This window comes from Ochotona curzoniae, unplaced genomic scaffold, assembly GCF_017591425.1.
Source record: "Ochotona curzoniae isolate NIBS_2020 unplaced genomic scaffold, NIBS_Ocur_1.0 contig_1071, whole genome shotgun sequence".
Classification (NCBI taxonomy): domain Eukaryota; kingdom Metazoa; phylum Chordata; class Mammalia; order Lagomorpha; family Ochotonidae; genus Ochotona; species Ochotona curzoniae.
Genome location: NW_024464939.1, coordinates 10,259,469 through 10,320,416, shown reverse-complemented (window position 1 = coordinate 10,320,416; position 60,948 = coordinate 10,259,469). Strand labels below are relative to the sequence as shown.

Sequence of the window (60,948 nt, the reverse complement as noted above, 5' to 3'; positions counted from 1 at the left end):
TTTCCTCTCCAGCATACTTTTTTTGGTTTGTTCACTGATGGGAATAGAGCTTGGACCTTCAAATACCCGCACAGAAAAATAACATTTGTGGACAAATCTGGATTTGGTTTCAGGAACTCCTGGGTTCCTCTTGCTATTTAATACGCACAGTATTTAGTCCAAGTTGTTTCATTTCTTTCTTTCTCTGGCCATGTGCTAACTCCAGATTACTATGTGAAACCTAACTTAGATCCCCAAAAAGATTTGTCTTGATAAATTTGATATTATCGTGTGGCTATTCTGTCCCCAGTGTTTCTACTGTTATGCTGACTTATTCTCTTATATTAGATCTGATGTCATTTCGTTAATTTTGTTTGTTGAAAGACTGGATGAACTGGAAAAATCGAATTGAGTTGATCAGGTGCAGTGTAATTTTGGAGATGAGACAAAGAATATAGACAGGTGGTGGAGCACCTGAGGCAGAATGGTGTACAGGCTCATATATAGGAATGTCATAGCCACAAGAATAGTGTAAAGGCTCATATGTAGGAATGCCATAGCTAAGCAAATGTTTTTTTTAATGGGAATAAAGGCTTGCAGAATGAAATTTGAAACTGTATATCATCATGGTTGTGTCAAATTACCTCAGCTCTGTAAGGAGCCACATTTCAATACTAATTTGCCAAATATTTGTTTTGTGCCTACCAGGTGCCAGTCATTGTTCTAAACCTACAGGAATTTAGCAGCAACAAGGTATGCAAGGTCACTCTTTTTATGGAGTTCATATTCTGTGAATGTTTATGGAGGGACAGTCAATAAAGGTAGGAAATAAGTTTTGACAATTTAGCTGGCTTTATATTCCGTGAATGATAAAATAGAGTAATATGGGAAGAGCGGCTGGGGCGGAGGAAGTGAAGCAATTATAGACTGGATCATTAAATCAGGTGCCTCTGAGAATGTGTCTAGAATTGCTGAGATTTTTATGTTTAGAGAAAAACAACCTTGCAAAAATATGGTGCCTGAGTGTTCCAGGAGAGCTGCCTCACATGTTCCATAGGAGAACAAAAAGGAAATTAGTCAGCAAAAGTACTCGCCTTTCCTTCCCCGAAGTGTTCCAATTCCAGAAAATAAGGGGCCAGATGTTTTCCTAATCACACTTATGATCCATGTAACACTGAGACACTGGATTTTTAAACACTCGTATTGAATTCCTGCTTACTTTAAACCCTGACCTTCTTGTTAAGAAGTTCTTGTTTATGATCATTTTTCTCTTTTCTAAAAATTTGTGGTGTGCTCGGTAGATGTCTTCAGTGATCCAGTGAAACTGCTGGGAATTGTTCATCTCTGTTGCTGCAGGATCTGCTGTCACTGCCTTGATGGCTGGCTGAGTCACCTCTTGCCTTGACAGCTCTGCTAACCTCTGTTCTAGTAGAGATTAGGCATGCAGTGTCTGTTGAGGTAAACTTCGACACTGTGGCTGCAAGCTGGAGATCTTTCAGTAGTGCCCCTGCCTCAGCTGAGCTGGAGACCCGCTAGGCAATGGTCCTTTGCCAACTGCAATGGAGAATCTGCTTGCCCTTCTGCTTGGATCTTGAAGCATTCTGGAGTGTAAAGTGCCAGCTCTTTCAGTTTTGCTTGCCATCTTCTTTTCTGCAGAACGTACCATACTGTGTGGGTGGCTGTGTTGGCAGAAATTCCTTTAACAACTCTGGGGTGCACATGTTGGTTGCCAACTTTCTGAATCTCTTTCTGCAACTGGAAAATTCCTGCCCTGTGAACCTTGGTAAGAGGTCAGGGTCCACTTCCCACTATAAAATTTTAAATTGCTGTGCACTTATATTTTAGCTTCTTTCATGACTCATGTATACATATGTATCCTAGGAACTGCATTCAGGATCACAGGTACATTTCTCATTTCTGTGAGTTGTCAGAATGTTGGCATGGAGTCCTGCCTCTGCTTCTGACTGCTGCTTCCTCCTAATGAGCACCCTAAGAGGCAGCAGGTGATGGTTGAAGTCTTTGGGTCCCTACCAGCCATGTAGGAGGCCTAGACAGAGTTCCAGGTCACTGGCTTTAGCTTGGCCCATCTCGGACTGTTGTGTACCTTTGGCAAGTAAAGCAGCTAATGAGAATTCTCTTTTGCTTTCAAACAAATTGAAAAAATACCTTTTAAAAAATTCAATAGAACCATTTTTGACTGTTTGACACATAGATAGATGAAGAACAAGGCCAAAGGGATGGAGAAATTATTTTCTTGTGTTTGTGAGAAAATATTTTCTTCACTTTAATTGCACGTGAACAGGAAAGCAGAAACTCTTGATGGCCTTTAGGAGTCATCTTGCAACTGCAAAGGGTTCATGTCGGAATAACTGGTCCAGTGAAGAGTGTGAAACATTTGAACGATACCACTTATCTATTCATTGAATTGCGTCTAGAGTCCACTGTTCTTTTGGGCTTGAGATTCCTGAGATAATAAATATTTTATTGAAAAGGAAGTTTAAACTTACATTTTTGGTGATCAATTCTTTTCCTATAATAAATATAAATAGTGCTATCTTTATTGAGAACCTGAAAGGCTAAAGAAGCGTTATTGGGCAAAAATATTTACTGAGCATTTATATTTATCAATTCATTTCAATAACTCTAATGTTATTATATTATAGTGTGTGTATTCAACTAGATTTATGCAAATACATATATGTGTTTTCTATATAACTGTCCACTTGTGTTGTCACAGGTATAGGTATGGCAATTGTTATGAGTTGTAGACAGATGTGTAAACAAAGACTTGATGTTGGGTGTTTAGCATAGTGATTAAGATGCCGCGTCGAGCTTTCACATTGCGTATCAGAATGTCTGCATTTAATTCCTTGATTCCAGCTTCCTGTGAATGAGCATCCTTGGAGACAGCAGGTGTGAAGGTTCACATTCTTGGGTCTTTATCACCTATGTGGGATGGCTCCATTGAGTTGAAGGCTCTTGGTTTCAGCCTGGAAGAGTTTTGGCTGTTGTGTGGACATAGGGGGACTGAAACAGTAGAAGTTCTCTGTCTTTCAAATAAGTAAAACGAAATTTAAAAATTGAAAGAAAATTGTGGCCATTGCCATGGTACAGTAAGCTAAGCCTCTGCCTATAGAGCCAGCATCCGTTATGGGCTCCTGTTAATGTCCTGACCGCTCCACTTCCAATCCTGCTCCCTATTAATGGTCTGGAGACTCAAAAGAAGCTCTTGTCTCCTGGGTTTTGATTGATTCAGCCATTAAGACTATTTGGGGAGTGAATCAGCAGGTGGAAGATCTCCCAGCCGTCCATCCTTCTCTCACTACAAATCTGCCTTTCAAATAAAAAAAAGAGAGAGAAAAGAAAAGAAAATCTTAAAACAAAAAAATAGAGTATGTAACAAAGTAGCAAATGTCCTAAAATGACATCTAAATGGCAAAGATGAGGATGGGCTACAAATTGCCAAGGACATCACATTGTAAAGATACACTGCAAAAGCAGCTGGAACCAGTCACACGCTCTAAAATTCTTCTTGAGGGGTGTCTGCTTTGATGAGTGACTCAAACACTAATGTTGCCCAGGTGCTGTTAAAGGAGGTTCAAAAAGGGTGGTGCCCGTTTGAAAAATGGAATGTTTGTGAGGAGAGGCAATTTCTTCCCATTTACAAACGTTAGCAGCTCAGCCAACATGCTTCTAATGTCAGTGCTGATGACCAATCATTTACCCTGGGATGTTACCTTACAATATACTCTTCTTACTAACCCTGTCTTGTATTTTAATACCAGAATCTGAATTAGATACTATGCTTTAGGCATGTAAGCAGTAGAACCAAATTACTGCTAAAGCTTGTTACAACACTAATAAAAACATTATCATCTCAATTACTTGAAAATCCAGTAGGACAGATTTCAAGTTTGGGTGATTATAACACTTAAGGGTTCTGTTTGCTGTGGTTTTAGCCTAATTAGTCCCGTGGGTCTAGGATGACTTTTAGTAGTAATTATGTGGGAGGGCACTTCAAAATGTTCATGAAAAGCAGAATTCAGACATGTTTATTTTGGTACAAAATCTTTTGAAATCCTCACATAATATGCCTTTTCCGTTAATTTTTTGAAGGCTCCTCTTTTATGCCTAGGTTTCCATTTTTTTTACATCAAAATAAACTTCTCTTTCAATTCCGTATTCTGTAAACTTTAAGCAGTAGCTTCACATAAGATTTATCTTTTTGTTTTAATGAGAGAGAAGATCTCTGGGTTCATAGTGCTACAATTCTTTGTCATATGCTCAACAGGCCACCATGACTGAGGTCAGGGAAATAGAATGTATTAGATATCTTAAATCAATCAACATCTACCCTGAGAATGGGAACTTTGAATCCGCTTCCCTCAAAGTGCACAGGCTGTGTGGGTCATGGATATTGGTATTTCAATTAAAATATGGAAACCATTAGGAAGGGAGCATGGAATGTAGATACTGAAAAACAAATAATGTTCTCCTCAAGAAAAGTTCGAGATTTCATGAGCAGTGATCAACAATGGAGCTATTGGGCCCGACGCCATGGCGCAGTGGTTAAGGTCCTCGCCTTGCACGCCCAGGATCCCATATGGGCGCCGGTTCTATCCTGGCAGCCCTGCTTCCCTTCCAGCTCCCTGCCTGTGGCCTGGGAAGGCAGTCGAGGACGGCCCAAAGCTTTGGGACCCTGCACCCATGTGGGAGACCTGAAAGAGGCTCCTGGCTTTGGATCGGCATAGCATCGGGCCGTTCACTGGCTGTTGCGCTCACTTGGGGAGTGAATCATCGGACGGAAGATCTTCCTCTCTGTCTCTCCTCTCTGTATATCCGCCTTTCCAATAAAAAAATAATAAAAATAAATCTTAAAAAACAATGGAGCTATCTTATGAAGCCTAGTTAAAAACCCAAATGCTAGAATGTCCCCAAAGCTGGGTAAGTGTGCAACTTTTAGAGAAAGGTTAAAAGGTAGTGTTGAAGGATTATTTTACGATGCTCCATTCTTTTATAGATGAAACTTCCACATACTGAATATAAGTTTTCCAGGCTTTTACATGTAGTCCTTCACTGCATATTTTAGTGAATAACTTAGATGCCTTCCCACGGAAAAAGCAGTGGATGCCTTCAGTTGACAGGTTGCCTGTTTAACTACAAAGCTATGATGGCAGCATATTTCTAAGCTGATCATCTCAGTGAAATGCATTTGTATATTATATAAGTGAAATGACAAATGATTTGTATCATCTTGCCAAGATCTCAGTTTTTACCTAATCAGTAAGAAATAGATTGGAAATAATTCCTCAACACTGTTTTTTCTTGAATTTTCCCTGAAAGAAATCTTAGTGGTTTTTCTCATTTAATACAACTTGTTATCCTGAATATTGCTATGTCTCAGTTATCTAAACTTTTTGCTCTGGTTCAGGCATGCTGTGTGTGAGTACATTAATCTAAGTAGAAAGAATCTATTTCTCTCTTTAGTGAAATGCACAAATAACAAAATAAAAGAGAGGACTTTGAAGAACTTAACTTCGAAGACTTTTAAAAAAGATTTATTTGTCTTTATTTGAAAGGCAGAGTTACAAACAGGAGAGACAGAGAGAGATACCTTCCAACCAGTGGTTAACTCCCCAAATGGCTACCTAGGCCGGAGCTGAGCCAATCCAAAACCAGGAGTCAGGAACCAGGAACCAGGAACCAGGAACCAGGAGCCGGGAGCTGGGAGCCAGGATCCTCCTCTGGATCTCCCACATGGATGCAGGAGCCCAAGGCCTTTGACCATCCTCTATTTTCCCGTGCCATAAGCAGGGTAAAATTCAGTAGTGGGGCAGTCAGGACAGAATCCAGTATCCACTCAGAATGGCTGCACTGAAGGTTGAAGCTTATCCTACTATATTATGGTGCTGCCACCTTGAAGACTTCTATGAAGGCAAGAAATATACCTTATATCACTTAATATGAAGTTATGCATATTGTATTTTAATTCTGTAGTACCCTATTACTTAAAGCAAACACCTTTTGCTTTATTTTATCATATCTGTTATACACAAGTCTACTTTTTTATAAAAAACAAAATCTATAATTAATGAAGAAATAGCTTTGTTCATAACTGATATGATGCTTTAAAATATACCTAACACTCTCAGAAACATAAAAAGAGTTCTCTTACAACAAAGATTTCTTTACACTTACATTTTAAATCTTCCATGCAGTTTTTCCTAACTTTCCCAAACTTGGTTGACATTCCTTTCTTTATGCCCCTGTTTGTTCTTTGTATAGATTTTGGCTTTTATCCCACTGTATTGTAATTGTTTCCATGCTTCTTTTTCCCATTCAGTCAGTCCAGTTTTCCTAAGCACGTTGCAAGTGTGAAGAGTAATTTCAAGTGCTAACCATAGAAAAATAAATACTTTATATTTATTGACTTCTGTTAGCAGTTAAGAAGGACATGCATTTGAATCAATAAATGTGCAAGTGTTCTAGATGCCAGGATAGCTTTCTCAACAGGATACTTTATCAGCAAAAACAGAAGTGGGGCAATTTATTACTTGATGTTGAGAATTATGGTCAGGTGCAATTTTACGTGGTTTATGTATGGCTGGAAGATGGTTCGCTCCTATAAAAGCTTATGTTGAATTTTTTATTTCTCATGAGTCTGTCGTTGTGGTATAGCATATTAAAAATTCAGCCTGTGATACCTGGATCCCAGATGAACACAGGTATGTGCCCCCACTTCTCCACTTCAAATCCAGCTCACTGTTAGTGGCCTGGAATAAGCAGTGGATGATAGCCCAAGAGTTTGGGCCCCTGCCACCTGTGTGGGAGACCTGGATGGAGCCCCTGGTTTTGGCTTGACTCACTGCTGGCTGTTGTAGCCATTTGGGAATGAACTAGTGGTTAAAGACATCTTTCTCTCTCTCTCTTTGGTAACTCTTTGAGAAAAATAAAAAGAATCTTAAAAAAGAGTCCAGTTACACAATGTGGCAGTGTCAGGACCTGGAACCTAGTAGAGGTCTTCATGTCACAGGATTGGACCTCTCATTCATGATTCTGCTTTTTAAAAATATTTTATTTATTTGCTTATTTCAAAGGTAGTTATAGAGAGAAGAAGAGACAGAGGGGGAGCTCTTCTGTCTGCTGGTTTACTCCCCAAATGGCTTCAATGGTTGGAGATGAGTTGATCCAAAGCCAGGAGCCAGGAGCTTCTTCCAAGTCTCCCATGTGGCTCAAGTCCAAGGACCTGAGCCATCCTTAGCTGCTTTCTCAGGGAATTAGACTGGAGCTGGATCATAAGTAGAGCAGCCGGGACATGAACTGGTGCACATTTGGGATACCAGCACTAAGCATGGCATGAGAACTGATTCTCACAGGAATATTAGTTATTCAGTCCCATTTTCTCTCTTCCTTACATATTTGCCTTCCCTCCTGCTTTTCACCATGAATTGAAGGCACAGGAAGCCCTTATCTGAAGCCAAGCAGATGACAATGCCATAGTTATATACTTTTTGACATTCTTAACCTAAGTCAAAATAAACTGCATTTGCATGGTCCACGCCCTCAATGAAGGAATCATGACTGCACTACTGTAACAATATGGAGGAATTCAATTGGGGGGGAGGGTTTTTTGGAGGGGTTGGAGGAATCCCAGCGCCAATGAAACTGTGTCATAAAATGAAATTAAAAACAAAATTAAAAAAACCCAGCTTTTCTGTATAAATGTTTTTATTTTAGGTGGTGTGTTGCAGCAACAGCAAACTGCTCTGTCATAAATTCTTTAGCTAACAATACATTTTTTTTTAAAGATCTATTTTTATTATTTTTTTCATTGGAAAGGCAGATATACAGAGAGGAGAGACAGAGAGGAAGATCTTCCATCCGATGATTCACTCCCCAAGTGAGCGCAACGGGCAGATACTATGCCGATCCGAAGCCAGGAGCCTCTTCCGGGTCTCCCACGCGGGTGCAGGTTCCCAAAGCTTTGGGCCGTCCTCTGCTGCTTTCCCAGGCCACAGGCAGGGAGCTGGAAGGGAAGCGGGGCTGCTGGGATTAGAACCGGCGCCCATATGGGATCCTGGGCGTGCAAGGTGAGGACCTTTAACCACTTGCACTACCGCGCCGGGCCCGAGCTAACAATACATTTTAATTAACAGTTATGTTTGCCACACTCTGAACTAATAGGCATCATGGTAACCCAATCAGAATTAATTGTTTCTCTCAAGGCATTTACGGTTTTATGGGCAGGAGACAGATCTAGTAGGCACTCCCAGTACAGGGCAGTAAGCACCATCATTGGGAAAAGTAGAGGGTGTTCACACAGAGTTGTGCCAATCCAGGTGGTGGATAGTAAAAGACACCTAAAGAAAACTCTCTAAGTTCAAATTAGGAGGATTAGAACAGAGGCAGGTGAAAGAGACACAAGGAGGTGGTGGGCATAGATTGTTTCTGGCAGTCCCCAAGGTCTGGAAGTGAAAACCAGCAGAGTAGAATGTTAGTAGCATATTAGTGGGGTTATGCATATATGACTACTTGCAATTTTCTACACACCCTTGACTTTAAAAACAAGTTTATTTGTTTACTCAATTGGAAGGCATAATAACATATACATGTATGATATTTATATCTATCTACCTGTCCATGAAGATCTTCTATCTGCAGGTTTACTACTAAATGCTGGCAACAGCTGGGGATAGGCCAGGCTGAAGCCAGGAGTCAGAAACTCCATCTGAATCTTCCACTTACATTGCAAGGATCCAACTTCTTGAGCCACCACCTGCTGCATCCCTGGGTGTGCATTAGCAAAGTGCTAGATTGAAAGTAGAGGAAGAACTCAACCCTAGGGACTAAAATAAGAGACAGATATGGGATGTAACAATTCAGGAAGGTCGTGGCTTAGCTCCCTGAACCACAACACTTGTCCTCACACTTGACTTTTAAGGTGGAGGAATTAATCTTGCTCATTAGAAAGTAATATTTTTTTTTGGTTTGTTTTGCCATGGAAAGTAATGGAGAGGTAGCAAAGTATCCCTCACAGGAAACTCCACAGGTGCTTTGGGAAGCCTGAAGAATCTGCTTAGTTTGCTGGCTGTCACTGTAGTTGATGAATTTTGCTGTTGGGTTTGAGGATCAGGGTTAGTTAGGGAAAGGCACAAGGTAGAATAGCATGGAGAGAGGAGTTGCATCAAGACAGAGAAACAAGAATATCTTTTTATCAAGTGATCAGAATGGGAACTTTTAGGGCAAGAATGTTAGGTAACAAGGATGTTTAGTGGAATTCTGCATAGAACTCCTTGCTGCTGCTTTTAGATAAGATTTGTGTAGTTAGAATTCACCCCATGCTTCAAACATTCAATGGCAAGGTGTGTGAATTTGTGGTGGGGATACCAATTAGAGGGTGGGCTCGAAGTGACACAGGGAATTATTTAGATTTTTTAAGGAAATGTAAGAGAGAGAGAGAAGGTGTTAACAGAGCCCACACCAATGGGTAGTGCCAAAGAGGTTCTTAGTAAAGCAGAGGTAAATGAGAACCCAGTCATCAAGACTCCCGAACACACGCATGAGGAGTTTAGGCTTTCGGTGTTGGCCACGAGCCACTGTTGGAAGACAGCAAAGGAATCCAAGAGCAGACTGGCATTGCAGACAAGGGAGGCAAGACTGAGGGAAGGGCAGAACTTTTGAGGGTACATAGAAATCCTTAGAGAACAAGGATTAGTACTTGGAATCTCCAGGTTTACAAGCAAAGCCTCAGAAAGGTATTTGCCAATAAACATAGTATATGGATGTCCCGTCCAGCAGGACAGTCAACGGGGGTCGCAACCAACCTAGGAGAGAATGGGGGACAAGAGACACGAAGAATGGACAGCAAGACAGGATGTCTGATCAAGCTGTCAGTTTATTGATTTTAATTGAGGGTTTTTATATTCTTCAGTAACTAAGGCTCAGGGAGGAAAGGAGAAACTGGGACACAAGCCATGGTCTCAAGACCGATTATTCTTGAGCAGCCACCGTATCAACAGCAGTAACCAACATATCAATAATAATGTAGGTAACCAGTTACAGGATGTTGACAGGTACAGCATAAATCACATTCTGGAACAGTTGCTAAAAACAACTGAAGCTAAGCGTGTGATTAGTTTCATAACTTCTTTCCCAAGCATCTAGCCAACCGGGGGTTTTCCACTGGCCCATAGTTCTATATTCAAAATGGCTTCAGTGTGGCTACAGAACACGGTTCCTGAAGTATAGAGACATTGGACTGTCTGGATCCAAAGTCCACCTTTTTTCCTAGTAGTAGTACTTGCCTTTGTTCTACACTGTTCTACTTCCTTAAGAACTATTAGTGCTATCCTTTGATGTGTGCCTAATCATGACAAGTTAGTGACTTGGAGCAATAAAATTTATTTTACCCCTGTATCTGCAGCACGGGCAGGGCTGGGCAGATGCATTTACACCTGCTGTCCTTATCAACATGTAGCACGGCCTTGGGTCCAGAGCTGGGGGTCACCCATCAATTCATTCACACACATCTGTTAGGTCATGTTCACATTGCCTGGAACTTTAGCTTAAATTTCTGGCCAGAATGCCTCGTATGCCTCTTCCCCTTGTTTCCTTATGACATGATGTCTGTTTTTTTAAGGGTGAGTGTCCCAAGAAAGAGGCAAAACCTTATTAAAGCTATATCATTTTTTCTAATGAAGCTTGGAAGTCACTGCATTTTATTCATTAGGAGTGTGTGACTAAAGCCATTCCATATGTCAAGAAAAGGGAATAACTCTTTGGATAGTAGGAGTGTTAAACAAATTACCAGGTCATTTAAATCCACTTAACTGCCTAATGAGTGTTATCCTAACAGTTACAAAGTGCAAAAATATAGCAAGTGTTCTTCCATAACCTTTGTTTTTACAGTTTATTAATCTTTCACTATACTAGTTTCAGATATGAGAACATCTATATACAGTAAGTTAAATACATCACCAAATATTATAAACATAATAAGTGAAACCCAGTCTGGCTTCAGGGTCTACGATTTTAATTACTCTGCCACATGTACCAATATATATATAGGCTAGATAAATGAAAGTTTTGTATTTTGGCCTTCCCTCAAATGCTAGTGAGGCCATCCTGTTTGTGATTTTATATGCCACCCTGAATTTGACATTAGGAGATAGGCTCTTGTACATGTGAAGAAGTAATAAACGATGAGTAAATGATAAAAGAACCTACTCACAAGTCCTCTCATTTAGGAGCTAGCTGCCTTAGGTACCAGGTTCTAATATGGTTACGCATCAGCATGGGTATTACATAGGTACATTATGGTAAGTTCTCTCTCTCCCTCGTACACACAAACAACGGGAACAGTAGATATTTGTATTTTCATATATTCCTGTGCTAATATGTATAGTGTTGATTTTAACAATAGCACACACACACACACATATATATGTATACATATGTATGACTTTGATTTTTTTCTCATCTCCCAAAACATGCACTATTTCAGTAACATTCAGTTTAAAACAACACTTAACAATTAGTACATACCCCATGGTAATTGGTTTCTGTAGAGCTACTTAGTTGATTGAAATTTAGGACTCTGATGTGTCACCATCATGTATATATATTTTTCAGATTTAAAAAACTGACTTAAAGTATGGAATTAGAGAAATCTCTCTCTCTCTCTCTCACACACACACACACAAGCACACACACACCCCTTCCATCTCCTGATTCACCACCTAGTGGCCCAAACTTGTACAGCTGGACCAAGCTAAAGCTGGGAACCTGAAACTCCATGCAGGTTTTCCATGTGGGGGACAGGGTCCCAAGTACTCTAACCATCCTTTAATGCTTTGCTCAGGCACACTGAGCCAGGTCAAAACTGGAGTCACCAGGAGCTGGTGCTCATAAGGGATGTCTGCATTGCAGATGGCTGCTTAACCCATGTAGTACAGTGCCAACTCTGCTGTGTATTTTTAAGAGAAAACATAAGTAGATATAAAAGAAATCCACTGGGCAGCAAAACAGAAGATACTGATGTTGCATACTAGGTAGATTTTATGGTTTCTGAGATATTTAATGTTGATTAAATAATACCAAATATTATCCGGAGATTGAATTAAAAAAAAATCTTGAGTAGAACAAACAATCTCAAATGAGTTTTTGTCCAAATCCCTCGTTTCAAAACTTCCATAATATCCCAATAGCTTCAGTGTAAGCGCTTGTTTTGGCCTTAGGAACAACTTAAAAATGTATATTCAATTTTATTTTTTCTTTATATTTAACTTTAATGATGCTGAAGTTGTATATTTCCCTGTATTCACATACTCTTGTTACAAAGTATCAGTAATCTCTGTAGTTTTTTATGTTTATTATACTTATGTGGTTTTTTTCTAATTTCCATTCTTATACCTTGGCAAGTCACTAATTTCTCTCTCTTTTTTTTCAGTTAATTCCAAATTTTCAAGTCTTTCATTGAACATTCCCATACAATTGATGTGGACAGTAAATCCACAGTTTTCAATGAGGACACATTCAAATGTGAATGGCAGTGCCATATACAGCTCTTCTCTCTTCCCCTTCCTCATTGGCACTCAGAAAGCTATGGTGCTCAGAGATTAATTCAGCATTTTGGTCTGACTAGCCCTTTCTCTTTCTGACTTTTCTCATTTCTTTCATTCCTCACCTGAAAAGTTTTGTCTGCTGTCAGCACCTGTCTGGTGGTAGTGGGTTCAGGAAAGGTGATGATGGTTTACGTTTTGGCATGAAACTATAGTGAAGAGAACTGAGGAATCTAAACCTCACAGTCAGAATCTGAGCTGGAATTCAAAGGAGAAAAAGTGACAACACTGGGCCATCGCCTCACTCTATCCTCACTGATAAAACCCGGGCTTGTTGGCTCCTGCTTTCCTTCCCATTTCACAGCAGATGTCTTCTCAACAAATCTCCAGTCCTGATTAATTTGCCTTCATCAACTTCCATTTTAATCCTTGAAACAGACTTAGATATCTCTGAAGACATCTTTTGCTCTTTAAAATTATTGAAAGGGCTCTAAAACACTTGTTTACACGACTAAAATAGTCATGTGTTGGAGTTAACTTGTTCTGCTCACATTACTGCTTGTTAAAGTTTCACCAACTTTGTTAGGTCTTTCCTTAACAGTAAAAAAGATAAATTCTGTAACAATATAATTAAATAAATTCTATTTAATAAAAATTTAAGAAATACTCCAAACTCATTATTTTCTGATTATTTTACTATTGCTTATGCTGTTGTTTCCATTTGCATTAGTTATATGATGGAAATACAATAGAATAGTGTGTTATGCTTAGAACATATGGTAGCTTAAATTGAGCCATGATTCTGCTATTTACCCTAGGTAAACATAACAAATCAATGCTCAATTGATTGTTTTTCTGAAAGGCTAGACTTAATTAAATGTTAGGAAAATGCAGATAAAGCAGATTAAACTCAGAGGTATTTTGTGTCTAGTAATAAAGCTGAAATTTTGACTTAATAAACACAATTTGTACAAAACTAAGAAATAGTCAAGCAGTAGATCACATATCAGATTTAATGATGATCAAGGGGGTAAGAAAATAATTAGGATGAAATGGTATGTCATTTATTAAATCATGAAAGAAGACTAGAAAATAGGTTAGCTACAGGTAAAAGATTTAGGCAAAACTTAATGAAATAACCCTGTGAAAACCAATTAGCCACATGGGATATATAGTTTTTATTATCCTTTATCAATTTGGGTGTATATGCCATTTATATAGGATTTATAATCTAAATTAATAAGCTGCTTTTTGTCCCTGAGAGGTGACTGTAATACACTTATCAGATTTTTATTTTTAGATTTTTTGATAAATATTTAATCCTTACACATTTGTGAGGGCTACAATGCAATATTCCAATTCATGGATGTAGCTTATACCAATCATTGAAGGCAACCAGGCTGTTGTTTCCTTATATTTTTCTTGGTGGTTGGAGTCTACCAGCTGTTTTCATAGAATACACTGCATTAGCAGCAGCCGCGGTCACAGCCCCACCACGTTCACTCTACTGCGGTCAGCTCAACATTATCCAGCTTCCCTCTTCCCTTTCTTCTTCCCTCCTAGCGTCTAGCAATCACTATTTTGAATTCAGGTGGAATCTGTCATTGTCTACCTCTATGTCTGTGCATCTTTCTGTTACTGTAACTCACGCATGAGAGAGAACATGTGGTATTTGCTTTTGTGTCTGACTTATTTTGCTTAATGTAATGATCTTCAGTTTTATCCATCTAGCCAGAAATGTCAGGATTTCCAGCTTTTTCTATTTGTTGCTATTTACCATATGAAAAAGTAAAACCTAGTATATGGCACTACTGGCCTTTTTTTTTTCTAAAAAATTTTTGAAGTACCCTGTGTATGTGTTTATGTTATTTTGATTGAAATACATGAAGCAAATTCAGCATAATAGAGTTGTCATTAAAAATAGCAGGGGTATTTTCATAACTTTTAAGAGACTTTGGGCATTTGTCTTTGATATCACTGCAAAGCTCAAGTGATGGTTTCTTTTTTTTTTTTGTTAAAGATGTATTTATTTTTATTGGAAAGTTAGATATACAGATAGAAAGAGACAGAGAGAAAGGATCTTCCATCCAAGCAACTGCAATGGCCAGAGCTGAGCTGATCTGATGCCAGGAGCCAGGAGCTTCTTCCAGGTCTCCCCTGCAGGTGCAGGGTCCCAAGGTTTTGGGTCGTCCTTGACTGTTCTCCCAGCCCTCAAGCAGGGAGCTGGATGGGAAGTGTGGTTGCTAGGATTCAAACTGGCACCCATTTGGGATCCCGACGTGTTCAAGGCGAGGACTTTACTAGCTGCTAGGCCATTGCACTTGGCCCAATTTAGTTCTTTATGGTAGCAGCTTGCTCTTTGCTACCAATTTCATATCTTTTCATATAACATTTTGAGAGTGACTTTTTCCTTTTTAAGATTATTGATTTATTTTAAAGATATTTACAATGAATGAAAAAAACAGAGAAAGACTGAGAGGGCTTCCATCCTGTTGTTCATTACCCAGGTGGCTGCAGTGGTCAGTGCTGAGCCAGGACAAGGCCAGGAGCCGGGAAGTCCACTCAGGTCCCCTGCAGCGTTGCAGGAGCCCAGGCGTTTGGGCATCTGCTGCCTATTCCAGGAAATTATGAACATCTGGGACATGACGCAGTGTCTTCATGGGATGCTGGTATTGCAGACAGCAGTTTACCCACAACGGCAAAATGCTGCTCCTCTATGTTAAATTTCTTAAAAGTCCATTCATTTTTCTTTTGTTTATTATTTGGTAATTAAATCATTTGAAAATCAAGTTAAGCTTATTTAAATGTATTTTGTCTTCTTGGCTATTTTCATTTTATATATAAAAATGGTATTATGATTATTGTTTTAGTTGTTAATATAGGCATATTTGATAGTTTAAAAAAAATCAGTTGCTAGGTGAAATCTGTGTTTGAAAATCAGAGTTGGAGAGAGAGAGAGAGAGAGAGACAGGGACAAAAAGACAGCTTCCAGCTGCAGGTTCACTCTCCAGTTGGCCCCAGGGCCAGTGCTTGACCATGCTGAAGCCAGGAGCTGGGGCTTCACCCGGTCTTCCACAGATGTGGAATGGGCCAATCACTTGAGCCATGTTCCACTGCTTTTCTCTGTTTGCAGGGAGCTAATTGAAAGTGGAGCATCTGAGACATGAACCATTGTCCACCTAGGACACCTCTGTTCCAGGTGGTGACTTTACTCATTATGAAACAATGCCAGTCTCATTAATAAACTTTTTTATTTCTTTTTATATTTATGTTAATTCATCTACGTTAAACTTTGTTATCCTGATTTGATGTGAGTTATGTCAAAATTTTTATGGTTAAATTTGACTTATATACAGTTATATACATACTCCTTGACTTATGATGGGGTAGCACTTTGATAAACCCAGTAATGTAAGTTAAAAATATATGTAAAAAATGAATTTGATACATCCAGGCTATGACACACCATAACAGCCACACAGTTTACTGTTGAGTGTAGATGTTTATTCCCATGACCCTGTGATTGAGTGAGAACTGGCACTCTCTGCCCTTTACCTAACATTGAAATAAAATATCCTACCACATCCTGCTGTCCCAGGAAAAAAATAAAAAAATAAAAATCCAGAATATCATTTTTATGAATTTGTATAGAATCAAAGAAGTTATAGATTGACTTATCAAAATCAAGGGCCATTTGTGTTGTGTTCTTGATTCACCTTTAAAAAAAATCAAGTTTTTTATATTTTTATTTTTTAAGAAAGAGTTACATAGAAAGAAGTGACAGGGAGAGGAGTCTTCATCCACTGGTTCACTGCCCTATTAACTACAATGGCTACAGCTGAACCCAGCCCAAAGCCAGGAATCAGGAACCTCCTCCAAGTCTCTTGTGTGAGCTCGCGGGCCCAAAGACTTGAGCTGTCTTCTGCTGCTTTCCCAGGCCATAAGCAGAAAGTTGCATTGGAAGCAGAGCGTCTGGTACTTGAACTTGTGCTTAGCCTTTTTGCCATGGCTAATCTCTGAAGACCAAAGGCCAGGCACTCAGTCTGGATTTCCAAAGGAGTGGCAGGCACCCAGTCCCTTGCTATCTCACCAAGTCAATGTTATGAGGACGCTGAAGTCAGGATCTGCCAAAGGGGATGAAACCAGGCACTCTGGGGTCATGGGAATCTTAAATAGCACCTTAAGTACTAGGCTAATGCTTGCTTCCCAAATTTACTACTTTTTAAAAATAACTTTTGCTGCTATGAGAAGAACAGGATCAGAAAAAAATATATGTATTGAAACAGGGGAAGTTGGAAGATAAGTCAAAAAGTTGTTTCAAGTAATTAAAAGATAATATTGATCTCTGTAAAAGTTGTGGCAGTAGTCATGGGTATCTGCTGTAATGACAAATTTGTATTTTTTTTTTTTTTGCACTAGGAAGAAATCTTGGCTTTTAAATCCAGTTCATCAAGATCATATGCAGGACAGTGATCATAATTAATTGATAAATTATTGTTGGTTAGATATTCACATATATAGGAAAATTTTTCTCTTCCAACAAAAATTAATGGAACACTTATCATGCTTTCCCCTAACTCCAAATTGCAAATTCCCAGGGATGGAGATCATGTAGTCTCTATTCAATATTATTGATTAACTAACCCTTACACAGTATCTGTCCAATGAATGCATGAATTGGCAGAATGATGAAATGTTTTAGTTAATGCTCTAAATATCTAGCACTATAATTTATGATCATTCAAGTGCTTGTTTCAAATGGTAAATATGTGTGTGTATAATTACAAATATCTTCACTGGCCTAAGTGACAACAGAAAACACTTAGCAGGTAAGTCACAAGGGGATTTATGCAGACTTTTCCCCTCCGGACTATTGCAAGCATTCCCTTTATTGCATTATTTTCTAGCTCCAGAGTTACATTAGGAAAGCATTAAGAATATATCAACTCCTAAGAGTTGCCTGCCTTCTAAGAAAATGAAGGTTAAGTTAGGCTCTGGAATATGCTGAGTTTTAGATTGGGGTTTGCCTTTTCTTACAGGAATATGAGAAGATAAGGCAAAATAATGTGTGGAGAGAGAGAGAGAGAGCTAGTTTTTGGGATTAGTCCTGAGCATTGTTCTCTTGGACATCATTCTTTGAATTACTATGGAATGGCCAGTTTCAAGTGGGAGGAAACTTGTTGTAGGGGTGGTGCTGGTGGTAAGGCACATCTAGCAGCAGCTTCCAGAGGTTTGAAAATAAATCTTGGGGGTACAGCCTGCCTGACATTATGATGCTGTTGATGTGAGTATTATATCCCATGGCAGGGTTGGTTAAACATTCTCCAAAGAGTGTCCTGGTTATATGCTATGGTGGTTTGGTGGTTGACAGTCTCAGCCCATATTGAAATAATGTCCTCCTGAAAGCAGACAGAGACCACAGTCCCACAGAACTGTTCCCCATGCATGGCCAAGGAGAGACTTATGTGCTTGAATAATCCACTTGCCACCACTTTTATTTGCATCTTTCTCACAGGTATTTGGTTCATTCTTTGAAGAGGCTGAAACCACTGTGGCCCGTCAGGTTCCTGGGCTACACTTTGTGGTTAGAAAGCTTCCAGAACAGCTCTACAGAGGCCAAGGGGCCAGTCTGTTTGATACTTTATTGTTAGCTCTGTGAGCCTGTGGGGCACTCAAGGGCCGGCTTTGAGTACTAAAAGGTGTAGTTATCCTGCAGAAAATGCTCTGCCAGGGACAGCAGCCTTTTTCCTGCTGCTACTCTGATTTTTGTTTTATTCAGTTTCTTCCTTTGCACCATCTTTGTGTTACTTGAAATCCTGTTCTCAGCCGTCATCATCTTCCAGCTTGGATGGCCCTTTCTGTTGTCCTGGTAAGGTTACTTCACCTCATTTTATAAGCTGTTGCTACTATGGCACTACTTTCGAAATTATTTATATATATGTATATAATGCACACACATAAATGAAGATATGTTTGGGAAACTGCATTATGATTTTGCTGACTTGAAAATTGTACACACCTGGCACTGTAATGATTTTTAATAATTTCCTGTGACTTGCTGTCTTTGGCTATAGAGCAGTAATCATTACATTTCTGGACACATTTGGATCCTACAAAATCTATTTCTGTAGCACCATATAAAGCTAAATCATGGAGAAAAGCTATAGTTTTCCCATATTTTATTTTCATAGTAGATGTGCCTTCAGAAAATAATATAAAAATACTTTGAAAATGAATTTCTACTTGTTAATATACAGTTTTCTCACAAAAAAAGAAAAAAAGAAAAACATTAAAACTTCATAACTTTACTGTAACCCTTTCCAGAAATTGCTTGGGGGGAATGTTATTTAGTTTATAATGAGTTTTAAAATAAATAGAGAGAATAGAGGTATTGGAAATTAAAATGTATCTTTTAATTGGGATGAGACTCTGTTTCTTTGCAATCTAAATTAAATTATTATGATGCTTGTTTCAGGCAATAAAAAATAATTATTCTTTGGGAAAAAATGACCTCATTATATAACCTGGGAGTTAATACATTCAAACCCTTTAGTTTGCTTTTTGTTGAAATAAATAATTAAAAACATAATTTTTTTGTTCATATGAACATTGTTTTTCTCAAAACACCATATAAGCATTAAAAGAAAATTGTATTTTTTATTAGAAGTTTCTTTGGGCTACTATGAAATATAAAACATTTAGGCAAAGGAGGTAAAACTATTTTTATATTTGTGGTAAATATACCCACGGTTTAATTTATATTCATGTGCAATTAAAATGCACTTATTTTTATTTATTAAAAGACTATAGAGGTAGAGAGAGAGAGGGAGAAATAGAAATCTTCTGTCTACTGGTTCACTCCTGAAATGCCTGCCACAGTTAGAGGCAGGGCAGGTTGATCAAAGTCTCGGTTGGGTGTCTTGTGTGGGTGGCAGGGACACGAGCTCTAGAGCCATCCCCTGCGACCCTTTCTGGGATTGCATTAGCAAGAAGCTGAACTGGGGAACAGAGCCAGAACTCCGCTGCAGGCACTCCACTCTGTAACATTGGTATCTCAAATGTTCCTGTAATTGTTGTGCCAAATGCCTATCCAGATGGAAATTTTATGGAATTAATCCTAAAGCTTAGAATTTGAGATGAGAACAATCTAATTTTTAAGAATATAATCTGCATTTTTAAATTGCACAAGCTAGCATTAATATAATCCAAGTACATGAAAGGTACTACATTGGTTATAAAATGTTCTGAATGCTAATGCTTGTGAAAGAAACACATACCCTCGTTTACCATTTGGTAGAGGCAATACTTTCAAGTACTTTTCTACTTTTAGGCAACATGATCTCCCCGGACTTCAGTACTCACTTGAGTTTTCAATAGTGCGGATAAGTACCCAATTTTAACTTCATGAACAAATGTTAATTGTCCAAATCCAGATGCTAGAAATAATTACTAAAACCTTCAGGCACTTTTCTTTTCCCATTTATTGCTATGTGGACCATGCAAATCATTATTCAAGTATAACTTTTCACTTCTTGCAGTCTTGTTTGGTTGACATGTACATTTTCGAATCCAAGAAATTTGGTAAAACAGTGCTATAGTACTTTCCTATCTATCTATCTATCTATCTATCTATCTATCTATCTATCTATTATCTAGTTAAAGTGCAGGGTGAAGGATCTGTCCATCCACCCCTACATCTGTCACCAGTCTACCTACAGTGCATACACCGGGTATGCATGCTGTGTTCCTTCTACTGCATACTTTGTGATTTTCCTCTGCATAAATATGGTGTCAGTAATACTTCTTTCCTATTTTTGTGTAACATTGAATTCATTAAACTTGCAGAAGGGAAGCATTTGACATTAATTGCCCATACGATCACAAAAAATGTCATTTAATTCTTGGATAGTTGTAAATACTTGAAAATTATTTCTTGATTTGAAACAAAACTTCAGAGGCCAGTGTTGTGACAGTGAATTCAACTTCAGCTAATGACGACTCTGGCATACTATATATGTGACTGCAGTTCAAGTCCCAGCTGCTGCACTTCTATTACAGCTCACTGTAGAATGCTCACTGTAGAATGCTACAGGAGAGACACAGATGGAGTACCCAGCCGTTGGCTTTGATATGGTCCACTTCTAGCCACTGTGGCCACATAAGGAGCAAAGGAAGATGTCAAAGATAACTCTCCTTCTCTGTCCCTCCACTTTTCAAGCAAATAAATCCTAAAAGCCACCAAAACATCAAATTTCACCCATTTTGGATCTGATATCAAAAACAAGCAGCAGATCTAATCTTTTCTAGAGTACTCATCTCAACATCCCATGGTTTTCTGTTTCACATGTAAAATTTTACTTTATCTTTAATCCATTCTATGCTTACAAATGTTTAGTTTTGGACCCTGTTTTAAATTTATGTCTAAACAGAAAATATTTGAATATTCAAGTATACACATGCATCTCCTCTCCCAGCCTATTTTATTTTTACATATTCGGATTGTTAATCTTACTCTCAGCAAGTCTTCCTGATGCTGTCTCATGTATGTCGGCGACAGTGTGTGCAGTAACAGTAACAGAATAAATTTCAGAGGATGCAATTAAAACAACCTGTTTGATCTAATTATAATTCCGTCTATTACTCTCGAAGATAAATCCTCTCAAAATAAGCCTTGCTCAGATCAATTTCTCAAAACCTTTCACTAGTACCACACTACAAAAAGAATAAAATTTAAGCACTGTAGTAAGGCATAATGGGTGCATTAATTCATGTTGTCTACTTTATCTCTCAACATTTTCTCATTAATAATTTCAATAAAATGCTCCTAATTCCATGATAGTAGGATATTGTACAGGAATGAGTTTACCTGTATTTAACCTCTGCTTTGTGAATTATCGGTATATACCTTGAAAGTAAGTTAGTTAAACATACTCAATTAATTACAAAATTTTTGTCTTCTTAAGACTAGTAAAAATATACGCTTCCTTAGGTTATTGACTGGAGTTGCAAATGTGTTAATATATGTAGCAACAGGGCCTGGTGTGATAGATTAGTGGCTAAATCCTCACCTTGCATGCACTGGGATCTCATATGGGTGTTAGTTCATGTCCTGGTTTCTCCACTTCCCATCCAGCTCTCTGTTTGTGACCTGGGAATGCAATAAAAAAATGGCCCCAAAGCCTTGGGACCCTGCACCCACATGGGAGACCCACAAGAAGCTCCTGGCTTCGGATTGGCTCAGCACTGGCCATTGTGGCCACTTGGGGAATGAACCAATGGATGGAAGATCTTTCTCTCTGTCTCATCCAAAAGTGGCAGAAATGCCCTGTTGGAAGTTTATCATGTACCATTCCTTTTCTCTATAAAGTCATTACTTTTTTTCCTCTTTGCACAAGCCCTCCTTTTCTTGAAGACATATTTCATATCTAATTTTCTTTATCATTCAATGATATTGCCTCTTCTGTACTTGCGTGTTTCTTTCCTTTGTCAAAAGTACTGTGGTCAGGCAGGAAGAACCTGTTGTCAGCATTCATGTTGGAACTCTAAATAGTGAAAGTGATTACTATTGACAGCAAGCTACCTTAGACTAATTTTGGTGAAAGGACAGATCTTATCCTATGTGTGGCAACATCTTAAAATATCATCAAAGCAAAGTGAAAGTTATCTTCACAGGTAAGTTGAGTATTTTCCTTGGGAACAGATACTTCCTTTACCTGGCTTGCCGCATGACAGACAAGGTTCAATAAATGTCTTCTGTGCTTGATGAATGTGAGGTCATAATGCCAGACACACTTGACTAATGAAATGCTCATTCTTTTCTCAAGTGTCGTTTTTCTGATTTTTAGACAGCAGTTCAGATGTGGAACACCTTACCATGAACTCATTGCTTTCCTTGGAACAACCATTTAGCTTATTGATATACTTAATATATTCATTTTCTGGTCCATTCTTTTTTCCCACAGTAACCACAGCTTCCCTCCTATAATGAATTAGTCTTATGTTTTCAATCTCAGGAACAGGCCAGAACAAACTTTGGTGAAAGAAGGATTTGTGAGAAGTTCTCAAGAGCCATGTCACAAAAACACCTGGACTGCCACTGGTCTCAACACGGGGATTTGTGTTGGGAAGGTTATGCCTTTCCCTGCCCCTGCACGCCCATTTCCTTTCTCTGAACATATCCATCAGCACACCATCAATGGATAGTGTAGCAACTCCTCAACTGATTAATAGAAAAATATTTCAAGTGTAAGTTTTCCTTTTTCAACTCTAATAACTTTTACATAATAGTGTATCTTTGTCAATAATTATTTTCTATGTAAGCCCCTTTGGATATCAAACATGACACGGAATAGAAAGATCCTGCTCTTTTATGAGTGCACTGTTTGTTTCTGTCATTGATGCTGACCCCAGTGTCAGCAGCAATTTTATCAGTCACCACCAGCAGCACTTACAATTAAACACAGAGAGGTGTTCTCAGATTTTGAACTTCACCTGTATTATGCACTGAGGATGAAGAGGAAGAAGCAGAACATAATGGAAAAGTCAGGTAAGAGAGGCTTACATGAACAATTCTATCAATCATCATAATGTAATTGTTTTAAAACAGGAAATATGAATTTTTGCTAAATCTATTAAAATTTCCCACAATAATATCTATAATTGTTAGTATTTCAATTGTTCCTATATAATTTTAATGTCTGGCATTTTTGTTAGGCATTATATTTTCTTCTTGGTTACTGACAAAAATAACTAACTCTAATTTTCAGTGAGATGTGGCTATTGTTTGTACATTATTGAGCATATCATATAGAAAAATATGGCATTTCACTTGAATGACTTTCAAAATTAGTTTTTGTCAGGAATGATGCAGGGAAAAGTAAATATTATGTCTTTCCCTAAAAAGCAAGACAATAGACATCCAAATACTATCTATGTCAGAATATGGTCTTTTTTTTTGCAGAGAAAGACATGTTTTAGCAGTGAATTCTGAAATTGGGCAAATTTTCTCTCCAAGTTGGAACATCCTAAAATGAGGTAACCCTTCACGTACCATAAGCCCAAGGGCAGAAATCTGGGACTGGCATTGAGCTGAGCGCCCTATTGCTGTAGACTTCCTAAGAGAGTGAACAGAAAGACAGGGCTTTGCATAGCTTTTTCTCCTTCAAGGCTCCCTTGTTATGTACATCATTTGGCAAATCAGTGAAAGAGGAAGTAGAGAGAAGTCTAGAATCTTTTTATAATGTAGATCCCTCTACACCAGGAGCAGGTAATAAGTACCTGTTGCCACTGTAATTTTCTAGATTTTACTTTCTCAACTTATTGGAATTTGGTGTAAAGCCTTGGTCAATTAGTTATGGCTGTAACATCAGTCTCTTAGGAGGACTCTTCCTCCACTTTTTTGAGGATGTTCTGGAAGTAGTAGAAAGCACTTTTGTGATTACCTTCTTGGACCAGTAGTCTGTATATATTTTACATCAAGAAGATTTACATATATATCCATCCAGAAGGCTTTCAAATAGCTCTTAAGTGAACTCCTAGAAGGCTAGTCTCTTTCTAAGGCCAATATGCGGGCCATATTTTCTTGAAGGCTTATGAAGGAAGCAAGAACCAAAGTTTGCACATTATGCCCTTTGGATAATAAATAGGGAACTTCTCACCAGAGATGCTTACTCTGCATTCCAAAAAGACCAGTCTGACCTGCCCTCCCCGCAGTCTCTGCATTTCCTTGCCCCCAGCGAACAGGCCCACGGTAGTTGAAATGCCATGAGCAGCTGGTCCTGGCTCCAACCACTCCTCCATCATTTTGGAATTCCTGCACCCTTGTGAACACCCCAAGAACCTAAACCGTAAAAAGCCATCCTGCTTTACTGGGCCCTTCTAAGTGGTCTCTCTACACATGCCCCAACAGATGGCTACCCTCTCAGAAGTTATTGCTGATATATTCAGTTTGGCTGTGAATTCACTCCCCATACCATGCTCTGTGTGTGTGTGTGTGTGTGTGTGTGTGTGTGTATGTGTGTGTATGTGTGTGTTTTAACTTGCATTCCAACATTTGGTGCCACATATTCTGTGTGACTTTCAGAAGATCTTCAAAGAGGAGAAATGACAAATCATAAAATACCACCCCTTTCTTATTCCTAAGGAGAAATTAGAGTTATGAACTTAATTCTCATTTCAAGTTGTATCTAGCATGTCTCAGCAGGAAACAAGTGGGACACTCAGGCTGGGAAGTCTAGAAAAGTGTAATAAAGGGTCTCTTTTCACTGGTGTGAACATGGAATAGGGAATTCAATAAGGATGGAAAAGACACAGTGGTTCTTATTGCATCTATTATTACCATAGGCATGAAGAAGCCAGGAGAATAGAGATCCCCAGAATAGTGTTATCAGATGGAGAGGGACTCTGATGTAGAGGCATTCCACCAGCTCGTGGTAACCCAACAGAGAGTTAATGGAAAAGCACCTTGAAACCACTTTTCCTCCTCTTCTGCTGGTGCTTTCTATTGGCTAATACCAGCAAGCCATCAGGGGAATGGAGACCGTGCAATCTCTGAGGCAGAAGCAGGTTTGCCGGTGGATATGGAGAAGCAAGCAGAGAAGAATTGGCCTATGATTTCAAGTTCAAAGAGAAGCCTGAAGGGAACAAAGTCCAAAATCAAATTCTCTTGTTCTGAAGTTGTGAAATGCTAAATAACTGCATTCTTTTAAACTTAGCATTCTGCTCAGTCTCAGCTAGGGGGATTCTAAGTGCTTGCTAGAGTTAAATTTCTTTTAAAAGTTGCAGTATGAGCTGTCTCTTACTGGAAGGATTGTGTTCCTTCAAGGCTCAGAAATTGTAGTAGCTTAATGCCAAATGATTTGTGAGCTTTGCTTTTAAAGAGTCCAAATGATAAACGGCACACATTAGATGATGTAGCTCTAGGCTCACACAGCAAGTTTTAAAATGAGCCAATCTCTACTCTTCATTTTATATCATGCAAAATAATGTTCCCAGAATCCAGAACCTTATGAAATACTAATGCCAAAGAGCACACGAGGAACTCCATAACATCTGAGTAGAGGAGCTGAGACTGAGAAAATAGTCTTGATTTAGCCTTACTTAGTGCTAATCAGTTCATGCTAGGTGTCCAGAAGTCAGAAACTCAATTGGAAGAAATCAGCAAGAGGTTAATTTTGGCATTATATAAATGGAGAAAAATTCACATCTGTGAACTATCCCTGCTTCCAGATGGCAATGTTTAAGAAACTGCTGCTATTTTAAAAGTTCAGAACTTAACTGTGGAAACTCCAGACATTTCTTATTTGAGGAGACTGTCTCTCATCCATACTCCAAACCTCTTATCTTTGCATTTCTGCTTAGTGATGTTCATCTATATTTGACAAGGATAAAGTAAAATCAGAACCTTTTAAGTACAATGCAGCACATAGGAAACTCAGGGCCACATAATAACAATGCATATTGTTCTATTTCATAATGTTTATAAGTCTATGTTACACAAATATTTCATGCATCTGGATCTTTGCTTAGGAGATTGCACCTGTGTGGTCCCAGGCCAAGCAGCGTCTTGTGTCACGAGATTGTCAAAGTCTGCTACAGATGAATCATTTAGTGAAGCTTACAGCCTGAAATTCTTTATATTTCTTCTTTATCCCAATTTTAACATATGTGGTATTACAAAGAATGAGCCATCATATTTTGTGGTCACCATCAAGTGCAAAAATAACATGAGTACAGAATAGATACTTCATAAAATCCAACACTGCTTAATGCTAAAAACAAACAGCTTTGAAGGAAGGAAGTACAGAAAAAACAGGCCTGAACTTGGTAAATGTCTCGTAAAACGACGAAAAAGCTGGTAACATGGAATGGTGACAAACTGAAGGCTTTCTTCTAAAGTTATGGACAGGAAAAACATACCCATTTTCATTACTTTTATTCAATATAGTGCTGGAAGTCATAGCCAGAGAAGTAAATAAAGAGACAGCGACAATGGCATACACATTGTTTTATATATCGACAATTCTGAAGACTCCATCAAAAAACTCAGAACTGACACAATTAGCAAAGGTATGGGATACTATGTTAATATTAAACAATTAGTAGTATTGCTATAAGTCAGCAAAAGTTATCTGAAGAGAAAACAAGTAAGCAATCCCATTTCCAATATCTGCAAAAATAGAAAATATTTAGGAATGAATTTATCCAAAGATGGAAAAAAATTCTCTAATTAAAAAAAATAAAAGAGTTGAAAGAATTTGAAGAAGGTATACATAGAGTGAATGACATCATGTTTATGGATTGGAGGAATTAATATTGCTAAAATGTCCATACTACCTCTAAGTGATTTAGGGAGCAATGGAGCCCTATAAAAATATCAATGACAGTTTTCACAAATGAGAAAAAATTGCCAATGAACACTTGATGAAACTGCAGAAAAGCTTAACTAGCCTGAACAATCTTAAACAGAAAAATTAAGAAGTCGCATGTATTATACTCTCTGAATGAAATGTGTCACAAAGCTATGGTAATTAAGACAGCATGGTATAGGAAGATGTACAGGCCCAGGCAACAGGAGAGCTTGGAAGTGAAACTATGTAACTGCTGCCAGTTGATCTCTAACAAAGGTGCTAATAGCAACTCCAGGGAAAGGGAAAATTTTCACTAGTTGGTTCTGAAAAAATTGGATATCCACATGAAGAAGACAGAAAGTAGACTGGTTGGGCCCGGCACGGTGGCACAGTGGTTAAAGTCCTCGCCTTGCATGCCCGGGATCCCATATGGGTGCCGGTTCTAATCCCGGCAGCCCCGCTTCCCTTCCAGCTCCCTGCCTGTGGCCCGGGAAAGCAGTCGAGGACGGCCCAAAGCCTTGGGACCCAGCACCCGTGTGGGAGACCCGGAAGAGGCTCCTGGCTTTGGATCGGCATAGCACTGGCCGTTGCGCTCACTTGGGGAGTGAATCATCGGACGGAAGATCTTCCTCTCTGTCTCTCCTCTCTGTATATCTGCCTTTCCAATAAAAAAAAAATAATAAAAATAAATCTTTAAGAAAGTAGGCTGGTAACTCTCAACATGTACAAAAATCAACTCACAATGGCTTAAATACATGTGTATGTAGCTGTGTGTGTGTGTATGCACTGAAGCATCACATAGTATTCCAAGCATCTCCATACTTTCTTTAGTTAAAATTTTTTTAAAAGATTTATTCATTTTTATTGCAAAGTCAGATATACAGAGAGGAGGAGAGACAGAGCGGAAAATCTTCCATTCTATAATTCACTCCCCAAGTGACCACAATGGCTGGAGCTATGCCGATCCAAATCAGGAGCCAGGAACTTCTTCCAGGTCTCCCACGTGGGTGCAGGTTGTCAAGGCTTTGGGCCATCCTCAACTGCTTTCCCAGGCCACAAGCAGGGAGCTAGATGGAAAGCGGGGCCACCGGGATTAGAACCCATGTCCATATGGGATCCTGGCACGTTCAAGGCAAGGACTTTAGCCTCTAGGCCACTGCGCCGGGCCCAATTAAATGATTTTAAAGGTTTATTTGTTTGTTTATTTATAATGGAAAGTCAGATTTACACAGAGAAGTAGAGACAGAGGGAAAAATCGTCTACTTGCTGGTTCACTCCTGGAGCTGAGCTGATCCAAAGTCAGGAGCCAGGAGCCTCTTCTGGGTCTCCCATGCAGGTGCAGGTCCCAAGGCTTTGGGCCAACATCAAGTGCTTTCACAGGCTACAAGCAGGGAGCTGGATGGGAAGCAGAGCAGCTGGGATATGAACTGATGCAAATATGAGATCCCAGCACATGCAAGGAGATGACTTGAACCACTAGGCTACCGCTCTGTGCCCCAACTTTTTTTTTTAATTGTTTATTTGAAAGAGTTACAGGGAGAAGGAGAGAGATCTTCTATCCACTAGTTCACCCTCCAGATGGCTGCAACTGCCAGGCTGGGACAGGGTGAAGCTAAGAGCTTCATGTGTCTCCATATGATTGGCAGGATCCCAAACACTTGGCCCGTCTTCTGTTTCTTCTCTTAGACCATTAACAGGGGGCTGGATAGGACATGGAGCAGCCAGCACACACACTGGTGCCCCTAAGGATAATAAAAGCTATTCTTTTGAGAGGACATTAGCTCTCAAAACAAAGGAGGAAAGAGATATTTAGCATGCCCTATTTCTCCCTCTGGCAGGCATGAAAATGGATTGATAACATTGACTTCTGTAGCTGGGAGCACAGTCGTCTGCCTCAATTTCTGCCTCTGTGGTTTACAGTTGCTCTGAAGTCTTGCCACCTGGGGGCTACTCCCAGTCAGTGACTGGGCACTGGCTGGCATTGGGGCCAGCCCATTCTTCCCTGCAGACCATTATAATGGCCTTGGCTTGAGTTCCACACTGGCCTTGCCAAACCTGTTTCAGCTGATGCCTTTCCTGGAGGACGCCTGAAACCGGGACAACTCCATCTCCACGATTCCACTTGGGCCTCACCACGTAGTCTTTGTTTGAGGGCATTGGGACCCGCGCTAGCACAGAACCCAGGATCTCCAGCTCTGAGAGCCTTCTCTTCTCCTGTTAGCGCCTTTTCCAGACCTCTGCGAGGCGTCTGACCACAGTGCTGTTCATTCTTTGTCGCATCTGTTCTAGATCCCTCTGCTCTCTTTCTTCTCTTGTCATTCATCTGTAGTTTGAGGTAAGGCCAAAATTAGGTCGAGACCACTGATTGATTAATTTCCCTGCCGTGTCCTCGTTGGACTTCGACTCCTTGGGATATTTATAGAGATACATCACTGCTCCTCCAATCCCACTATGCTTCAGGGGCTCCTGGCTCACACCAGGCAGCCTTTGGAGAATCTCCAACAGCTCTTCCTGAATCTTCAGTGCCCGAAACTCCTGTCTGGGAGAGGGGAGAGCCATTCTTTGATGACCGACATCACACCATTGTCAATAAAGGTTTCCTTCAGGTCCTGCTTCTAGAGTTACAAAACCACTGTAGGTAATAAAGTTAATCTTTTCAGTGCTTTTTTTTTGATTGTTCAACTGTCTTCCTCAGCAGCCTTGTGCATCTTTGCCATCATGGCATTCAACGTCGTCTGCGTCACTAATAAAGGTGCCACCGTCACAGTTACGCCTGCACTTGCCACTCATGCTCTTTTCCCTCGCAGCATCATTTCCAAATCTGACAGGAAGTCCATGTGCTTTCCTCTCTTGATGTTGTCATCAGAATCTGACTCTTCTGCCTCTTTTGCCTGAGTTTCACCCCTTTCTTCTTCCAAATCGTCTTGGTTAAAACCTGTGAATTCTTCTTCCTCTTCATCACCTGATTCTCCAAATACATCTGCAATGAGATTCTCTTCTTCATTGCCTGACTCGCTGTCACTTCCGAATAAATCCTCTCTTTAGCCTTCTTATCAGACAGCTCTTTCCCCGCTTCCTCTTCTCCGTCAGGGGCGACGGCCTTCTTGCGCCTGCAGGAAGGAAGGTCACTGTCAGAGTCCTCTGCATCAGAAACCACGCGACTCTTCTTCGTGTGCTTTCTCTTCATCTTCACCATCGGGAAGCACTGCTTTTCGCTTGGTGATTTTCTCCTCCTCTTCATCGCTGTCTGCTTTCGGCCTTTTGGGTTCTTCCTCCTGGCTGTCAGCTGTGAAATCTTTTCCTGTCCCTGTGGCTTTCTGCGTGCAAGGGGTTGCCCTACACCTCTGTAGTAATGGACCAAACTCCATAGTCTTTAAAGCCTGACTCAGAATCACCACCTCTAAAGGAGCTTGTAAGATTCTCCAACCTGGAATGAATCATTTCTGATATCTGCTTTTAAAGATGTATATAACCCACCATAGCATTTTAAATTAATTTTTCTCCTTGTATCCTTTTTCCTTTGTGTTGTGAAGTCTGATGAGGGTAGGCATCTGTGATAGACTTTCAACAGATTTTATGGATAACCAATCTAGCAGTACTAACCTGAATATATTTCATCTTCAACATATATATTTGTATTTAATATGTGGTGAAAAAATTGTACATTGCGTATAATAAATAATATGAGTTAAAGTTACACTTTTGCCATGACTTTCTTTTTGAAAATAGTATTTGAGAGCAGAAGGATGGGAAAGAGTCTCACACCTTCCAGCATAATTAAGAGACTTACATGATCATGTCTTTTAATACTTAATTTCCTAGTCATGCAACAAACAGAGTGAGAAGCCCAAATCAGGACCGGAGTCTGGATTTGCAGATTTCCCGTCTGACACGGCACACAGACCTCCTCACTGCCAGCTCAGAAGCCTGCCATCCTAATTTTCAGTATTGAAAAATGCTTAGCTTTTACCCTGATCCAATGACTGTAATAGGAATAATTACTTAAGCAAATGAACACAACAAATTATAGCTTCTATAATAAACCCTAAAACAAAGGTTTTAGGCTGGAATATAGTGAAACCATAGTCCAACACTGAGCATGAACAGTATATGTAGATTGTATCTTCTTGGTCTTTGTTTTTGGTTTTATAATTTTGCTCTTAATCAAGCAAAAATAACAAATATAAGCAAAAACAGCCTGAGTGTAGTTCAGTTTACTTATTAATTTTGAACTAAATAACTAGGGCAAGTACTACAATAAGTATGTGGCTGATAAACCATAAACATATAGTCACAGCATAAACGGAACATTAATTTTGAGTACAGATTTATTTGAGCAACCTTTTAGTTATTCTTACTGGGAAAGAGGAGAAAATATACAACCTGTCCAGGTCTCAGTTTCATCAGCCGTGAAATAAAAGAGTTGGAATGAATTTATTCATTAATTCAAGAACTGCTTATATACCAGATGCTATGCTGAAAATGTAAAGATGATCAAGAGATATACAGTCCCTGTCTTCCCTTGTCTTAAAAGATATAAGTGTATTTTAAATTATTTTTGCCTCTAGAATCTCGTAAACCTGATGTGACAGTATAAATTCAAAAAAATGCCTAGTGAAATCCTATTCATATTTGCTTTTGATTATTCAGAAGCACATTTTATGAAGTATATATGACTCAGGTTTGTCACTGGGAGACAAGTTTCAATCGCTGAATTATGATGAACATCCTGCTAGTATTTTGTGCAAGAATTAGCTCTTAGTTTTAAACAGAAAATGTGTCATTCTGTAGACAACACACAGAACAACATTTGATTTAACATGTACTTTAATTCTCAAATAGAATCCCTTATAGAGATTTTACTTCATACATAGATTCTTATTCAGGCTTTGATTGGTATTATTGTCAGCGAACTTGCATATGACATGGTAGTAGAAACAGGAAATTTTTCTATTGTCTTAAATGCTGTAGAGAGGGAGCAGCTTGTAATAGGAACCATCTTGCACATTTTAAAATTATTAGATGATAAGCAAGGAGGAAAAAGAAATAAGTAAATGATGACTGCCTTAGTGAATTCTCCTTAGGAGGTTTTGGGGATTAAAAAGAATAACAGAAATATACCCAAGGAAAGACAGTTTTGAGTCCGTGTCATAAATTATTTCACTGTTAGTCACTAGATATGTATGTTTTAGTATCACGAGACATTTTTCCTCTATCAGTCTGTGACAATATCTAAAAAAACCAGCATCTAGAATACAAGTACCTGCCAATGTTCTCTTTTTAATGTATTTCAATAGGTCATGTACACATTCCATTGTTAAAAAGAGAAATATAACGTAAAAAGAGGAAATATAAAATTTAAAATAAAGAAAATCAGTGATAAAATGGATAGTTTTGGGGTCATAGTTTTCACTTGAGAGTGGAAAACTGTGACACTTCCTTGATACATTGGGAAAATATTTTTAATGTATTAACCCAATGTGTTCCTTTTCTAGTAAACGGTAGTAGCTATTGTATATGTAGCTAAGATTATCCTACTTATTCTTCAGTAGAGGCGGAATATCTCTGCTCTAATGAGGCTGAACTGTGACGTTTCATGGAGGAGCCTTTGCAGATGGCAATCAAGGGTGAGATACCCTCATTTTCTGACCCGGATTTTGAAAAGGAGAAGAGGGAAACAGAGTTAGCTGGGAGGTCAGATAGCTTCATACAGAAACGTTGACACCTTGTTGGTAGTTGGCAGATCAGACAGTAAAGGAGAAATGGAATGGAAAATATTGTTCTAGCCATCTTTTGAAAAGTACAGGGAGACTCCATAGAGCATCTTTCCTCCAAAGGGACTATTGCATGCCCAATGACACTAGTTAAAGCAAACATGACTCAGTTTTGTTTATGGATTATATCTGTCCAGCCAATTCCCTATCAACGTGCTTGGGAAAGCAGCAGAGGGTAGTCTAAGTACTTGGGCCCCTGCACCCTTGTGGGAGATCTGGATGAACCTCCTGGGTGCTGGCTTTGGAGCAGTCCAGCTTTGGCCACTGCGGCCATTTGAGGAATGAAACAGCAGATGGAAGAGCTCTGTCACTCTATCTCTCTGTAACTCTGCCTTTCGAATAAATAAACAAATTTTTAAAAAGGTTACATTTGTTTTGCTTCTCTTTGATTGGTGGCAGTATATGTTTTGTTATTTGCTTATGTTCAGTGATTGGGTATATTTGACACAGGGTTCTTTGGAATTGACAGTTGAGTATGTCCCTGTATCTCTGGTGCATCATCTTAATTTCTTTCTTTCTTTTTTTTTTTTTTAAGATTTATCTATTTTATTGGAAAGGCAGATGTACAGAAAGGAGGAGACAGAGAGGAAGATCTTTCGTCCAATGGTTCACTCCCCAAGTGACCACAACGGCTGGAGCTGAGCCAATTCGAAGCCAGGAGCTCTTGTGCTTCTCCTATGCGGGTGCAGGGTTCCAAGGTTTGGGGCCGAACTCGACTGCTTTCCCAGGCCACAAGCAGGGAGCTGGATGGAAAGCAGGGCTGCCGGGATTAGACCTTAACCATTACGCTATCACACCGGGCCTGCACCATCTTAATTTCAACCACCCATAAACAGAATCTTTCTTGATCTGTGGTCAGATATAGGTTTTTGATTACCTCCAAGTTATGATGAACTGTTTCTTGAGGCTTTTGAAAAATTAAATGCCAGTGTCAGATGTCTTAATTTACTTCTAATCATGCAATTTTAAATGGCATGAGGTAAATTTACTTTCTGTATGCCATCTATACATTTAACATATGTTATTTTAAAATGAATTGTTAATAAAGATTTATTCCTAAAATCTTATAATAAATGTACTTAAATATATGTGCATTTAAGTTACATGTATTATTCAGATTAAACTTTACTTTTCTTTGCCTTCAAAAAGATGTCTTTCTGGGCCTGGTGGTGTGGCCTAGTGGCTAAAGTTCTCGCCTTGAACGCTCTGGGATCCCATATGGACGCCGGTTCTAATCCTGGCAGCTTCACTTTCCATCCAGCTTCCTACTTGTGGCCTGGGAAAACAAACAAGGACAGCCCAAAGCCTTGGGACCCTGCACCCTCATGGGAGAAGTTCCTGGATCCTGGCTTCAGATCGGCATAGCATCGGCCATTGCGGCTGCTTGGGGAGTGAATCATCAGAGGGAAGATCTTCCTCTCTGTCTCTCCTCCTCTCTGTATATCTGTCTTTCCAATAAAAATGAAATAAACCTTTAAAAAAAGATGTCTTTCCTTTGGTTTTCATATGATGATATCTCATGTCCCAGGTGGATTTTGTGTGTGTTATTTATTTGTTAAATTATACTTTCTAATTGTTCTTCATTTGTTGAAAAAGAATCTGTTAAAAACAAAATATAGAAGGATAAGCATATCTATTTAAGCTGGGAAAAATAGAGTCTCTCAAACCAGTCTGGGCAACTTTCAAAGACATTTTGCCTCATTGAGTTTGGGAATGGAGTGGAGAGGTCAAGAACTGAAATGAGAGGGCACTGGCAATGAAATGCGCACACTCTGAAAGTTAGCAGTGACTTCTTCAAGGAGAAAGTTGATAAAACATCAAGTGTCTCCAGGACAGAGTTGTTGCCAGAGTCAGCCAGTGAGGGAGGAGAGGCAGGAAGTTGTCAGCCCCTGTTTTATTTTTAATTTTGCTTCAATTGAAGAAGTCAAAAGATGGGCAATTTTGCTTTATTTTCTAAAAGGATTTATTTATTTGAAAGTCAGAGAGACCTAAGATGAGAGAGGGAGAGAGGGAAGAAGATGGAGAAAATGAGATTTTCAATCTTGCGGTTCACTTGCAAAAACCTGAAGTAGTCAACCAGGAGCCAGAAACTGAAGCCAGGTCTTACATGTGGATGCTGGGGATCTAGTTGCTTGAAATGTCATGTACTCTTCCCACGGTGTGTATTAGTAGGCAGCTGGAACCCAAAGGGCGCCTGGACTTGATCTTAGCACTCAGACGTAGGATGTGGATGACCTGAGCAGAATCTTGATTTCCAGCCTAAATATGAAGATGAGCAATTTTAAATGGCGTGAGGTAAACTTACTTTCTGTATGCCATCTATACATTTAACGTATGCTACTTTAAAATGAATTGTTAATGAAGATTTATTCCTAAAATCTTACAATAAATGTATTTAGATATGCATGTATTTTAGTTACAGTTACTTTCTACCTGAAGTAGCAATGAAAGAATGGCTATTTTCATTTTTCAAAATTTTAATGATTTATTTCACTTATTTAAAAGGCAGAACTGAAAGAGCAAGAGAGAGAAAGAGAGAGGGAGAGCCTCCAGAGAAAACCCCAAATCACTAATGGCTGGGGCTGGGCCAGGTCCAAGCCAGGAGCAGCATCCAGGTCTCCCACATGGGTGCAGGAGCCCAAGCACTTGAGATGTGCTCTGCTGCCTTCCCAGGCTCCTTAATATGGAGCTGGATAGTAAATGGAATATCCTGGGCATGCATCAATGCCCATATTCTGGGATGCCATTACTTTAGTTGATTACTCAACTATGCTTCCTTTTTAAAACATTTAAATTTTTTTCCATTAATATAAAGAGAATAATATGCATTCCGTATGTACAGTTCAAGAAAACAATCATACTTCTCTCGCTCCGTTCCTTTCCTCTCTTCAATAGTTCCTACAGAGTTGTAATTTTAATGCACTCTCTATTCACAGGCTTAATTTACCTCTAACCATAATATCCAACAAGTGAAAAGTAAAAATACCACGAGACCACATATTTACTGGAATAAAAACACAGGCTAAAAACCACATTTCTGTCCCAGAGGGACTGAATCATTCTTTCAATTTTGTGTGTTCTACATTAGTTGCCTCATGTCAGAACATATAGAATAGTTGTCTTTTTGGAGACTGGGTTATGCCTCTAAGCATAATGATTCCCAGTTGTATCCTTTTTGGTGCAAAATCCAGGACTTCATTCTTTTTTATGGTTGAGTAGTATTCCATAGTGTGTCAATATATACACCATATTTTCTTTATTTAGTCATCTGTTGATGGGTCATGCATTGATTACATATTTTAGCTATTGTGAATTGAGCTGCAAGAAACATGGGTGTACAGATAACTCTATCATATGCTGATTTTATTTCATTTAGGTAAGTTTCCAGGTGGAAACTGGATGGCTGGGTCATATACATATATTTTCAAATCTCTGAGGAATCTCTGAACTGTCCTGCATAATGGTTGTACTGGTCCCCTCTAACAATGGTGAGTTTACCCTCTCCCCATATCCTCTCCAACATTTATTGTCTTTTGATGTTTGGCTGCTAGCCATTCAATTTGGGGTGAGCTGAAACGTGTTTGGTTTTCATTTGCATTTAGCTGATGGCTAGTGAACCTGAGCATTTAGTCTTGTGTCTGTTGATAACTTGTTTCATTCTTTGAAAACTGGTTGTATGCGTCCTTTTCCCAGTTCTTAACTGGACTGTTTCTTTTGTTGTTGTTGAGTTTCTGGAGCTCTGTATAGATCCTGGGTATTAATCCTTTATCGGTTACATTATTTACAAATATTTTCTCCCATTCTGTTGGTTGTTTCCTCATTTTAGCCTCCTTTACAGTGCAGAATCCTTTTAGCTTCATGTTATCCCATTTACTTATTTTTACTTTAATTTCCCATGCTTCTGGGGGCATTTCTAAGCCTGAGTCTTACAGGGGGTGCCAGATATTTTCCTTTAGTAATTTGATGGTATTGAGCATAGATTTAAATCCTTGATATGATTCATTTTCAATTGATTTTTTCCATTAAATTCTTAATATTCATTACAGAAGTGATGGGATGGGGATTGTACACTCATGTGGGGCTCTGGAAGGGATGAAGAGGTTTGGGGGGCGAGGCGGGAGAGAGATGTATCCAAGGTGGGTTTTGGTGGGGAAAGAGGATGTGCCACTCCTTGTTGTCAGACTGCAATAGTGGCAAGGAATGCAGATGGTCTCTTAATCTCGCCCCAAGGGTCTTGGTTGGGGGGCGGACATGTCCTGGGAGTGTTGCTTGGGTGGCCATTGTATAAAAGGTGACATAATCCATCTGTCTTCTCAGGTGTTCTTCCTTTTTTTCTGTAGAAGTTCTGAGGCCTATTGTTCATGGCTACTCAGAGCATCCATGGTGCTGTCTAGAGAAATTGCTCTGAAGTGTTGTGCCACTTGCTTTTCTTTCTGTTCCGTTAAGAGGTCCTTGAAATCTTCAATTGGATTAAAGCATCTTGCATTGTCTTTCCTATGCATCTGGGTGTGTTCTTTCTCCTTTCTTTGGAGTCAGCTACTGGGTGGCAAGGTCCTGCAAATATGTGCTCTGGCATGAGACGACACCCTCATGGAATATCCTCTGTGACTGGGGATCTTGTCAGACGAAGGTATTAATGATTGTCAAGGGTTCCCCTCCTGACAAGATCACCTTATCAGTCCTCCCCCTGACTCCAGGGTTTGCATTCCTTGGCAGGTGCCAAGGACTGGTCCAGATGGCCACCTGCCCTGTTTCCTGTCTGTGGGTGTGTTGGCATGGTTGGGGGTCCCTAGCAGAACTTTTATTGGGGTAGCCCCAAGCCCTAGTTCCCACGAGCACTGACCGACAGGTGCAGTGGTCTGATCTGGATCACCCCCTGTCCCAGTTTTCATGTGCACTGACATGTATAGTGGCACTTGGTCCTCCTAGGCCATTCCCCAGTCCCAGCTTTCATGTACACGAGCAGATGGGACAGTCCAATTCAACTGTGCCCACTGTAGGTGTCTGCCTGGTTCAGGCTAACTTCCAGAATCTCTTACCAGGTTGGCTCCCAGTTCTGATTATGATGCATGTGGACAGGTGCTGCAGCCTGACCTGACCTGCCGCCGGACCTGGCAATCATGCATGTCAGCAGTACAATGCCCTGGCTGGACTCACCCTCCAGATTCAGTTCTTGTGAGTGTCAGGGATTCAGTCAGTGAATAGCATTAAGATCCTACTAGGTTATACCCCAAACCTGCTTCCTGCATACTCAGTTGGGTGCTGGAACCTGGCTCGGCCTACTCCCAGGCCTGCTTCTTGCTGCCAGATCCTCTCTCCCCCAGATCTACTCTTGTGCCAGGTGGCAGGTATAGCTGCTTTGTCAGGTGAACCCCTATAAACCACTACCATCCCATTCCTCAGCCCTGGCTCTCATAGGCAGCGGCAGTTGTAGAGTGCGTCAGCAAGTGCTGCAGCCAAGGCCTGGGGGAACCTTCAGGCCTGCCTCTGTTCTGTCACCTGCCCCTGCTCTTGCTGACATACATGTGCAGTTGCTTCTTCTGTGGCACTCCGTATCAACCGTATTATACACCTGGAGCGGCCTCCAGTGGTCTCCCTGCAGCCTGTCCTCATTTCGGTGTTCCGCTGACTGTAGTGGCAGAGCTGGTGGCTCACCAACTCCAGGTGACACTTGCTCGATCCTGTGTGCAGCCATGGCGGATACTCCCCTCTGCTGTCTGTCGATCTTTGGTCTAAGGTGTAAGATGGACATCTTGCTTCATATTTCTGCACACGTAGATATAATATTCACAACACAATGTGCTGAAAAGATTTTCTTTTCTTTTTGGATTGAATTCAGTTCACTTGTCAAATATTAGTTGGCTGAAGACGTGTGGGTTCATTTCTTTTCTTTTTAAGATTAATTGTTTTTATTGGAAAGGCAGATATACAGAGAGGGGGAGAGACAGAGAACTGGATGGGAAGTGGGGCAGCCGGGGTTAGAACTGGTCCCCATCTGGACCCCAGTGTGTTCAAGGCAAGGACTTTAACCACCAGGCAATCACATCGGGCCCCACTTCTTTTAAAAAATATTTTTTTATTATTTATATTTTCATTGGAAAGTCAGATAATCAGATAGAAGGAGAGAGAGAGAGAGGGAGATCTTTCTTCTGCTGATTCACTCCACAAGTGGCTGCAATGACTAGAGCTATGTCAGTCCGAAGCCAAGAGCCAGGAGCCTCTTCTGGGTCTCTCATGTGGGTGCAGGGTCCCAAGGCTTTGGGCTGTCCTCAACTGCTTTCTTGGGCCACAAACATGGAGCTGGATGGGAAGCAGGGCTGCTGGGATTAGAACTGGTGCCTATATGGGATCCTGGTGAGTTCAAGTTGAGGATTTTAACCACTAGGCCACCACACTGGGCCCTCTGTTTACTTCTTAGAACATTTTAGCTGTTCACTGACAGATTTGTTCCATCTGACTATGGTCATGATTAGGTAAGAAAAATGTTGGGCAGAGAAACCTAAGAGAAAGTAAAACTACCTAGAACTAAAAGAAAATAAGTATGAGTGCAGAGTCCCAAGGCTTTGGGCCATCCTTGGGCCATCCTCAACTGCTTTTCCAGGCCACAAACAGGGAGCTCGATGGGAAGCGGGGTGGCTGTGACATGAATCGGCACCCACAGGGGATCCTGGTTTGTGCAAGATGAGGACTTTAGCCACTAGGCTATCATGCAGAGCCCTGTGTGGTTCATTTTTGAGATTTCTCTTCTGTTCCATTGATGTGTCTGTTTTTGTGCTGGTAGCAGGTTTTTTTTTATTACAGTTATGATATATTGACTTGAAGCTGAAATCTATTACTATATATAATTATGCACAAATATATATTATAAATATATATATATTTCATGTATATATACAGTCTCATGTAGCTCATGTTTATTGTGCCTTTGTTAAGCGACTGACCTGTACCATCTAGGGTTTTAAGGATTCTTTGTGTTGTTTGCGTAACATAATTGGCTAATGACGCAGTTCTCCTAATTCATCCCTATTATTAGGCAATATATATCCATATTATCACATGTCACATTGTGCTCCAGGACGATGTAGTTGAAAGAAATTTAGACAGAATGCTTCATTTGGGTCACAGTTCAGCTCTCTAGATTTAAGTATAGCGTCGTTGGTTACTCTGACCTGGCTAAGACCCGGATGTTGCAGCTGTTTGAGGAGCTCCTAGAAGTTGGGAGCTTGCTCTCAATCTCTTAAGCACTCTGTATTTCAAACAAACAAACAAACAAATATTTGAAAGCGGCCAAAGTAAAAGGAAATTATTTCTGTTTTCTAGCTCTTTAGATTTTTAATGCTCAATCATAAAAGATGTGCTACTTAACTTTAGTGCTTCCATCCAGTGGTATGAATTTATTAGTTTATTTCAATTTAAGAAAATGATGAAGAATAATAAGGAATCCATAAGTTAATACAGTTACAATGTACAATTACAATGAAATGTTCGCATGTATCACTTTTACTTTGTCACACACTGGCGTTTGTTATGAGTTCTATTTCTTATCCTTATGTATTTCAATAGATTTTTGAGTGCACTGATGAAATTATTGAAGTGGATTTCATTATAAAGGTGGAGAAACTTTCTGTAGAACTGATAATAGTACTTCAAATGAATTCAGAAGTACTACAAATGAGTAAAAGTGAAATTAAATTATCCTTGAACTTCAAGCATGTGGAAATTTAATTTTGTTGTGATAGCAAACACTTCATTTCTATCTGTATGGAAGAATAAAAAAATAAACTAATGGTTATAGTAGAATACTTGGGTAAGAAAATAGTCAATTTCTGTGCAAATAACCAAGAATTATCGCTGGCAGGAAAAAAAGAAAAAGGCTTTCCCATTTTGATAATTATTGTGAAAGCTTACATATCTGTTTTTAAAAGGCATCTAAATATATAGCTTTAATTAGCATATTGAGCACAGCACGGTGGCCTAGAGGCTAAAGTCCTCACCTTGAATGCACCAGGATCCCACCTGGGTACTGGTTCTAATCCCGGCAGCTCTGCTAACCATCCAGCTCCATGTTTGTGGCCTGGGAAAGCAGTCAAGGATGGCCCAAAGCCTTGGGACCCTGCACCCGTGTGGGAGACCTGGAGGAGGCTCCTGGCTCCTGCTTTGGATCGGCACAGCTCTGGCCCTTGCGGTCACTTGGGGAGTGAACCATCGGATAGAGGATCTTCCTTTCTGTTTCTCCTCCTCTCTCTATATATCTGGCTTTACAGTAAAAATAAATAAATCTTTAAAAAAATAAACAGCACATTATTTTAGATTATAACTCAAATATTCTATGATATTGGTTTTTCATTTAGGCTACTTATCATCAGACTTCAGACCACAGCTGAGGAGAGTTGAAGTGCATTACCACTAAACAATTATAGCTTCCAGTATTTTTGTAACAGCAGAATTTCATTAGTAGTGGTTTACATATCTGTAACCAGATATTTTTTTAATCCAAAGACATTTATTGTATGTAAAATTTTAATTGATAAATATAAATAGTGCCATAGGACCCCAGCCTGGAATCCCTTGGCTATCTATCTTCTTTCTTTATTTACCCAACAAGATTCCTTGTACAGTCTAGAACCCTAAGAATTGGAAAAGCAGTTTGAAAGTCAGTAACTGGGCCCAGTATGATGGCTCAGTAGCTAAATCCTCACCTTGAATACACGCTGGGACCCTTATGGGCACCAGTTAGTATCCTGGCTGCTCCACTTCCCATCCTACTCCCTATTTGTGGCCTGGAAAAGCAGTAGAGGATGGCCCAAAGCCTTGGGACCCTGCACTCACATGGGAGACAAAGTTCTGGTTCCTGGCTGCAGCTTGGCTCAGCTCCAGCCATTACAGCCACCTGGGGAATGAACCAGTCGATGGAAGATTTTTCTCTCCATATCATCTTCTCTCTGTATATCTGGCTTTCTAATAAAAATTATTTTTTAAAAAAGAGAATAATAACTGATTATATAACTTATGACAGTTTTCATTTCCATATAGTAAAGATAACTCATTACAATGAGGGTAATTTTGCAAATTGTATTATTTATTAAAACATCTTATATATATTTAGTTAATCATATATTACTTATTTACTTAATCATATATGTTAATAAATTCTTATGCCTCAAGGGTAGTGGCATATGAAGGATATTTGGTTTCCAATGCCACTTCAGACCACTTAGAAATAATTAAATTAATAAGGTAACTTACATGTAGGAAATATATGGGGATCTTCAAATAAATGAAATCAGGTATTGTCCTAAGTGTGCTCAAATCAAAGTACTGGTTAGAATCAGATGTTTGTGAAAAACACTACTCTGCTATTGTCCAGGTGATAATAAACGTATTTTATTTGGGGTTAGTTTTATTGAATGTCTCACATTTGAAAGATTTAAAATGGCTGCAACTTCAGATCTGGATGTTTCTCTGGGTGCTAATGAATCGTTCAAATTTACTCGGACAAGGTTAGCAGTAGCTGGAAATCTCTCCAACATGTTTGATGGCGCTTATAGAATGTGTTTGTCTTCAGAGAATGTTTGCCACTCAGCATCTTTCGAGGGGCAGCCAATAAATAGATGACTGAGAGGACACGGAGCTCGAATGCTAACAGACATCTCCGTTGACAGTCCCAGGATAGCCAGAGCAGAGTCGCTCATCAGTGTTTACAAGTGTCCTGTCTCTCTCAGTCATAAACAGTGTGCCAGCTCCTCTGAGTATGCAGTCTTAGAGTCACCTACCTTTTTCTCATTTCATAGTCTAGTAGTCAGCAAATCAAGAAAAGGCATCACTTCTCTAACTTCACAAAGCCATAACTCTATTTTTATTCCACACTTGCCTGAGTCAGAGATGAATTATCCCTGTGGGAAATTGTGCAAAGGGTTGCTGCTGGTACTCAAATTTGCGTGTGTGTGTGTGTGTGTGTGTGTGTGTGTGTGTTCTGGAAAGAGAGAAGCAACATTACCTGCTAACTCTCAACAATTGATAGTGAAATGACACTGAATAGCATCAATCCGTACCAACCTTCAGAACAGTTCAGTGTTACAGGAATTAATAACCATACTTCTGCTTGTGAACTACTGGTATAGCCACATTGGACTAGATTGTATTGTGATTAAGAAGAGATTCTACAGCCAGATTCTCTGGTTCCAATTCTTGCACTAGTGGGGAGGTGTGCAACTCAGGAACATTACTTTTCTATCACTCAATTTCTGAACATTTTAGATGTGAATTATGAACATCATAGTCTCAGGTAGTTCTGAGAACAAAACGAATTAATACAGGTAAAGTACTGTCAGTATGGCTGTGAAGAGCCCAGCACATAATAAGCTCTGCTTGCCTTTACAGTTATAATCGGCGGCATATGCCTTCCTCTGTTTTCAGTTCTCATTGTTCCTTGCTATGTAAGTTTTGTTTTAGGCTGCCCAAGCTGAAGTCCAAAACTGATAACTCAGAAAATGCCTTTCCCAGGAGTACTTATTTGTAGCAATTGTCATGCTTTTGTGTGTAGGTGTGTGTTGCTTTTGAAAAGAGCAGGAGGCCAGTGTGAAGGTGACAGTTTGGTATATGTAATCAAGCTTTTGGCCCAGGTTTGAATAGCCACGTTTAAAGAGGGACAAACATAGTGCTGGAAGAGGAATCTGAGAAGATGCCAAGCAAGGGGTCTTGGCCAGACCGGGGAAAACTCTGCGGTGAGATTCCGTGAACAGCAGTTATTTTGTAGCATCACAGAGTAGCTGCTGAAGATTGATTTTGTTCATTAACCATGCCTTACTCCATTGCTCTGTAGTAGAACAGTTGCCTAGTTCAAGTAAATCAGTACACATTTAATAATGGGCACTTAAACAAACAAAAAAGGGACTACTTAGTGGCACATGTCCAAACAGGAAATCTTAAGAGTAATTTTCTAGGACCCATTTTCCCACTACGGGCTCCTGAGGAAGAATCCTTCTGTGACAGTGTTTTGTCTGGTGGCAGGTCGGTTAGAGCAGCGTCAGGGCAGATAGCCATAGCCAAGGGACCTGAATCTCCATATTTCTTGGAGAGTTGGAAAAAGACCCATTGTGTTGGGTGGGTAAAAACGTGTAACAGCTCAGTTGGTGAATGGAACTCATTTCCCCCTGTTGTGTTGCCAACCACTTCTTGCTATCAGGGCAGGAGCAAAATCATACTGGTTCCTGTGTCCCAAGGCTGTCACAACATGTTTATGTCTCACCGACTTTTCTCCCTGTGAATCACATAGTGAATAGAGGCCCAAAGTATTTAACAAATCAGGAAATATTAGATTCACATTGTTGGTGGTAGTTGTCTTTATTGTTTGCTTTTGATCAGCTCAAAACGTATACATAACTAAATCAAAGAGTTTCAAAGCTTGCAACAAAGTGCAATCGTGTTACACTTCATTTTTGCCACGTTAGATCTTCTTCCATACTGAGGAATTAAATTCACTTCTTTATGTCTCTCCTTTCTAATTTTCTTCTGATTTCTAAGGAAGCTGTTTCTACCACTAGCTCTTGCTTTATTGAGTTTAGGTATCTATCTGTTGTTATAATTATGGTTATGTATTACATAGGAATTCCCTTCTCTGCTCACTGGGGTTTTTGACAGCATATTTGGTTTTCACTATCAACAGAATATTTTGATGCTGAAGTAAAATTGCCTTATAATTACATTCATGTCATCTACAAAGATAGTTGACATCTCTTGCTTGCTATTCTCTACTATGTTGCATTCTTTATTCTTGCAGAATAATGTTTTATAATTGCTTTAAAATATCTAATGATGATCTGTTAAGACACACACACACACACACGAGTGGCTTCTAACCACTGATTTTCTTTCTAATTTTCCAGAAGGATTAGGCATCACTGAGGGCAGGAGTCAGGAACACTATCCAAGTCTCCCACATGGTCATTGGTAGCCTTATTACTTGGGTCACTACCATTGTCTCTCAGTGGTTTGCCTTAGATAGAAACTGAAGTTCAGGGCTGCAAGCAGGAGTTGAACACAGACGCTGTCATGCGGAATGCATGTGTCTTAACTCCTAGTCTGAACAGATCCATTTTTTTATTTCTCACTCTTGGTTTTGAATGGGATGCCGTTGGTCTGTGAAAAACTTGTACTATTTCCATTTTACTTTTGTTTTCTGTAATCGATTAGCTGAAAAAATGAATTCTTTCACAGTTCTGGAGGACACCAGGCTGAAGTCAGTTTCACTGAGTTGAAATTGGGGTATTGGCGGAACCATACCATTTTTAGAGGCTGTAAGAGGGAGTTTCTGCGTCTAGCTCCTGAGTGTTCTGCAAACATATGCCCTAAATGTTTTGAGGATCTTCCAAATAGTTGAGCACCAGGGAACATTCCAAATAGATTTTGGCAAGGTGGGTGAGATAACACTTGTGCTGTCCTCTTCATGTCTTGCAGTGCCTGAGTTTAAGTCCCGATTCTGTACCCGATTCCAGGAGCTTTCGGTCAATGCACACTCTTGGTGGCCACTGCGTCATGCACTGGGCTTGCTGTGGCCTCTGTAAGCAGTTGAAGAGTGAACAGTAGACGGGAGCTCCATCTGTCTGTGCTCTTTCAATGTCCGTCTCTTTCTACACCATTTTGCTTTTCAAGTAAAAATGCATAAATAAAAATACTCAAAAACAGGCATTTTCCTCATCATTACGATTTGAAGCATTCCTTGTTTCATGATCACGTCACTCTTGTCTCTGTCTCTGTATTCACATTGCCTGCTTTTTTGATCCCCCACAGTATTTAGGTTGTTCCGTTACAAGAACACTTACGATAGCATTTAGAGTCATATGGATAATTCAAGACAATATCACTGTATGATCCTTAATTTCATCCTATTTGCAGACTTTATCATGCAAATTAACATTCACATGGCATTCACATGCCAAGCATTAGGTCTTGCCATCTTTGTGGATCCATTTTACAATCAACTACACCTTGAAATTTGAACATAATTGCCAAATATTCCCTGATGTATGACTTGTAGACTCTCCCTCAATCTCAGGGAGGTCCTTAAAGTTATAGATTCAAAACTTTTCAAACCAGGGAAGTTTTCTTTCATAAACTCTTAAATGATTTCCTTAATTATTGAGCCGGAGCTCAATGGCTTGAGCTATCACCTGCTACCTCTTAGGGTGCCTCTGAGCAATAAGCTGAGCTGGGAGCAGAGATGACATCAACCAAGCATGCTGATATTAGATGTAGGTATTCCAACCGGTATTCTAACTGCGAGATGAAATGTCTTCCCAGTGACTTTCTTTATTCCAATTAAATTGCTGAATTTTCAATAAAATACTTTTTTAACTTTTGAAAAATATTGGTTTCATAATGTAGTTGGCTCTTTAATTCTTATGTTTGGATACTGTTTACCTAGTTATAATCTACTGATTTCTTTCTCTTTTCCTTATAGGTACTGTTTTAAACTAATTTTTATTTCCCATTTGAGTATTGGGGTATCTTAGAGATCAAAACTCTATTAAATAAGTTTGAAAACTGTCTAGATTGTTATGGTTGTTTTTCTCATCTAGTAAGTAGGTATGTCAGACATAGAATATATGTCTTTAAATTTTGTTCTTAGTGTTAGACTTTGAGCTGGCAGGAGGGTAATTTATTGGTAGACCCTCACATTCTTTAGAATGTGCTTTTAAACTCCGTCAGTTTCCCCAAGGGTCTTGGGTAGATCTTACTCTATAACTAGTGTAGTTGTATTCCTAAGATATGAACTTATTAAAATATGTGAACTGATTGTCTGGGTAGTTTACTTCTGACTCCAACTGGTCAGAATTTCTGTTTTCTCCACAAGTTTGCAACCACAAGATCTTCATTTTGTTTCATAAATACCTGCTGCTTGCTCTCTACCAGTCATTTGTAAGTCTCACCACTGCATGGAAAAGCTTTAGGATTTGGCCAAAACAGTAGATAACCTTTTTATAGATATGTGAGATCTTTGTGTAAGCTCCCTTATCTACAGCATTTAGTCCCAAACACCTCTGCCCTTATGTGGCTCCAAACTTCCATCTTTGGCTCCTCAGCTCACTGACACTGCTATGCCCTGCTTAGCTCCATATCTTTATACTACAATCTTGAAAAATATCCCTGAGGAAAAAAAAATTCAAGAAAACATATGGGGCTCATTTTGTATGTTTTCTTTTTTGATAGAGATCAGAATTCAGTGCTGAATTTTGACCAATGTCTTAAGGCTATTTTATGCACATGCACACACACATACATAAAATCACTTATTTACATTTGTACTTATGGAATACATAAAATCTGTTCTGTTTATATTTATAAAAAGTTAAAAGTAAGAGGCACTTGAAATGCATCATCTCTCCAGGAGAAAAATTTATGACTTTCTTTAACAAGTATGGTCCAGAAATTTAACAAGCATGCTTTTTCTTACTTGAAAGGCATTCACAGCGAGATAGAAAAGAGGAGCATATGTGTGCATATGAGAGAGAGACAGACTCTTCCATTCACTCGTTAACTCCACAAATGCTTGCAGTGGATGATGCTGGATCTGGCTGAAACCAGGTGTCTGAAGCTCTATCTTTGTCTCCCACATGGGTGCAAGGGCCCAAGTACTTGTGCCACCATAGGAGCATTAACAGGGGAAAGGAACAGAATTAGAGCAGCCAGGATATGAAGTGACACTCATATTGGATGCCAGCATTGCCAGCAGTGGTGGCGTAACAGAGTCCCACAACCTGGTCTCTAGAAACCATCTCTTTAATTTTGCTTTTTCTCTTATGTTCAATGAATTATCAAGATTTCTAAAGATTCAGCTTGAACTTATACCTCCCCCATTCTCATTGCTTGCCTGTTAGATTTAGCCATCATGTTGAAGAGCTTCCCAAATAGGGTAGTACCTTTTGCCTCCTCCTTTGTCATTCTATCTTCTTTATAACCCTGTTGATTTTGTCCCAAAGTAAACTGGATCATACTTTTATCTTTCAGATCTCAGCTTTGAATCATCTGAAAGCCCCCCCCCCCCCGGTTATTGAATATAGGTAAAATTTCTTATTTTTTAAAAAAACATTTACTTATTTTATACAAATATACAAAGAGGAGAAGAGACAGAAAGAAAGATGTTCCACCCGTTGATTCACTCCCCAAGTGGCTGCAACAGCTGGAGCTGAGCCAGTCCAAAGCCAGGAGCCAGGAGACTCTTCCAGGTCTTTCACATGGGTTCAGGGTCCCAAGGCTTTGGGCTGTCCTCAATTGCTTTCCCAGGCCACAAACATGGAGCTGGATGGGAAGCAGAGCTGCCTGGATTAGAACTGGTGCCTGTATGGGATCCTGGTGAGTTCAAGGCAAGGACTTTAGCTGCTAGGTCACCACATTGGGCCCCCAAGGTAGGCAAAATTTCTTAACATGATTTTGTAATCTCTGTATGATCTGCTGCCTACCCCCTATACATTTTTGTTGAACCTGCAATTCAATTTAATATTTCCATTCCACTATCTGTGATTTTGCTTATAGGGTGCCTTCTTAGGAGCGTTATTTCTTCTGTTCTCTCAAAATAAAAAAAAATGCTGTCGACACATTATTTCCCATAACTATTGTCACCATAAAAATTGCAGGTGTAATTTCCATTAGAAATATAAAGTTCAGGGAGTTAGTGCCATGACATAGTAGGCTGTTTCTGCATGGGGTACCAGTATCCCATTTGGGCACTGGGTTCATGTTCCAGCTGATCTACTTCTAATCTAGCTCCCTGCTTATGACCTGGGGAAGCAGTGAAGAATGGCTCAAATTTTTGGGTCCCTGAACCCATGTGGTACACCCGGAAGAAGCTCCTAGCTTTGGATGGACTCAGTTTTGTTCATTGTGGCCATTTGGGTAGTGAAGCAGTAGAAGGAAGGTCTGCTTCCCAGCCTCTCCTTCAGTCTGTAACTCTGCCTTTCAAATATAGGGGAATAAATTTTAAAAAAGAATATAAAGTTCATATCTATATTGTCAGGAATATCACAATAACAATTTTCAACTGACTGAGATTCCTTCTTTGTGAAATGTGTTTATATTAAATTAATGTACACTTTTGAATTTTAAAATATTTTACTCTCTTCAGAATATAAATACTAAAGTCCAGAAGATATGCTATGCGGAGGATATGCTTCAAAGTTCATGTACGTGTTAAAAATACCCTTAACTCTTAATTTCTATTCCACACTGGTCTATTCAGTTGCATCTATTGTGATTCTGGTGTACATATGTCACATTGTGCTCAGGTGCTCTTCTTCCAGGCACTAGCCTAAGCATTTACAAGCATTAATTCCTTTAATTATGAAAGTATTATTACTGTTATTATTCTATTTTTGAGGAATAAACAGAGGTATAGATAGGTTCAATTATGTTGATCAACAAAATCAGGATTCAGTCTCAGGCTCTTGCGCTTTTGGAAAAGTTGCTTAGCTTCTCTGTGTTGGACTTGCAGAATCTAGCCAATGACTTGAACAAGATAATAAGCTGTCCCTTCAGTAGTGTAGTTGCATTATGCCTGAACCTTCCTAGTGTTTGAAAGTCTGCAGCTCTTGCTTAATCATAGTGAAGAATAAGTCAATGAGAAAAGTGTGATTGGAAAGACAGGCTCATTGCTCACACTCTTTTTAGGCATCTCTCTAAACTTTAGTAAGTGGTTTGTTTGAGTACTCACCATAAAAAATCGTTTTAAGCAGATATCATATTTTTTTTAGGTTTGGTAAAATGTGAGTTCTTATGAAATATTTGGAGGTCTCAGTTTAGCATTGGCATCAGCCTAGATTCCCTTTAATGAAGATTAAAAGAAGAGAAAGAAAAATTAAAATAGAGCTTGTCTTAATGTTTGTCATAATTGCTAGGTTGCCAGATGATACTTAATTAGGAGCTCAGAAAATAATGATGAGCCACCAAATCAGAAAAAAAAAATATTTGGTAGCTGGAGAAAGCAGTTGTACAGGCAGCAAACAGAAAAACTGAGAGTTTTAAAAATGGACTTGACACTGAAAAACAAAACAGTATCAGCCCCTCCAACTAAAAGCAGGCATAACATTTTAAATAAACAAACAGGCTGTTTATGTTACTATTGCATCATTTTTGAGCAAGAAAGTAAGACTGCCAAGAGGTTAGGGAAAATGAAAAGTTGCTCTAAGCGTTTCTACGTAATGAGGTCTGCTTGTCCCTAGCAGTGGCTGGTAAAAGTCTTTACTCAATGTTAATAGTAGACTTGCTCAGATTTAGAATCATAGCCTCGCAAGCTCAATTATTAAAACTTGAAGAAGAAACTGGGAACTAAAAATCTTGTTCTGAAACCCAGTTCAGGTGTCCCCTGAAGGTGGCAGAGATCTGAGTGTCTCAGACACCATCTGCTGGCTGTTGGTGCACCGTGGCAGGAATGGAATTCCAACTCGAGTCAGGAATTGAAGCAGGAACATTACTATTACAGAGTGATCCCAAGTTAGGACTTCCATTTTTTCGAGCAAGAGTGAGTGTGAAAGACACAGAGAGAATCTTTTATCTGCTAATTTATTCTCCAAGTGGTTGCAACAGGCAGGGATGGTCCAGGCCAAAGTCAGGAGCCAGTTTTCCACGTGAGTAGCAGGGACTCAATCACTCTGGGCCATTTTCTGCTGTCTTCCCCAGGCCATTTGTAGGAAGCTGTATCCAGTGTGAAGTAGCCAGCATTGCAGAAACAGGATTTACCAGCTGTGCCATAACACTGCCCTCCCCTACTCCCAAGCTGAGTCTTAACTTGTATACCAAATTATTATAGAGCATCAGTTTTCTCTAGGAACCATAATCTAATTCACTTACTTATAATGACACTATCTTCTAATGTTTTCAAGTTGCTCGTGAATTCCGTGTACTTCTACATGTCCTTTCATTCACTCATATATGACTCCATGGTCATTGATGTACTGTTTCTTTGTATGGGCAGTGGTTCATGGTCAACCAGTCCCCAGATGTATGTTATATCTAATGTCATCCTGTGGGTGATTAAGTTTCTCAACTCAAGTTTTTTTTTTTTTTTAAATAAAGAGGAAGAGTGTCCCTTGGGTGTTACTTGAATAGTCTCGATTGTTCCGAGATGGAGTTGGTTTTGTTGAACCAGGTGTGAGATACCACTTCCATACTTGCTGACTGTGTTTGTTTCGGTATACCTGTAGCCTTAGGTGCTTGGTGGAGAATTTGGTGTAGCATTATTCAACTTGCTCTTGTTTTCATCTTTTGGTGAAGCACTCAAGGTCCTCTGTTGAAGCAGAGAGGCTGGCTGTCTTATCTTTTGTGTCCAACCCGAGTCTGCATTGGGGGCAGCCTAGTCCTGCAATATGGCTCTGAGGCCAAACTAGACATCCATGTGGTGTGGACCATATTATTTAAAATTAAAATTTAGCTGTGTGTCCTAAGTTATGTGAAACCTCAGTGCAGACAGGAAAGGAAGTGGATGAGAAGCAGAGTAGTTGTGCTGTTACTCAGTAGCAACAAAAGCTTTAGTTGAAACTTCTTAAGGAACTCTGAAACTGGGATGGGTCTAAAGGTTTGTCCCTATGTGGGAACAGCAGAACTGGCATCTCAACTTTTGAATTGAGCAGCAATGAATTGTAGATTGAAGCTGGGAAAGAATCATGTCCCAGGATGATGGCATCTCTCTTCAGCTGAGATTTATTCATAGGAAGGTTGGTAGCTGAGGGCTGTTAGCCAGTAGTAGCACTTTATGCCAGGAGAACAACAGTCCTGAAGGGTTTACCTGGGAGAGAACATCAGGGTATCTAGTTTGATCTTCATTATATTCAGTATCTACATTTTTATCACTAATGACAGTTCCCTAACCAGAGTGTTTAGCACTGCTGAAGATGCTGGGTGAAGGTCCTCTCCCTGAGTAACGCTCTGTTCCTAGTTGCCAATCCTTTCACTCTGTCTTTTCAAACTCAGTGTCAGACCATCCTCAAATCAGATTGCTGTTGGAAGGACCCTTGATCAAAACTCATGGAGGGACCCTTGCTCAGAACAAGCTGTCTTTGTTCGTTGGATCTGATTTGTGCATTTTTATTCTGATCCCTGTGGGGACCATGACCCCTGATCAAGGATGAATAATCCTTCTAATTTCTTGACTGTATCTTGACCTCACTCTTCTGGGACCTTCATACTTCTGCTTGTCGTCTCCTACATTTTAAATATTCTTGTCAGCTTCTAAAAACTTACTTCTCATGTTACAAAGACAAAGTTCTTGACCCGTATCTTTCATTAGCTGCATTTTAGTCAATCCTATTCTCTGCATTATTGGAAGTAACCCATGCCTGTTATCTCTTCTCCTTCACTTTTACTATCAGTTGTTATTTGACTTTCAATTACATTCATCTATGCAAAAAGTGAAAGGTTACAACTTCCTTTTTAAAACACCTAGGTCACTGATCCTTCTTACAGTTTTTATTTTACTGGAGCTCTATTACATTTGAAATAATTATTCAGTTCTTCTGTCTTAAAGTCTTTTCTACATTAACTTTATAACTCTGCCTTAGGGTCTTTTCATTTATCCAATTGTCCATTAAATGCTGTACTCTTTGGCGCTCCCCGAATACCTATTCTTTCTTTACTGCTGCAGTAAATATATAACAGAAATTTGTTTTTGAATCTATTTATTCTGCTACTAAGAATATGTATAAGGATCCAGCATGGTAGCCTAGTGGCTAAAGTCCTCGCCTTGCTCATGCTGGGATCCCATATGGGCGCCGGTTCTAATCCCGACAGCTCCACTTTTCATCCAGCTTCCTGTTTGTGGTCTGGGAAAGCAGTCGAGGATGGCCCAAAGCCTTGGGACCCTGCACCTGTGTGGGACACCCAGAAGAGGCTCCTGCTTTGGCTCTGGCTGTTGTGGCTGCTTGGGCAGTGAATCAACGGATGGAAGATCTTTCTGTTTCTCCTTCTCTCTGTATATCTAATTTTCCAATAAAAATAAAATAAATGTTAAAAAAGGGTATATATAATTCATGTTTGTATCTAAAGTACTTGGTAGAAGGTTTGGCGCTTGATTTTGTTGAAGAACGAATAAGTGATGACATTATTGAGCTGACTTTAGGTCTCAAATTGATACTTTCTTTAATATGCCATTAATAATAATAAAAATTCTATTTCCTTTACATTACAATTACTAGTGTTTACTTCTGTAGTTAAAAATAAAAAGATATATTTTCTTACAGATAACAAAGTTTAAATATAATATTTTGGTAGCATTTTATAAGCTTGTATTTATAAAATGAAAAATATGATGTTTTGGTAGTATATTTGATATATGTATGTAAGTATCATGATATAGATATGTATAAATGGGGAATATGATCATTGTTCTCCCTAAATTTTCAGGGAATAAATCTAGCATTCTAATTAGAGGAATTAGAGATTCTGTAATGTAAAAAATTTTAAATTAGTATTTGCAAAATCTTTTGTGAGACTTGTGAATATGTAGCTTTTACCTTGATTTAATTTTAGACGTTCTGACTCAGTAATCCTGTTAGACTGGGAAGTTTACATTAAAGAGTATTCACCAGGATTGTCATTGCGAGTGGTAGGTCATTTCTGACAAACATTTTCAAAGCTTTGTTGTCAGAAGACATTGATTCTCTAAGTTGTGGCTAGAGAAATGTGGTTCCCAAGGCTTCTACGGCTACACTTGGACCAGCTAACAAAAGAAATTGAGACTTAGAAGGATAACAGTTAGAAAATTCCTCTTACGAAACAAAGAATTCACATCAACTATGTTAATTTTAATGTTTTGAAAAAAACCTTATGATTGAATAGTTAATAGAAACTGAGTTGTGTATTTCCACAGACATGAAAAATACAATAAAGCAATTGGAATTTTCTTTATTGTATTTTAAAATCTGTTTTTCCAAGAAGAAAACATTGCTCTTGAAACTTTTATTTGGTTTGGAGAACGTGAGTCCAGTAGGATCAAGATGCCACTGAAATTTCCTGGATAAAAGGCTGGAGGGAAGCTGCCGTAATCTTTGTATTCAGCAGTCACTAGAATGAACAGCATGATTTCCCACCTGATCGTGTCATTCTAAATATTGTATTAAGTCAGTTACTTAAGGATATTTTACAGAACAAGTTAATAAGTAACCTTGTCATATTATATTACATGTACTCATTATGCTGTGTTGAATGTCCACATCAGGAGAGGTTATGAAAAACCGAGGCAGCTTAGAGAATAAGAGAATTAAATTTTCCAAGAATATGATATTTAGTTTCAGTGTGGTCCTAAAAATTTCTGTGTTGACATAAATCAAGAGGAAAAGAATATGGAGTTAATTCCTATCGGATTGAATACTCTTTTTTGCCCCCAAAAGCTAGATAATTTCTTCGTTGGTCCAGATCACTGAAGGTCTCATGTGATGTCTAGTTCAAAGATCAGCTAATAAATTTACCAGGACAATAAGATGCTGGACTTTATGCTTGGTAAATACTTCCAATGAAAGAATCTCAGCTGAATTTGAACTGTGGTAATGCAACAAGGTTGGGAGGGTTTGGGGGAATCCCAGTGCCTATAACACTGTGTTACATAGTGCAATGTAATTAATAAAATAAAGGAAATTTAAAAAAGATCAGCTACTAAAGAAGATGTAATTGCAACAATAATACTGACAGGAAAGATAAAAATAGATCTTAGGTTGAACATAAAATTGGATATTAAGGACCCACTGCAATCAGTGTAGCACTGAATTCCTTGTTTTGGCTACTTCCGTTTCTCCATGTCTATTTCTGAGTCAGTCCTTCTCAGACTCCTAGAGACTTTTATATTCTATCTGTTTTTTTTTTACAACCTTATTCATGCATAAGAAATAAGTTAAATTTACTTTAAAATTTAGTCAATAAATTTCAGCGACTTGTAAGTAAACTCTTAAAATATATTTACCCTTTATTTTGCCTTTTCCATGCTTTTCCATGCATTAATTAACTGTAGTTTGTGCATAACCTCCTCCTGTTCAGACTTGAGTTTGGGGGATGTGTTTATTAGAGATTAAGGTGCCTACAAATGTCAACACTGGCTCAATAAACTGCTAATCTCTCTTGTCCTTATTTTTCTTAATAAGATCTGCAACTATCTCTTTTCTTTATTGCATACCACAAATGTTTTGACTCATTTTTAACACAATCTGTCTGCTTTTTTGATCCTTCTATGTGTGAATATTTTGAATTGTGCAGAAGGCTGCTTAGATACTGACTTTGGACTAAGACTGTATGGTTAGATATCCTTTCTTAGTCTTGATTTCTGCATCTATGATAGCACAAGTCTCTGAGATGTGAGATAAACAGAATATCTGACAAATAGAAGGTTCTTGAAACATATGATTCAGTGTTGCTAGTATTACCATTTTATTCAAAAATATGCATTATTTTATTTATTTGAAAGGCTGAGTTACAGAGCGATAGAGAGAGAAGAGGAGAGAGTGAGAGATTCATCCATTGGTTCACTTCCCACATGGCTGAAATAGCCAGAAATGGGCGAATCCAAAGCCATAAGCCAAGAGTTTCTCTTTGGTCTCCCACATGGGTGATGGAGTCTAAGCAATTGTGTCATTTTTCATTGCTTTCGCAGGAACATTAGCAGGGAGCTGGACTGGCAATGGAGCAGTGTATTTGAAGCAGTGCCCGTAGGGGATGCAGGCAGCAAAGGTGGAGCCCATGACAATGGCCGCATGATAGTGACAGCATTACTTTTTTGTACTTTGCACGCTTTTTAAGATTTCTGCATTCCACTTGTTGAATTTCTGCAATTGTGCTATGTTAACAGTGGTTTAGGAAAAGTTAAAATCTGTTGGCATCACTGTGGCTTTTATTTTTTTTTTTTAAACTGGCCATATAGATTCCTCCTAATGCTTTTTTCAGGCAATTTTAAGAAGGGTTGACACTGTGTGATGTCAAAACTATAGAGACAGTTTGTTCCACTTATTTAATGCTTTTTAATTTGTATAAGGGGAGAAAATGTCATCTGTTGTATATTTACAGTTATGAAAGCAGAACGAATCTTCCCAGCTTACCCTCCCTCCCTATGATAAACTCTTAAAGTTTATTTTACAATAACATAGCTTCAGTGTTTTTGTAATTACATGCTTCACTCACCAGTGAACTAAGAAGTCAACAAGCAGTAAGTATAAAAACTACCATTTATCAAAAGCATAGTCAAGATCTATAAATAATAATCAATTCACAATGTGTCAATTTTGCTGATATACATGGCATTTTTACCCCTATTTTAAGAAAATATTGTACTACCTGTAACAAATACAAAAAAAGCATAAAAATTTTTCTCTGGCTTTTGAATAATAAATGAAAACATTAAAATCCTCCAATCAAACAGGGTAGGCAAGGATCTTTCTGATTTAATTTTATTGTTGTTGTTACAACAGTAAAAGCAAAATGACTATATGGAATATCAAGGTTGCACAGGCATGCCACTAATGGGGAAATGGGGTATTTTGACAGAACAGTGTTTTGTGCCAGTCCTACTCCATTTCCTGTCAATCAAAGCATACCATTGGCCATTTAGTAGAGAGAGAAAAAAAAAGAAAAGAAAAAATGTGGTATCTTGTGTACGTATACCAGTTACTTTTTTTTTTTTTTTTTTGTAAATAAAGGAATAGGGAAGGGGAATGGAAGCACAGAGAAAACTATGCTGCTTTAGTTTAGAGGTGTTGGAACCAGCTTGCAGTTTTCTAATTGAGAATGCATTCTATGCGTATAAGAACAGAGCTCTGGAGTAAAGAAGCAGGTTATCTCTTTAGTGGAGACCTTTCTCTGCTGCTGGAGCTTGTCAATCGTCTCTCTATCCTCCATTTCCAGCTGTGCAGGTGTGTCCAATTCGGCCGATGCACCTGGTTCCCAAGAACTGTGTTTCAACATAGGCTTTCCTTTGTGCAGTATGTCTTCATCTGAAATGGCCCCATGGAACAATTTTTCCCTGCCATCTTCAAATTAATATAGATCCTAGTCTGGACTCCTTCTGTTGAGTTTGGTTGCCAGAGTTAGGGCAGGAGTGTCCTCAGTTGTCATTTCACAACAGGTGTCAGGGCCACACACAGCAAACACACAGGCAGCACCAGCGGTGGCAGAAGAAGCCATCCTTACACTTTGAAGAATTCTATTGAAGGTATTGATTTATTGATGACCAAGTTCTTTTTTAATTTTTAAAATTTTTAAAATGAATTTTATTTTTAAAATAATGATTACATGGTTGATCAGGATGGGAAGGATTGAGGTTTAGGTTAAATTGGGGGAATTCATTGCTTCCAAATTTGCTATTTCTTCTTCTGAGGATGATGTCACCCTCCCAATGTCCATTGGCTCCATTCACTGAGATTTTTTGCTGTCATCATTTGTTTGGGGTAGTTGTCCAGTTAGTTCTGTTACTCTGCTATAGCACCAAATGAGCTGCCATATTCTCCTTTTGCAACAGGACCTCTGTCCACTGCTCTACCTTTTTCATTAGGTAGGGCATGTTCTTGCAGGCAAGTCCAAGTATCTGGGCCAGGTGTCCCAAGCATTGCTGGATCCCCCATACTTGAGGTTCACGAACCCAACATCTACCTAGTAGGCAGGCCCCAGGGCCAGGACAGGAGACCCAAGCCCCACTGGATTACCTACCCCAGGGCTCATACCCACTTTGCAGATAGGCCCCAGGATCCAGGCCAGGCAACCTGAGCCCAGCCAAATGCCCCACCTCTAGGGCTCATGAACCTAGCACCCACCTAGTAGGTGGGCCCTGGGACCCAAGCCCTGCCAGATCCCCCACCCGTGGAGTTCATGAAACCAACCCCCACCTAGAAGGCAGGTCCTAGGATCTGGGCCAAGCGATCCATACCCCACTGGTTCCCTTGTCCCCACAACTCGGGAACCATACCCCACCACACAGGTGGGTCTCCTGACCTGAGCCAAGCTACCAGAGCCTTGTCAGATCTCCTGTTCCTGGGACTCACGTACCTGGCCCCCATTGGGCCCAGACTGACAAATCACCTGGCCTCAGCATCTGTGGTTTTATTGTGCAGTCTGCTCCCTCTTCCAGCTCCTGATGGTGGGTGCTGCAGCCTATCCTAGCCCAGTCTGATTGCTGTCCCGGTCCTAAAGTGAACTGGCTGGTGTTTCAACACCATATGGCCCCTCCTGCCCCCTGCCCTGGTTCTCAGACCTGCCAGTGGGTGTTATGTGCTGGCTCAGACTGTTCTGTCCCCAGACCTGACCCACATGTATGCTGGCGGGTCCTGTAACCTAGCATTGTCTGGGCTGCTCCTCGCCTTGCTTCTTGCACTCACCTACAGGGGCTGCCTTCCAATGAAGGAGTTTCCCAAGCTCCTCTGTCAAGTCTCCTCCCAGCGGCAGTTCTCGTGGAATACCAATGGGTCATTGGCCCAGGTTGACTTTGTCCACCTTCCTGCACTGGCAAGAAGAGTGGCCTTGCTCAACCAGCCACACCCATTCTGGTTATTGTTATTGGTTGTTGCAGCCCAGCTGGACCTGGTTCATGCCCAGATACAGCTTTTACATAGTTCAGCAGGAGTCAAGCCACAGTCTGGCCTATTCTACCCCCAACCTGGCTCTCAGGAGTACCAGTGGGGGGCTGGAGTCAAGTCCAATCTGCCTCTCCACCGTCCCAATGCACACCTGTGCAGGTGCAGTCTGTAGTCATGTACAGCTACGTCTGCTGCCCTCAATCCTACTCTCCTTCTCACCAGTGAAATCCCCAACCCAACGGGGGTGCCCCCTTAGCTCCTCAGCATGGCCCGACCCCACCTACAGTTCTTGGGCGACCTAGCAGAGATTGCACTTCCACACGGGTGAGTGCACATTGCCCCACAGAGCATCTCCCATTGCGACCTGTGTGAGCCCATAATCAGTTTGTGAATCATGATCCTCTAACCATGAGGGTGTGCACCCAGGAGGTCCGAGGGACCTTGCCCAGCAACTTGGCACCAACACCACCTGGCTACAGGCACCCATGCAGGTAAAAACAACAACAACAACAACTAATCTCCAGGATGGAGGGGCTCAAGAGGTCTGCGGAGCCCACCCCCCCCCCGCCCCGCCCAGGGAGCTAGTATGCTCAGCTGGCTAGGGGCAGGTGTTGTGATATACCAAGTTACCCCAATGGTGCCTGTTTGTGTCTGGGCTACTCCACTTACGATCCAGAGTCCTGCTAACTAGTTCTTGGAAAAGCAATGCAAGAAGGCCCAAGTGTTTGGGCCCCTGCACCCTCATGGGAAACCTGGAAGAAATGGCCCTCTGTGCCCTGCCATTGCAGTTCTTTGGTGAGTGAACCAGCAATTGGAAGATCTCTGCATCTCGTCCACCCTGCCCTTGCCCCGCTCTGCCTTTCAAGTAAATAGATCTTTTAAATAAAAATTGGCTGTATGATTTTCTTGCTTTTATTAAGAGCAATAGATTTAGAATACTCATTCTTTAGTCAAAATTATATACCACCAAACATGAAATATTTGCATTCTGCATTTTATTTAAAATTCTTTGTATTAAAAAATCAAATCAGAATAGACATGCTCCAAACTCAAACAGTACAGAAGCATTTGCAATGAAAAGCTCTACCATGCATGCTCAGATGCAACCACTTTTAGTGGTTATTATTGGTTAACCCTTTACTCTAATAAAACATTTCTTAAAATGTAAGCCTTAGATATGTTGTGATTTTAATTGCTTCTACTACAAAAGACACTTATTTAACTCTTGCTGTTCAATCTTTTCTGTCCTCTTAAGTAGTAAGATTGATATTTTGTGTAATTCTTCTGCCAGCTCCCATTGTATCTTTAAATATATCTAAACATGTATATTTTTGTGCTAATTTGAGAGAAACCCCTCATTTGATACTGTTGATAAGACATACTTATTTACATGCATATTATTTTTATTCAAACTGTTTTACTAACCAGTTTACTTCCATAATATTTATATTGATAGTGCTAATGCTTAATTTTGCAAGAATAATTTGTTCTGATATTAAAATTGACATGTAGTATATATCTCATACTATGTTTCTCATACTGCATATATAAATATTCCATACATTATCTATTTTTAAACATGTCAGGATTTATTTTTAGATTAATTGAAATGAATTTTATTACTTGAATGCTCTCAGCTTAAGAAGCAAGTGATATGCTGAAATGTTTTTAATTGCTGTTCACTATAAAGGCATGTTATATGTATGCATGTTATGTCATAGCCAGAAGCAACATGTGGATCTCCCCCACAGGTGGTAAGGAGCAGTGGGGCCCAGCCGCGTCATTCCCAGATGCATTACTAACATCTGGATCAAAGCAGAAAGCAAGGATTTGAGCTGACTTTTTGTACTGGGTTACTGGCATCAGGAATGGAGGCTTAACGTGCTGTGCCACAATGCCAAGTTCTACATGTATTTCATCATTTCCAACAGCTCCTCACCGTTGTCAACTCATCCTCACTCCATCATCAGTTTTGGGTAAATATCATGAAGTAATCAAAATAGTTTACATTCATTCAAACTATTCCCTTACTTTCCACTTAATGCCTTTAAGATTTATGGTGAAAATCCTTTAACATTGACAATGATCATTCACATTCCGTGACTCACAGTTCCAATGTCTAGATGAGTGTGATCAGGGACTGGTTACTTTAGCTGAGCTTGTCACAGAAACAACTATTTTGCTTTAGAATTTTTCAGTTGTCAGTTTCTTACTCTTAGTGTAACATTATGTTTTTTCCACTTAAACTTATGTGCCCTTGATTTTTAAAGTGAATCTCTTGAAGAACAAGAATATACTTAAGATTGGACCATTTCATTCTGTTAAGTGATATGTGTGGTTCATTAACACTTAATGAAATTATTGATTTGTATGGGCTCAATTGCTGTACATCCAACAATTATTGTTTGATGCACTCAATGTATTATTTATTTATGTTTGCTATATATGATTTTGGGTTTTTTTTTTTTGTTCCTTCTTTCCTGCCATCTTTTGGCTGATTGAATTTTTTTTCCTTAAGATGTTTTATTTATTTGAAAGACAGTTGCAGAGAGAGAGAGGCCTGCTGTTTGTTAGTTATATCCACAGCAGCTGAGGCGGGTCAGGCTGAATCTTTACCTAGGGCACATTTTAAAATTCTAGTAATTTTACAAGTGAAAGCAGACCGTTCAGAGTGAAACACTGCTCAGTCCATTGGAGGAGATGATGTTTTCATTCCTTCAATGAGGATCTTTACTAGATCTTCTCTAACATCTAT

The 60,948-nt window shown here is 39.5% G+C and overlaps 2 pseudogenes; both read right to left on the bottom strand.

Annotated features, from left to right (window-relative positions):
• Window positions 1-17,700: 17,700 nt before the first annotated feature.
• On the bottom strand, window positions 17,701-24,341 carry LOC121164751 (annotated as a pseudogene).
• A 4,606-nt stretch (window positions 24,342-28,947) lies between these two features.
• LOC121164745 lies at window positions 28,948-38,356 on the bottom strand (annotated as a pseudogene).
• Window positions 38,357-60,948: the final 22,592 nt, after the last annotated feature.